Source organism: Cyanistes caeruleus, chromosome 5 (assembly GCF_971803275.1).
Source record: "Cyanistes caeruleus chromosome 5, bCyaCae1.hap1.1, whole genome shotgun sequence".
In the NCBI taxonomy this organism is placed as follows: domain Eukaryota; kingdom Metazoa; phylum Chordata; class Aves; order Passeriformes; family Paridae; genus Cyanistes; species Cyanistes caeruleus.
This window is the reverse complement of record NC_141705.1, coordinates 33,813,528-33,885,616: the sequence shown is the minus strand read 5'-3', so window position 1 is coordinate 33,885,616 and position 72,089 is coordinate 33,813,528. Positions and strand designations below refer to the sequence as shown.

The window sequence follows — 72,089 nt, the reverse complement described above, 5'->3', positions numbered from 1 at the left end:
TTGGATGGAGGGTGCATTTGGGTATCTAATTACTTACCTCTCCAGATTCATGTTCCTTAGACTACATAAAAGATGAAGTTTTTTGCTCTTTTTTCTATATAAGAGATTAAATAAAGTCTCAGTTGATTACAGTTTATAAATTGACCACATGCCAATTACACTGGAGGTTTACAAATGATAATGAATAGCTCATTGACTGTGTCTGTTTACTGTGCATTCTGCATTGATTTCTGGTTTGTTATAACATTTCACACATCAGCACTGGAACCACTAGACCTACCATTCTCAAAGGGACCTGAGAGTGCTATGGGTCAATACCTGAACCATATACTGTACATACTCTACTTAGTTTAAATTAATCACTGTGGACCAATTTCAATCCTAGTGTAAGTGGGTAGAACATCAGGCCTTGTTTTTGATAGAGCTTTATTGACATACTACTATATCTTAGAAATTAGTATCATATTTTGCTAGAATTTCTGAAAAATTTGAAGTTGTTTTTTTGTATTCCTTACATTCCAGCATTTGATAAGATCTTCCTTTCAATCAGTAATTGGTCATTTCAAGTTTACTTTTGGATTGGAATATTAAAATTTTGATGTTCTGAAACCTTCCTGGAGACTTACGCTTTCTGCTTATCAAACAGTTCAGCTTTGCCACACATGGTCAGCAGTAAACATGATATTCTAGGCAGTCTTTAAACCACCTAATTATATGGCTGATCTGTAAAATACTTTTCTGCTTGTGAGAATATTTATTAACTTCTGTATTTAGGGCTGGGGAAAAAATTGAGCATTTGTATAAGAATTAAAGTGTGTCACAGACAAAAGAATATAATGCAACAATAAAAGAAATGTATAAATAATACATAACATGAACTGGTAAGTTCATGCTTCTTCTACCTTAGTACTGTATGTTTTATCTCAGACAGTTGTCAAAAATGAAACCACTTAAAAAATACTTTATTGAGAGTGGAATTACTGTCTTTGTGGTGTTCCCTTCCCCTTCCAGAAACATCAGTGAGAGATTTCCAGAGCTGGAAATTTATCTGCACCATACATGGTAGTTTGTAACTTCCAACCAGGATGTCAGGTTTTGAGAGACTGTCCAGTAAAGGGCTGATGTAAGTTAAAAAATACATTACCACAACCAAGACTGGCAGGATCACAGTCACATGGATAATTGCTCTGAAAAAACAATATTTCTTTGTGTCTGGCTCATTCACCCTCAGGTGATGAGAATCTTAGAGTTCTTGTAGAGTCCACTTCCTGCAGTTATTCAAAATACTCATCCTACAATTGATTTGTAACACATAGTTTAGTTAAGTATATACACTAACCATTAGCTCAATATTCATCTCTCTTCTCATTATTTTCCCACTTGCTACCTTGACTTTACTTATGACATCCACTAAGTGTAGGCTAAGCTACATCAATCTAATCATGTAACCATAACAACAACTACAACATTTTATAGTCAAGTGTTCACAGGCAAAATCAAACTTCCCTTATTTATAACTGGATACTTTTTTGCATAGATATTTTAAACCCCTGTGTAATCTCTAGTGAGTACAGATACTCTGAAAGATAAGTTTTAGAGTTTAAAATCATAAGTTTCTGTACAGTTAGGCTTTTAAGGCTGTTTATACTTAAATCCATGGCATATTGTGGCAGTTTTGCAAAAGCCTCTAAATCACTGCTTGCTTTTAATCTTTCTCAACTTCATGCTGTGTTCTTGTTTTATTAAACAATAATAATTTCATATTCCTCTTTCTGCCCATACTATTTCTTTATCTTGCACATTTCTTCTGCTGGAAGTATTTAAAGAAAAAAAAGATGTCTCACTGGTGTATGTAAATATCTGAAAGGAAGGGTTCAAAGAAGATAGAGTCAAGCTCTTTTCATGGGTGCCCTGTGACAGGCCCAGAGGCCACTGAAGCTTCCTTCCTTTGGAAGTTTAGAATTGAAAGTAAATAAAGGAGTACAAAGAACTTAAAAAAAAAAAACCAAAAAAACATTATTACAGTCAACAGAAAAAAAATAAAGACATGCAACTCTACCGCTTACAGAAACACCTAGAAATACATTAGATTATGACATTGGAGAAAAAACTGGTCTGAATACCTCAAACAAAAAGGAAAGATTGCAAAAACATGTTCTGAACCTAAGGAAGAAGAGAGAAACTTGTAGTTACCAGACCTCATCTAAAACAATCAAGTGTTTCCCATACAGAAGCCATAGCAGTTGTTCAATTTATGAATATGATATAGAACTCAAAACTACAGTAGACCCTGAAAGTAGAGTGAAATAGAGTTATTGAAAGTGTTCAAACTATTTAAGAGATCAATAGAAAGAATGAGCAGGTTATGTTATGGCATGATGTTACAGAACTCTGTGAAATTACTTATAATGAGTATAAAAATCTAACCAAAACACAGATGTGCATGCTGATTTTTCTGAAAAATTAAAACTAACCAATCATTGGTCCCTTATTCTTTGTAATTAATTACTAGTAGTAATGGTGTCTAGTACCTTTGAGAGTTTCCAATATAATGACTGAAAACATTCAATCATTAGAAATATTCCTTTGTCCATTTTTTCTCAATGGTTGCATTGACAATATAGTCAGTATTTACTTTTTTGATTATGAATTCAGTAAACAGAGATGTTGTGTTCCATAATCACCCAAATTCAGTCTCTTCCTTATTTATTAATTCAGGGATAAATTTACTAATGGGTCCTAAGTGAGTTTTGCTTGCTGCCTCTGTACTTGTGTGACACCCTCCCATTCTGATTGGAATTGCATCTGTCCCTTTCACTGGTAGGCTTTTGGTTGCTTCCTCATTTGTTCTTTATTTTTGTGTATTCCTATCATGTCTATGTCTGTAACAGTCGTTCACTGAATTCTTCATAATACCTTTCAGTGATCATTCCTAGAGTTTCAATCAGCCTGACTGGTAATCATATTTCCATTTGTACCTATAATACATTTTCCCAAGAAATAAACTTTTTTTTTTCTTTTTGATGCTAGGAAGAACTATTTACTTTCTCAACTGTTTTCATGCAGTCACAGTGATTTCTTTTTACATTCTTCAGTTGAATTAGTAAAAATAATAATAGCAGAATAATAACCAAATCATGTAAGTAAATATATTTAGAAAGTTGTTATTGCTGGCTGAAACATATGTCTGAATTAATTAAGGTTTCTAAAGTTCTTGTATTAAACTGTGTGTATCAGAAGGCATTCCTTACCCAGACTGCAAATTAAGCAAAAAAACCCTATAACCTCTTACACCTTTAAGCCTTAAAGTTTCAGAAGTTTCAAAATACTTCTAAAATAATAATAGACTAGTCATTCTTCTTTCTGTTCCAGTTTGTAGTGTGGTCTTTTGGTAAAGAAAATGTCCCAAATCTTTTTGTGTTCGCTTTTTTTTTTTTTCCTTTGTGAGCCACATTCATAGTCTTCATTTGTTTCAGAGTTTACATGGGCAAACTTCTCTTAGCATGTGGTGCTATTTCAGTTGGAAGTAGATTTTTTAATGCAGTATGTCAGATTCCGCTCAGTTTTCTTGCCAAGTGAGGTGCTAAAATGAATCACCAAATGAGGATAACCATCACTTGCCACTGAGTTGCTCCTCACTAGTGGCAAAGGAGTGCTTTCAAATGACTCAACAGTTGTTTTTAAGGAAGCAAGAGAATTCCTAAATTGAAAGCAGAGAACATTTTTGTATTACCATAGCAGAACAAAGGAAATACAGAGTGAGAAGTCCTGTTACATAAAAAGAGAATGTAGTACTAATTCACTCTATGACAAAAATAGGCCAAATAGTGGTTAGGTAAGATTTAAAGAGACTATATGTAGGTCCATAGAAGAGTCTTTCCCATATTTTTCTTCTGGTGGTCCTTGTGGTATTACCTGATTTTATGCTGTTTCCTGAAGATGTTAGTTCAGTACATTATTTTTGGTGGTTTTGCGTCGCACTACTTTGTTATTCTTCCAGTCAATATAAAAATCTTAGGAGCACTGTAGAAATGATTTCTTCTGTGTAATCTGGGTCTTAACGGCATCGATCACAGTCAGATGCTCATTTCACCTTTCCTTCTACTTGACATAGATTTCCAAGTGCCAAAATCTAGTTTTCTTTCCTACTGAGCAGGGCTTAATGCAAATAATATATTTTATGTTACAGTGACAGCTTTTCTCAGTTTTCTTGTTCTCCAATTTATTTGGTCAGATGAGAGTGATTATAATATTATCTGAATAACAGTGTCTCACATTGAATATGCAAAATGGATTGGTAATTTCTGATATGCTTCAAAATTATTATGGAATCTGCAACTAAAACAGAATGGTATTCAACTTAGGGATTTGGGTTACTATTTTAATGTTTCATTAGATGCTGATTGTATTTTTAAATTAAGACTGACAAGGTGGGGTGTACAGAAAAACAGCTCTGGAACATCTGGAAATTGGAGTTGAGAATTTTCTAGCTCTAAGGCATAATCTGAAGAATATACGTGAAATGCAATTTTTTTTGGTTTTTTTTTGACACAAGTCCACTTGATTTACTTGAGGAGAATTTCTAATCAGGTATTTTTCTTACTTACCTTTCTCTCCTATAGCATATCATACCCAATGTTGTAGTGGTCAACACATTATACAGAAATAAAAACTGAGATACAGAGAGGACAAGTGTTATCACTGTATTTTATAGGCTTGTACTGGCTATATGACACAAGTAAACAGACCAAATTCTTTCTCTTAATTTAACCACTCATCATTTCTGTCTTGGCTTGTTACCATGTCTGTATGCAGTAAAGTTTTTAAGGTGTCCCAACTTTCCCTCATTAGAGGTTTTATTTCTTCTTTTAGATCTCAATCTTTTTGTCTCTGCGTAGGTGAAAACTTAAATTTATAGAGAGCACTTTGGTCTATACTGCTGCCAGTTAATCAGAGAGGTTTACATCTAGTTTCTTACAGCTTCTCTTAGCAGATAATTTTTAGAAGGTAAGAAAGTGGGAAGAACACTGAGGTAATCCTGCCTGTTAGTATAAAAATGGCTCAGTCTGTCATTTCAAGAAGAGCTCAGTTAAAATGTGGATCTGGTTCTTCTTGTAGCTACTCTTTTGGAGAAATACTCGTTTGATACTCTACTTCAAAGCAATGAAAATATACATTCAGGAGAAAGATTTGCTAAAATAAAATACGAAAAGTATGACATGAAAAATCTGATATTTTTATTTGTCATGAATGTAACTACATTTTCACCAGTGAAATTTTTGAGGGAATCCTTGAAAATTGAAATATAATTAAACACTGCAGTATTAAAAAAAATAAAATTCTGTTTGGTCATTAAATGGGTATTTCTCTTACAGTTGAGCTATTCTCATTTGTTGAAATGCCAGTTCTTAATGTAGCTCATAATGTCTGCTGGAGGATGAAATTACTCACAAGAGAGGGCCCTCAGAGAAGGATCAATGTTTTTATATTAATGTAAATTACCACTGATTAATGAATGCTGTAACCAATAAGGATTTAAATCCTGTGTTCCTTTTTTGGAACCTAACCTTCCTGTCAATATTTCAAGTTAGTAGAAAGATTAATTGGTCATGTACAGAAAACAGTAATAATATAAACCTAATCAGTAGTGGTTTTTTTTTTATGAAAAGCAGTGGGGTTTTTTGGAGCAGAGAGTAAAATAGAAGTTAGGGAATGTACTTCATTTTTACAAAAGAATATTTATAATATCATTTATCTATAACACTGAAATAAATGTCTTTGTATTTATGATTAATTATGTTGTATACAAGCTCTTCATTAGTACCTGTTTATGTTATATTCACTGTGATATTAGAACAGTATGAGCTCATGGAAGTTCTCACTTTGACTTTTGTGTATAAGTTCAAAACCATAGGAAATTAAAATATTCTGCACACAAAAGCAGAAAGGTGAAAAAAATTAATCATATTTACACACACCTGTATGTCAGTTTGTTTTCACAGAGCAGTTTGCCACCTAAACTAAGGAACACCAAGTTGTTGGTATGAGTATGTGTGCACCACTGCATTGATAAGCATAGCTGATGCTTGTGCACTTGAATTGAAGCCAGTTGGAAACTGTGCAAGAATGTATATTTAATGAGAAACAGACAAAGTAGAAAGTTGCAATACTGTGAAAAAGCAAAGGGGAACAAAGACTTAATATCTGTCATGAAAAAAACAGTTTGACAACCACTTTTTAGCCATCAGACTAGGAACCAAGTCCCCGAGCTCCAGAATGGAAATACTCCTACTCATACTGTGAGTTTGGCAGAAGAGAGAATGCACAGTGCATACTCCTTAGGGTATATTTCTGTACCAAATAGAGTATTATTCTGAAAATCTCAACCCGACAACAATCTCTTTATCTGTTGGCTTTTTTCTTGATCAAATCAGAAGGCAAGTACTGGGGTCTACAGTAATGAAAGCATGATTATGGGAATAATATTCTCTGTTTGAGAATTTGAGAAACTGTCATCCTTTGAGGGTCACACATGTATTCTGTAACACATACTCATCCATAATTTTTGCTAACAAATTATTTTTGTGAGTGCTAAATATCTATGAGTCATAAGACAGATAGGTAAAGCTCACTTTGTCATGCTGTATGACATAGTGTGTGTCAAGGATAAGTACCTTGGCATGGCATATTGCTTAATTCATCAATAGGCAACTTTGCAGTTCTCTATCATTTTGAGAAGGGATATCTATTAGTTCATAAGTACCCTCAAGAGATTCTTTCCTGTACAGTTTCTTTAAGTTTCTAATAGTCAGAATTTCACACAGACACTTCTGAATTGTTATCTGTGTTTCCTGTACAGGGAAACAATGAAAGTACTGTGTACTTTGAGTTTATATGGCGGTCAGTTTCCTGCTTGGTATATTGGTTTTCAGTTCGCTTACCTAAAAATGATTTTCATGCAGTACTGCAGACTGTATCTGCCTGCAGACTACAATGGGAGATGCATAAACCTATTAGCATTTTGCACCCACAGTGCATATGTGGTTACATAAACACACTCATAAAGCCAGAAGCCAAAGAAATTATACAATTAGTGACAATTAGCTTATATCTTTGGGCTGTTACATTATTATATAGTATTAAAATAAGTTCCTTTGCATGTGGTTGGGAGAACCCAGAATTTTGACTGATAGTATCCCCAACAAGTTTTCAGTAGAACTACGGGGATGTATCTGTAGTGTGGTCTTTCCTAAATATTCTTATCTCAGTTGGGCAGTTGAATATATGAGTATAAAATCATGGAATAGTTTGGTTAGAAGGAACCTTAAAGATCACCTAGTTCCATTCAGAAGAATTGCATACTTATAACATGACAAAAAGTTAATAAAAGATTGTGTTTTAAGTATGTGAAAGAAAACCAGAGTGACACTCTTTTATTACTTTAGTGATTAGAATGCTACAATTTTTGTTTAACCATATATTGTTAAATTAAATTATTAAACTGGCCAGACTTAGATAGCTAGAGGGCATTAGTTCAAATATGTATGTGTGTATACATGTTGCTAATTATATGCACTAATAAGCATAAGTAAGGAAACAGAAGCTTAAGATTTTTGGATGACTTTCAATAGTATTATGAAATAGTCTGTAAGAAATAAGTACCCTGATCCTCAGTCACCCTGGGAAAAGAAGCCATCTGAGAAAGAAACTACTGAACTATACTTTTTTGGTACTTATGATATTACTTCCACAAATCTCTTCAGTTTTTCCTAAATAAACCTTCAAATTGACAGATGACATAAATTCTGGTGTCTTGAAGCTGATTGGAGTGAAGAGTGTAAAGCTGTTAAAAAATTCATACTTATTGATAGCTGAGGGCAAAACTTTTTTTCCCCGTTGTATTTTCTACAACGTTGTGTCTTCTTGGTAAACGTGTTTTGAACTTTCTACTTCCCTTTGTCACTTACCCAGACTTGTTTTACTTTGTAGTAAAGGCATATTTTCTGTGTCATTTAAACATGCCCCAGTGCCTGCTTAGAAATCACTTAAGCAGTACTTCCAGTGAAGACACAATTGTATTTTCTAATTATTCATGTGAATACTTTCTTCCTCAGTAGCCCAGAATCTTAAAACTTGATCTGTATTTGTTTAAACACTGCCAGATACTTTGTATTTTGTTAATCTTTGGTAAGTTTGACTACCATCTCTGCCTTAGGAACAGAGGGTGATGCTTACAATTTCTGCAGCTATATTTTATATCCTTATCTCATAACTGTAACTGCAACACACAGGACATTAGTTTCTGGTGATATGAATGTTAAATGTACCTTCAATTCGATGAGTTCTTAATATTTACATTCTGTTTACGTTAGAGTCTCAGCCTTCATCGCACATTCAAACCATGCTTATATGTAAAAGGAAATACAAGGTGTGCACTGAAATGATGAATCCATGAAGAAGAAAAATGTTTTGTCTGTTGGTTCCTTCTGTGTGCACATCTCACATGACTGATGCTCTGCGTGGTCCAAAAGTGAATTTTTTGGGAAATGTCCACTGTAGTGCCTTTTGACTTAAAAAGAAAATTTTCACCTACTGAAGGAACATAATATCTCATGTCTTGTATAAAGCATAATTAATTTTTTTACTGTTTTTTTTCTCAGAGTTTCTCAAAGTAAGATCTAAAAAATTATGGGGTTTCACATTTTCATATAAAACAGGATTTTTGGGAAGCAAAACCATTTTGTCTCTTAAGGGCCTGTCTATTCTTTTTTTCAGTTGTGTAATAACAAGCAGGAATAAGCAGAATAACTTTTATATATGTATTAATCAGGAAACAGTAATCCTTTCTGACAATATAAAAAATAGAGAAGAAATCAAACACATCAAAATGGATACATTATACATTGTAATAGCACCTGAGAAGAAAGATACAATTATGCCTGTTTTCCATTAAAAGAATATACCAAGTTTTATGAACTTGGAGTGTAGTTTTTCTGTGACGTATTAGGTCTACAAACTGTAGTTCAGTTCCAAGCTTTTACCTTTTGTACTGCTAATTTCATCCTTTTATATGCTATTGTAAAGATATACTTTTACCTTAGCAATGATTTTTTTGAGGCCATGTAGACAGAGTCAGTGAAAGCTGTAGTTTTTCAGGGGTGTGGACAGTAACCTATTGAAACCAAAGGGTAAGATCAGTGGACAAAGACACTAGAATGAAGTTCAGGTTAGTTTCATACATTAAATAAATGCCTCTTACATATGAAAAATGTGCTAGGTTTCATATGTCATTTTGACTAGAAGTTCAGAATCTTAGAATCACAAGTGCTCAGCACTTAAGCTGCATAATTAAATATGCAAACTGCCTAGTTTAGTGATGAAAGGTTTCTTTCTTTCTTTGGCTCTTCATTACTGGATGGATGGTTTTATCTGTAGTTAAATTTACAAGTAGCAACTTAAGCTGTCACTAGCCTTTGTTTTCTAACTCATGTCAGGACCTGAATTAACATGGTTTCACAGGCTTTAACTAGATTTTTGCTGGAACACAGCTCTCATAAGTCAATAAATTAGGCAAATCTATATGGAGAACTAGAATAAGCTGTTCAGAAAAGTGGTGAAACATCTGTCCTTGGTGATGTTCAAAAGCAGCCTGGTCATGGTGCTGGGCAACCTTCCCTAGGTGTCCCCCACTAAATGGGGCCATAGGACAGTAATAACTTCCAGAGGTCACTGACAATCTCAGCTATCCTATGATTCTCTGGTTAAATATTTCCATCTGGTTAGCAGTATTTTTTCACCACGTAGTGAGGATGAATCTCCAGTATATCATAGTTTACTTTCAGAATCTTTTGTTATTTCTTAAACTTCTTCAATATTTAGTGCTCAATCTTCTGTGCTTTTTTTTCACATCCCCTTCTCCAGGTTCAAAGTCATGGTGCTTTCCATATTGTATGAAGGGATTTTTTATGAAAAGGATGGGAATGTCTATCACTGGAGGAATTTGTGGGCATTGGTGTTCTGTTCCATTATTTGACTGCTGTAAACACCAGGCCTCAGTTGTGAAGATGAAAGCGGTTAAGTTTTCACAGTGCTGATATTACTAGAAAGACACATCTGATGCATATTCCAAATGACTTAAAAGCTCCCAGGACTAAGCACAGGAACTTGGTAAAATTGAATTATGTAGAAATGCTTTTTTTAAAAGCAGTATTAGAAAACCTGTGATCTGTGGCAAATGTGGTATCTAAATCTTGTCCCTGAACTACTTTTGTTTGCATAGCAAGTCTTCTGCATAAACTCCTAAATATTTGAACACACATTTTTAAGTAAACAGATTTGTTAATTTTTTAAGCAGCAGAACTAAATTTTTCCCTTACATGTGACACTTTCTCAGGATGTACAAGTTTGGTTTTGCACATACAAGCCAATATTTAAAAAAAGGAAGATCTGACACACCTCTTTTGTCAAGAGTGTGGGTTGGCTGCTTGGAATCACTCCTCTCCTGTGAGACAGCTACTTCTGCTTTGAAAGAGTATATTTGATGCTACACAACAATACATCAATATTTATTCTAGCTGTTATTATTTAATGCTTGTAGTGGGAATATTTAGAGATATCTTAAGCAGCATAGGAGCATAAAGAATCCATGCACTTTAAGATTCTACTGCTACAGTTACAAGTAAGTATTTTTGGGTCTCAGTGGGGCTACACACCCAGTATTCTGCAGATATTTTGGTAGTGTAAGGACCTACAAATATTCTTATTTTTATTGTGAAATAAAATTTAAGGAGTTAAGCATCTGACCCCGGGGCAGCTGGAGACTCTGGCAGCTCTGGGCAAACAAACAGAATAAGCATCCAAGTAGAGACACCACTTAAAGTTTTTATGAATGGCCTGAAATTTTCCTGTAGACTTTGAGGCAGTGGTGAGGAGTATGTGTTGGAGATTTCATTCCATTGTAGAATGGATGCATACAAAAGCAAAAAGTTTCTATGTTCTTTTCTACTTTCATGCTTTCAACTTTTATATAGGATAATGTATTTTTAGTTTCACATGAAGTAATTTTGGCTATCATTCATCACTGTAGTAAAAGATTTGTTATTATCATGTAGTAAAAGTCTAAAAAAGTCCTAGAAATCTGAGCAAGCAAATATAATTTTATTAGGTTGTATTTGTTATCCTGGCAAGTTGTTGGGCTGGCAAGAGGAATGACAACAGTAAAATCCTGATTGAGCTCTCCCTACATTTAACCTGTTGTTTCAGTGTATTGAAAGTGACATTAGTGGTTTTGTGTTTAAGCTATGAAGGGTTTTCAGATACTATCAAATAAGTCTGTTCTGTCTTGTAAGGTGGTATATCATTTTCTCCTGTTTTTCGTACACTTAATGAAGAAATCCATCCTTCCAGTGTTGAAAGTAATTTATCTTTTGTACATCCTAGTACAATTTTTTTGCTCATACCAAGCTAACTTCATTCAAAGTTCCAGTCTCACTGTCAATGGGTGTCCCATCATAAATACTTTACATGTTTGTATTTTATTTTTTGGGGTCTTTTGTTGATTTCTGAAATTTTTTGCTGGGTAGAGGGAAGTATGTGCATCAGATCCTAAGCATCTACCTTGGCTCCTGAAATTACTGGATAAAATACTGGCTTTTCACTGCATACAAAGTCATAGAGAAGAAAAGAAGTAACAAAAATATGAAAGAGTACATTTTTATTGAAAATGTAAATTTTGTATAACTTTTTGACATAGAAATCTATCTTTCCTTTACGGTAGGAAACTAAATGGGAAACAAATATTGAAGATTAAAAATAAAGTAACATTACTTTTAATAGATACTGAAATTGTCAAATTTCATAAGTAGCTGATGTTGTATTAATAAAACAGACATTTAAACTGGACTGTTACTTATATTGCTATATGTAATGGTATGCATTGCTTTTTACAGAATTAACCAACTGCGAGAATTTTAGTATTCACAAAAAATTAGATTCAAATTTCCAGAAGTGGCCACTAATTATCAGCACGTTACCAAAAAAATGTAGTGACAATGTGAAACTTACCTATCATGGACATAAATCTGTTTCTCAAGGCAAAATTGAGGACTTTGAATTAAGAACACGGACTGTCTGAAAACTGGAAGTCTTTGTGCCAAAGGATATTTTGTCCGTCTCTGAAGTACAGATTAGCCAAAAAAAAAAATTGTTAATTTTTTCCACATTTTTGGAACACTAACTAAAATATCTCTAAATACCATTGTTAATAAAGAATGAATTATTATAGAGCTATATAAATCCATCCCTATGTGTCCAGATTTAAGAATTGAATTCAGAAATGCTTTTCATTATGTGTAGATTTCAGAAAAAATGCCTTCAGCTCAAATATAAATGGAACACATTTCTTGTGTGTCTCTGTTAAAGCACTGCTTTAATTACTATGCACAAGGTAATAAACAAACCTACCATATGCTGCCAAATTAGTCAAATGCCAGGAAAAGCTAAATATAAAAATGGAGACAAACTTTTAATTACACTCTATGAAAACCTTTGCCAATAAGTAATATTCTTTGCTTGGCATTCTGCTTCAGTGTGAAAGGGCAGAAAATATGACCAAGCTAATATACTAAATGGTAATAAGAGAACTTTCCAAAAAGGAAGGAAAGAAAAAATCTAAGAACAAAACCCCCACACAACTAAGCTGCTATCAAATTCTATTCTAAAATTATTTAATACCCTGCACAGCTCAGCTGCTATCAAATTTTATTTTGAAATTATATAATAAGAATTGACTCCCAGAATTATAAATCAATAACCCATAGAAAAATAAAAATAAGGAAATGAGTTTTAAACAAAAGAATTAGTTATTCCAAATCATAGTGGGAAAAAGTGTTTAACTGATGTTAGCTTTGGACTCTACAGAACCAGCAGCAGTGCTGGTACTTGGAGAAAAAAAAATAAAAATGAAAGCACATTGAAAGCATAATTTCTTGCTCTCTCAAATGGCCATGGAGGATACTCCTGCCCTAGAAATAGTGTCAGTGAGGTGAAGAGGTCTGATCTAAACTCACTTCTGCCTTTCTATTTGTACTGTATTCCACAGGAAAAATGGATTATATATCTATTCCACAATACCACTAGACCAGTAGTTTGCACTACTAACAAGAGCCAAACTTCTTCACACAAATAAAAGAACTGCAGATTTCCCACAGTTGCTAGATATTCAGATGACTTTATTGTATTACAGGGAGTAGTGTGTCACTTCCCTCATCTTTTTCCACATTTATACAGAAAGACTCCATATTTGCTGAATGTTTAAATCAGACTTCAGTGGATCTAGTGATCTGCTTAACAGTCTGCTCCCTGTAATTGTATTTATTTTACTTGTAATATGCTCTGAACAACTGTGACATTTAGAAATAATTACATATATGCCCTATTGCATCATAATCTACATCAAGTACAGAACTCTTCAGTGGACTACCCTGATTTTTATACTAGTTAATTTTAAAGACTGCTTTGGCAGTGAGATCAAGTGTGAAGAAGAGCTCACAATACTATTAAAAGATAGCTGTGTGTAGCCTGCTATTTGGATTGATTTTGCACTCAAATTACAGTGTGCTATCCCCAGAAATGGCTGAAAGATTGGGTCTGGCTGGTCCAGGGTTACAGTGCCTACAAAAATTTACAGATGTACCCTGTGTGCTCATGGTTATGAATGTTGCTTAGTAGATTAAAGCTAGAATAAAAATTACATTCCTGATGTATTTACATTAATGATATAAGTCCTGCTGGCATCAATAAAATTATTTCAGAGCACAAAGAGAAAATGCAGAAAAAAAAGTCTTCTAACTAGTGAATGCAACTGCATGTGTTATCTTGAAAGTATTTCTCTCTACTGATATGCCAGTTGTCTATCAACACAATATTTAAAAAGATAACACCTTTGAAAAATGCCCTCCTTTAGAAATAACTTCAATTGTGAACTCCTAGTCCTTTTGAAAATTCAGAAACAAGTTTGCAAAACATTAAGAGTAACCTTTAATATTGTTATTTCACCAAAGACAAGTCACTCCAACAGAAGTTTGCACAGTTTGATAGCTGAATTGTTTCTTTGGAGAAAATATTATGCCCAAATCCTGGGTTTCTTAAAACTTATTCATTATTTATTCAGATAGATTCTCAGTGAAAGAAGCACTTTGTTCAGTCCTGATTACATTAAGTCAATGGAAACAAAGACTTGGTAAAGTTAAGTAACTCTCAAAATGCTACCTAATAAATGTAATTTGGTTTGTCCACATAAATGTAGCTTTAAACTCAAATAATAGAGAAGCTGTATTGTAGGTAAGTAAATATCATGAGAAAAGTTATCACTTCAGACTGTTTTTTAACATTATTTTATGAAACAAAAAAATGTGGTGTAATCATCATACACCAAGAGATGCAAAAATGAATAATAGAATTGTTTCCTTGAATGCCCTTCAATGCTACATTATTTGAAATGAACAAAATTATTGCTCCTTCATTGCTGTCTAAAACCCATTAAGATTATAAACAATACTGCAGCTGACTGGGCTGTTATCTTAATAGGGTATTCATCAAAGTCTGCAGATTCACAGTACAATGTTTCTCAAACTGAAACCAGAGTATTATTATGCAAAATTTTAATTTAATTCATGCTTTATAAGAACTATATTGAAAGCATAGAGTGTTACTTCGATTTTTTAATTGCCCTGTCATTGTGGTGAGTTGGAGACACATTATATGTGCACTATATCCTTTTCCTGGCTATGTTACCTACAGATAAAAATTACTGTGTATTTTTTCACCATGGGGAAAATGTTTAATATAATTATAATATCTACAAATGTTGTTATATATAAAGAATTCTCTCTATTATGGTTCTCTTACCTACTACAATATATTTGCACTTGCCATCCTCTGGACTATATATAAGGAGATACTCTGAAATTATTTGTTCTTTAAGTGGATGGGATTTTGTAGGTGAGTTGAAGTACTTCATCTATGATGTAGTCAGTAGAGATGGATCAATTGAATTTATGGGCAAAATTACCTTGCTAGATATATGTGTGTGATTCTTACTGATTTCTCTTATAAGCTAGTGGTCTGGATGAGCGGGACAGTTATTTACCCAGAGCGAAGCCTACCTTGAACCTGGAGTTTTACTAACTACTGTTTTTTCCCCCAACATAAGTGTTTCTGCATCAGGGCAAAATTTTCCCTTCAGTGTTTTAGCAAAACTTTCCCTTGCACTGAATAGTGTAATTTTTTTTTTATTTTTTTATTTTTTTTTTTAACCAAAAATAAGTTATTATGTACAGAATAGGTGTGACAGATACTGATTTATCTTGCGTACGATATTTCTGGATATCAAGTAGTCAGTAGCCACTAAGCAAAGAACACTGATGTAGTTCAGGCCAACATAAAACAGCTTTGCTAATGCAATTGGGAACAGAATCAGATCCGGGAATCTCATTTTTCAGGTTCATGTGCATGCTTTCCTGTAGTTTAGTAGTCTGTTGTTACAGTGTGTTGCAGCTATATTTATCAAATTTTATCTTATATTACAGCTTTAAATGCAGGCCATAAATAAAAGGTTTATCGTTCTTAGCCTTAGGAACAGTCTTTCTGCTCTTGTCCTATATGTATTCATCTTATGGAGGAAAATACCATTTTTGCATCTTAAATTCTGTAATTATGAATTCTGTAGCTGTTATTATGTAATAGAGTTTTAGCAAGCCTATGTTGTCAGTTTAATACTGCCTATATAGATTATATCTATCCCAAATTCTGGAAAAAATAACTGGAACAGTTATTTTTTAGACAAAACATCTATTTACTTTGATTTTTTACATTGGATAATTTAGAAAACTTACTCCTAAATAAATGCAATGAATCTCTACAGCATATATCTGTATATATGCACATTGTCCCCTGTCTTCCAAAACAAAGGAACAGGATCCTAGAACCATATATTCTAAATTGATATTGGCTATTGACTGGTGGCAACTCCTTGACTAAATTCATTATGATTATTAGTATTCTCTTAATATGTTCAAATAAACCCAGGGGTTTTAGGTTAACCAGCAATTTTCTGTTGTGATTAATAGCTCTCATATCACTTTTTGCAAGGATATATTATAATCTTGAGACAAAAAAAAGATCGTATGATACAATTTCTATGATTATTCTTACCTACCTAGCCAAATCTTACGTACTTAGCTAAATGATTGGTTACTTTACAAGAAATGGCAGTATCCCCCTGTGCTCATATGACACTGTTGGAACATTTTAGTATGTAGTATTGAAATACTAATATTTATTAGTATGTATGTAATTAATATGCAGTTGTTCTAAAGAATGAAGCAGCGACTTAGGAAAGAAGGCAAATTAGTTTCAGTCATTCATAATTATTCTTCAGTATGATGTGAAATGCAAAGCAAATGCAGACACAAAGAATGTTGATTGTGGTCTTAAATTTAATATATGTAAAATCCTTTAGAGTCTACTAAAAAAAAATCACTACATGTATTTCACTAAGAGAACAAATGCTTCCAAGGGCAAAAATAGCTGTTATCTACTTCAGAACAGCTGCTTTATCCATAGTTTTGGAATTTCTTGTATTACATTCTTGAGATGAATGTATCTTCAAAAACTCCTCCTTCATACAACTCAAAAAACTTAACCAACCAAACAATAAAAAATGTGGTTTAAAAATCCTTCAATGTGGTAAGGAAGCACCTTTTCCCCAGAAGTCATAGGTATCACTCAAGAATTTGTATTTTATATGACATAGTAATATTAATATTTTGCAGTTTTTAGTTTATTTTTTAACTGTTCCTGGGCCAGTGTTAGAGTTTGGGCTTGTTTAGCAATGCTGAGGTGAGGTTTCTTTTGTTTAGAAGTCTGTGAGTTGTTATTATAAAATTGAGGTTTTAAATATGTAATATAGATTGAGTAATGACTCAATATTTTCTTACCAGAAATCACTTACATGACCTCTAAGCATGTAGAAATATCTGATTATCAGCTGTGCTTTGGGATACATAGAATGCATTTGAGTGCATAGAATAAAACCAATTTATATGGAAGTGAATTTAAGGATAAATATCTCTTTTTTCTCAAAGGAGATACATTTTAAATCTTAGCAAAGATCAGTATTACTCAGGCAGATTTACTTTGATTTCTTTTCCTACCCCTTAATGAAAACAAGTTGTGTTACCTTTTACTTGTGAGGCATAAGGGAAGATTATTTTCCCTACATAAAATCAAAACAAAAAACCAAACCAAAACAAAACAAAAACCAACAAAACCTGAATTTTATCATTTAAATTATTTTCTTGTTTTTATTCTGGCACATCATTGCAATTTAATTTTATTTTTTTTTAACATAATCTCTGCAAAAATGTGTGAACTATGATAATTATTAATTAAATAATACCCAATTATTATTTGTTTCAATGTAATTAAAGCTGCAAAATAAACTGATCTTAGTAACTAACAATTGTTTATTGCAGGAAAAGTTCAGTTTGCCTCTCTTATCCTGAAAAAAAATATCAAGAGTCACATGTTAAAAATCATTCTGTATCTTTGCTCACTTGTAATTGAAGAGATAAATGATTTACTTGAAGCTGAAAAATATATGTATTATTCATCAGCATTCAGTCTCTCGGTGTGTGTTGAGATGCATTTGAGAGCTATCCTCATCAAGAGACTGGAATTGAAATTAATATGCTTACATTGATTTCTCTGTATTCCTTTTCTTTTTTTCAGGACTGTGTTACTGGATTAAGCGTAGATTTATTTTTTATTTTCAGATGGTAAGAACCATGACTTCCTGATGTGGATGGACTATTAGAAAAGTATTTTGAGCATAAAATCAATTTATTTTTTTCTTTTATAGTTCTTGTACCACATATTTTTCCATGTTTTTTGCAACAGGTCATAAAATCAGACAGAAGGACTTCAGTTTTCCTCTCATGTTTCCTCTCAGTTTCCTCCTTATATTTCTTTTTTGTTTTAATTTTAACCTTTTACAAAGCAGGAGCATCACTGTCTTTCTCTGTTTATTCTTAACATGTTTCCTTATCAAAATGCCTTGGTAATGGTTGTTGCTTATTCTCATACACTGTAGTCTGGAAGAGTGTGGCAAAACTTATTTTATCAGGATACTTAATCCAAACAGTGTCTCCTGGAATGAGGCAGAGGGTGGTATGTATGTGTGTGTAGACTCTCCAGAAGCTCCATTAACAATAAAATTAGTGACTTTGTTCTAGAACCATGGGATGTCCAGCTAAAACCTGCCTTTTTGGCAGGACAGAATATAGAATTAGAAGGACAGAGTAGGTAATGACATGTTTTTGCTTTGGTTTTCTGTTTGTTCTGTTCACTCTAGCAGTGAGTGGTGCTAGTTCCCAAACTGACTTTTGCAGCCCCTAGTGTCTGAAATCCTCGAGATTTGTCATTTCCAGGGTACCTTGGTCTATTGCAAGGAAGCCATAGGTCTGTGAGATTAACAGAAGGCTGTTATAAATATTACACTGGCATGAAAGGAAAAGTTTGGAGGGTATAAAACCGGAGAGAGAGTGCTATGTTAGAAAACCATAAATAAGAGGTTACATACTTAAAATATAGCTGACTTTTGCTCTTACCTCTATTAGTCACTTCAGGAATAATTCCTAGACTGAAACACCCAGAGGTTAGACTGCCTCAAAGCAGACAAGTCCTAAAACACCAAAAGTGATCTCTTTCATTCTAATTAGGCATAATGATCATCAGAAGCCATCTAAGCATATTTAATCTTTAAAGCTGTACAAAAGTACTTAGAGCTTCATAATGTTTGTAAAATTTAATTGTTGCCATAGATCAGACAATGAAATAATGTTTTGATTGTAAAGCTGATCAATATACAGATTTTGTGATATTTTTTACTAGAAATCTATATTCTTTATATGATACTTAATTGCTAACTTTTTCTCATGTTATAGAGTATAAAAAATGTTCTGAAATATTTTCTGGCTTGATTGCAATTTACCAATTCCATGTTGCTTAAAGAATTTGCTGTATTTTTGCTGAGAAAATACATGAAAAGCAATCTCTTTGTCACATTTATAGTAACATTATGGTACAGCAAAAGGCTACACCAGTACTGCAAAAGAAAACACTGAACAGTTTAAAGGCTTTTGACAATAACCATCTTTAAACTGTTTTTTTCCTCTTTTACTTGTGATCTATATATTATTATGACCATGAGTCATAACGATTTTACAAAACAAAGTAATTTTTTTCATTTCATCAGGACAGAAAGTGGATATATGTTTGTTCTGTGGTCCCTTTTAGATATGTGATGACTTTCTTTATAAAATAGGAGACAGTAATTTCTATTGCATACCCTGAACAACTTCAGTTTTGAAAAGGAGACATCAAAGTTCTTTTAAAGTGGAAAACTTAACAGTTAAAACTGTAAAAGTGATTTTACGTAAAAGTCAAGAAATGCTTCCGAAAAGTGAAGAGATCTGTAAAGACTTCTCATAGAAATCAGGCAGAGGTCTTGCTATTTTCCAGACATTCTGTCATTCAAGAGTATCAAGACATTCAGAGATTCAAGCTAATCAAGTTCTCTGCTGGTAAGATTTTTCTGAGAAAACTGGATGAAAAGGTATTTTGCTGCTAGCAGGTCTAATGTGAAGCACTCTGGTTAAAGAGATTTGAGACATTATGGAAAAAGTTTCTTTAGAAGACAGGGTATAAGCATTTCAAATGCTTGTAAATTGTAATTGTGTGTTTTTTTAAAAAAAACACAAAAACATAGAATAAAATTGTGTCAGATGAAGGAAGAAATTCTCCGTGAATGTTACTTCTGTCCTGTCACTATCTTCATGTTCTTCCTACCTTCTCATAAAGTCTGCATATCAGAGAAGCAAATTATAAACCCTTAATTATTTTCACAGTTATCAGCAATATTTATTTATATTTTTCTTTCTTGTTCTAATACAACTTAACTATATTTAATGCATTAATATCCTTGAACTAAATTTCATAACAGAATATAATTATTTAGAACAGATCATGTGATTTTTTTTTTATTACAATTTCTTGTGATCAGTTTGTCACAAGATCTTGTGGTATTAATTCACTAGCTGAAAAAAGGATGTGGTTTCTGTAATCCTTAAAGAATATTAAAAATGTATCTGGGTAGGCAGTACCACTGCTGCAATAATGTGATAGTAGTATTTTGAGATAGTAGTCAATTTGTTCTTATTTGTGTTCAAGACAAGGAACATAGCTGGCTATCAGTCAGAGTAATTGTGTCATTTGACTGTGACAGCCATTTTGCCTACTTTGCTGAGTATTAGTTTACTTATTTCTTCTGTTGACTGTATTCAAGTCAGCATTTTCAATGTTTGTTTCCAATGATATATCTTATAACGTGGTACACAATGTGCCTTGATAACATTCTGTGATCCATCCTTTGGCTTCATGTTTCTCCTCTCATTGTGTAACTGTTGCTTATCAATTTGTGACAAAATAGTCCTGTCTTAATTGTCTTCCACTGTTGTTTCAAAAAGCTTGTTACCTACAAAGAACCCTTTGTTTAGAAAATAAATGTTCAGACACAGACTTTTAAACTGTATATATAATTATATCATCTTAAGTGAATGTCCTTGGAATCTTGTGTATATTTTTTTACTTCTGATAGGCTTGTATCCCATCAGCATTCTTTTTTTAACTCTATAAATGCTAAATTTCAGAAAGACATAAAAGTTTATTGTCTGATTATTATGTTTTTATTCTGGTGAAAGGGAAATGCACTGTGAACAGTCTTTACCACAAGCCACTTTTGATACTGGATTACACAAGAGGTCAGGGGTCACAGTGCTAAGCAGTTGCTGCTCACTACTAGATTTTACATGCCTGATTGTGAAGCAGAACTTGATATTTAATACAGAATCTTGTCAGGTTGAAGATGGCAGTTGCTTTTCTCATTAAAATTCATTCATTTTTGGCCTAGTTATAAGCTCTGAAAGATCACGTGGGCAGTTTTCCTCATTTCTTCTCTAAAAATGACATAAAATTATGAAAAAATCTGTGGCCTTGACCAGTTGTTCAACAGCAATAATACAAGTGTCACCTTTTTGCTTTCTGTTGAATGAGGTTTTGTGGCCTTAGTAGAGAGGCAAATACAAAATATACATCCCTTTTATGAAGACTGTACAAGAGAGAAATACTTTCAGTAGCTGGAGTGTGTACTGGTATCATGTCCTTTGGGCAAGTCCTAGAGTCCGGTAGCTCCTTTTAAAAAGTTATTTTTAACAACAGACTAGAAAATGTATAAACATCCAATAAACACTGTCAAAAATAACATATCACTAAATGTTTGAGGAAGTACCACAAATTGAAGCTTTTACCTAAGCCACACAGAGACTATAAAGCAACAATACGGACTCTATTCCACTCTGCAGAAAAGAGATATTCCTGATATAAGTAGTATTTGTGTATACTAAATATTTCTAATACCTTTTTTTTTTCCCCCCCTCAGGTATTTTTTAAAGTGTCTACTTTATTAGAATCTTAAAGGAAGAGATAAATAAAGCGGTAATGCATTAAGCAGCAATGCCAGAAGGACCAAACAAAACTAAAAATAACCTCAACTGGGATAATATTATAGCTGTATTTTATTGTAGCGGGCTTAGTATGACTTCAAAGCATTCCAGATGTCTGCAGGAAGATTACATTGCAGTTAATAATTTCTTTTCTTCACCCTTCACTTTACAATTGCTTTCTTAAAACACATTCATTTTAAGCATATTTCTCATGTAGTAGTAGTAGTTTATAGCAATTAAGTCTGCAAACTGGTTACTTTGTATTGCATGTTAATGTCTAGTCCATTCCAAGATCAGATTCACTTACTAAACTGGTCAGTGAGTTTCAGCAGACTCAATTATTTATATTCCATTCCATTTATTTTAAGAGCATAATTGAGATATGATTGGAATAAATACTTAGTATGCCAATTCAGATATGCTCACTAGAAAGATAAATCAAAGGAAAATAATGTTATAAACATGCAGTTAATTTTATATGTAGTTCTAAAAGCAATATTATATAATACTGTATAATACTACTGTATAATATTGTTTCCACATTCTTACGATATTTGCATTGATTCTTTTTGCAATTTGTGAAAATGAAATGAGATTTTAAATTATTTTTACTTAAATCTCACTTAATGTATAATATATAAATTAACATATGCTTATTCTTCTAAAGAAAATAAGTAGAATTCTATTGCTTCTAATGTAAAGTATATGCCTCTGTGAAAGAATTACATTACTACCTGTTCCTGTCATATTCTGAGCTTCAGCTGCCACTTCTAAATTCATGTTAAAAGATTGTCCTCTGTGTGTGTGTTATCTGAGAATTTCTTCTGTTTCACCTTCCTACCTGTCCCTGTGTAATCTTAATTTTACAATGGATAACACCTGAGGGCCACTAACTTAAGAGAAAAAGAAGCAGTTGAGAGAAAGGTTGAAAATCCCTGAACAGATACCAAAAAATAGTTTTGGATTGCAAATTAACAAAAGAAATGTGCAAAGATCAATATACTGGAACAAGTGAACTGTAAACATAAACACAGGAAGGAAGAACACATTGTGTCTACATAGAATATATAGAATATAGCAGCAGCACTTTAAACTCTGCAGCACAGAAATTAAATCCAACTGATATTTCTCAAATCATAACTTCTGTCACTGCAAAAATGAAAAAAATGGGAATGTTGTCGGTGAGTGAAATACAGAATAACAGAATGCTGCAGAAGCACCTTCAACTTTAACAGCAGGTTAAAAAACAATCAAGAAGATTAAAAGGTGGCATTTATTGAGCCTTTACATATTTCTACAAGTCTCAGCTAGGCAAGTCTATAGGAATTAATCCTGAATTCGGTTTTCCTTTTTTTCTCCACAAATCAGAACTTCCTCAAAACCTTCCTTATTTTTTGTCCTTCCAATGTCAGAATTAGATTCAGTCCTCTGTTGACATAATCCTACATAAAATAATCTAGTAACCAGTTAATGACATTCATAAATATTACAGCAGGTAAAATCCGTCAGATTTTTTTTTTTTCATTTAAAATAAGGTACTTCACATTACCTAATAAATTTTTATCCTAGTATTTAATCACTGGGCTGAGGCAGAAATTTTTGAAAGCTGTCTATGTGAAGTTTGTGAATTGCTTTTTTCTAGAGCCAGCTTTTCAAAGCTATCAAACATTCACAGTTGTAATTTATTCAACATAAATTCTGAAAAATTATGGTGCTAATTACCAAATCTGGAAAGGCCAAAGCAAATTACACAGAAACATATACAGAACTGTTCCTTTAAACACCATAGTAATATTTAAAAATATATTGCATATATTAATGCATACATAATGTATATGTGTACATATGTATGTATCTATTATATATATGTTGTGTGTATATATGACATATATTGTATATATATACCTATGTGTACATACAAATTTCAGAAAGTATGGATGGTTGAAACTATATCACTAGTTGTGATTCTGTCCTGGTTTAGTGATTCAGGAAATAGTCTGTTTTGCTTGTGTTTTATTGTAAGAGACTGGTCAGTTTTGAGGTAATTTTTGAAGTTGTTTGAATAAGCATTCTGCTTCAGTTTGTTCCCTAACAGTAGATGATCACTTGTGGGCAGGTCCTATGCATTGGCACAGAGATGTTCAGCGGTTGTAATGTATACTGAGCTGATTTTACGCCAAGCACAGTCTCTTTCTTGCTAACCTGTTGAAAGGAATTTTCCTTCTGTCTAAAATTGCCTTATTTTAACCTGGTGCACTTTAATTTTCAGCATATGTTGTTCTTTTGATCTTAATGTGATACCTTGATAGCAGTAAAGTTTCCTGACAAGGAAAACCTACTGATGTAGTTTAGAGATACTCTAGCCACTTTGATGGAACTATATGGAAAGCAGTACTCCACATTGAGGCATACATTATGTGGTCTTCTGGGAGGTGTGGGCTGAAGAGTGAGGTGGATTGAGAACTCTTTGAATGGCAAATCCCACAGATTGTAGTCAGTGGCATAGGGTCTAGTTGGAGGCATTTTACTGGGGGTGTTCCCCAAGGTTCAAGGTTTCCTGAATCACTAAATGTTTAGCTTGTTCATCAATGGCTTGATGAAGAGGCAGAGGTCTCCTCAGCAGGTTCACTGATGACACAAAGCTGGGAGGAGTGGTCGATAGCCCAGAGGGCTCTGCAGCCCTTCACAGGGACCTTGGCAGGTTGGAGAGGTGGGCAGAGAGGAACCAGCTGAAGTTCAGCAAAGGCAACTGCAAAGGGTCCTGTACCTATGGAGAGAATAACCACAGGCACCAGACAGGCTGGGGCTGATCTGCTGGAAAGCAGCTCTGTGGAGAAGGACCTGGGGGTTCTGGTAGACACCAAGCTGTCCATGAGTCAGGAATGTGACTTGTGGCCAAGAGGCCAATGACATCCTGGGGTGCATTAGGAAGGGGATTCCAGCAGGTCAAGGAATGTGATCCTGCCCCTCTACTCAGCCTTACTGAGGACACATCTGGGGTGCTGTGTCCAATCCTGGGCTCCTCAGGAAAAGAGAGACATGGAGCTCCCAGGGTGCTAGGAGTCTAGCCTAGGATGACAAAGATGTTTAAGGGACTGGACCATCTCTTCCAAGGGTAGACTGAGAGAGCTGTGTCTGTTCAGCCTCAAGAAGAAATGTCTGAGGGGTGATCATCAATGTCTGTCAGTATCTGAAGGGAGGGTGCCAAGAGGATGGAGCCAGGCTCTGCTCAGTGGAGCAAAAGGACAAGAGGCAACAGGCAGAAACTGATTCTCAGGAAGTTCCACCTGAATAGGAGGAAGAACTTTTCTATTGTGTGGGTGAGTGAGCACTGGAACAGATTGTCCTGAGAGGTTGTGGAGTGTCCCTCACTGGAGCTAGTCAATAAATGTCTTTGCCATGTGCTCTAGGATAACACGTCTTGAGCAGGGGGCTTGGACTGGATGACCCACCGTGGTCCCTTCCAACCTGACCCCATTCTGTGATTCTGTGATTTAACTTCTGGCTACTTTTATGATTACTAAGCACATTCATTAACTAAAACCAGAGATTAGCAGCCGGAAAAAGGATGTTTTACAAAGTCTACTATGGATGTTCATTTTACAGACATAGTTAGTATTACCAGGATGTATACCATGCACAGTTCTAAAAAAAACCTTTTTAAAATTAGCGTCTTTGTAAATATGTTACTGATGTGCCATTGTTAAACAGCTCTGCAGGAGGTGATGATAAATGTCATTTCAGAATAAACATCAGTGATTGCTATCCTAATCATTACAAAAGAGACAAATATTTATCTATAAAAGTTTAATCACCATACTATATACTATATATAGAAAGTATAACATTCTAAGTAAATACCTGTCATAAATAAGTAATAAATATCATTATAATTCAAAGGACAATATTAAACAGAACCAATTAGCACAGAAATGTCTACCCTCTCATCTTATTATATAGTTCTTCGTTATATGACATTTAAAGTTTCTGTGACTTGACTCTCACGTATAATACGTCATTACCATTCTCATTAAAACCAGCTTCTCTTATAGCACTTACAATGTTGGACTCCTACGGATAACATAATGAGGGTAGAATGCATTTTGATTGAGTTACCACTAGGGAGAAATTTAATTTAATTAAACTGGTCTTCATTAAAGTATTACATTGAAGTAAAGTAATTATAAAAGCATGTACAGTATTAGAGAATTCCTGCTGTTTAAAAGAGAGAGAGGGTTCATTTAGAATGATCATAATTTAAAAAAATCTTTGTTCCAGTAATTATCTCAAGACTTCCAAAGCATTCATACCTTTTAAAATCTAGTGATACATATATATCATTTAAAGCTAATGCTGTTCCATCTGCTTGTAATTTCTGCCAGTCTACCTCTGAAAACAAATTTCTGGAGCAACATTCTGCTTTGTATAAACATCTACTAAAACATCAACATAAAAATGTGTTGTTGAGTATATTTAGATGTTTAAAAATAGATTAAAACAGAAGAAAATACAACGTTTTTGAACATGAATTGTTTCAGCTTTTAAAAATATACTCCAACACATGGTCTCTCATAGGACATTTTTTTTTCTTATGCTTTCATTTACCATAAATACAATATCCCTGTGCAGTTATCACCCAACTAATGTATGCTTAAAGTGCAAAACCAATGCATGTATGTGAAGAAGTTCCTAAGTAAGTTCAGGTAGCTTTCAGATAGAGTTCAGATTGATATTCCGACTCTTTTATTCTGTTTTTCTTTGTTTCCTTCTTAACCCATTCACTACTGTTGCTTTTGTATTTCTATGTAAATTTTCCTACTTGTTTTTTTTTACTTTGTTTTGGCATTGTGGCTGTCAGTTTTCTTGGGCAACAGCATAGACTGGACTTTGGATACTGCATGTGCTCCAAGAGATAATAATGACTTTCCTAAGCAGTTTGTTTAGCTCCTTGTCATTACTAGAGCAATTGATGAATATTGTGGGTCATAATTGTTTTGCCCACCAGGAATCTCAGCTCTCATTGGCTTCAGCCTGGAATTCAGGTACAGTAGGCACCAATTCCATCATTGAATGGAGGCTGATATTTTTCCTATTTAATTAATTTGTAATTGGAATACTCCATATTAATTTATTGTGTCCTCTTTCCAGTGCAGCATATTACATTTTATTCCAACCTATTGTGTATAGATCTGGAGATTTCTTTTTTCTTCTTTATCTGTTGTAACAGTTTCATCTTTTTACACAGCTTAAATATAATCCAACAAACTTCACAATATTAAAGGCAGAATTGGTACCTCTGATCCTTTTGCTAACTGCTTCATGTCAATCCAATCTCGGTCGCACATTTGACCTTCCTGCTTAGTCTAATAGGATGGAGCTGGAGATTTTATTATAGTCTCATCAAGTAGCAATCATTCAAAATAACACATTTTGTCCTTTTGCCGGATTCATTACCTTGAAACCCATTCCTTGTATTTTATATTCTACATAACTCTCAAATTGCCTAAAGGATTTACTGCATTCCCCAAATAAGGTACTTCTAAAATATTTTCTGATTATGGACTTAGAATCTGTTCCTTGTCTGGCAGTTTCTGCAGTAATATTACATGTCCTGTGTGATTTTGTGAAGACAGACTGGGTATACAATGCTGTCAAGTCAGAATATGACCCTAAGGTTTGGGCGGTGAGAATGTGACAATATATATTTGCAAAATTCTGACAACAGGGATGCCTTTGCTGAGCTGGTACCAGGTCTTCTCACAGTGACCACTACTTCATTTTGGGAATTCCTTATGTGCAATTTGTGATTACATCTTTGATAGTAAAGTAAACAATTCCAGGAATGTTCCTGGGCACTGGATTTTATCACGAATACTTCTGAATTGCTATGATGCCCTCTGGAGTATTTTCCAGTTATGGCTTTTGGCTTGTACCCTTGCACTTGCTCCAGCCTCTATACCACAGGCATAAGGCTCTGACCACTGGTCTTATCCCAAGGGCTGGCACTTGTCACTTACTGAGGTCTGCCTGGCCATTGGGACCCAGTCTGTCATACTCCTCCTCTGGATGTGGAGATAGGCCTTTGCTGGATGGATGGCTGGTGATGGGCCTTGGAGGAGCTCCTCTGACTTCTCATTATCTTCCTGTTCTCCTTTGTGGGTGTGCAGATGAGCTTTTACGCATAACCTAATGATATTTTTGAATAGTAGAGAGCTTTTGTTGTGTAAATTGTTTCAAGACATATATAGGTGTGCAGCATATAAAAGGTTGAGGTACACACAAATGAATATGATTTTTTAATTATGGCATATGACAAAGTAATTTGAATTTGACTTAAACATGTGATCTAATTTACCAGTTTTCTTTGGTATTTTGTACCAGTGGCTGCTGGTATTGCTAGATTCAAGATAGAATCATCACAAGATGTGAACCTTTCTCCAGAATGTAAAAAATTACGTTCTCAACCTACAGCTGTATGGTATTTTTTCACACAGGTTAAAAACTTCATGTCACGCTTCTGCCAGTACCAGTTTCACAGTGGGGGCTTGATTAGAGTCTGAAAGTCCTATATCTGAACTGTGTACCCCATTGGCTTCTCTGTAATAAGAATTATTTGCTTTAGTTTTGTTATTCAAACAACAGAAAAAGCCCATTATTGCATGTACAGAAATACACACACAAGTATTATTCTCTCTGTCAAACCAAGACTGCAAATTTCATTTGAACTTTCAAAACCTTTCATTTCCTTATCCTTTATTTTTCTTTTCTTTCCTATAAGACTTTCTGGCAGTTTTACTCCTAATGCATATTTCCAAATATCTCTGTTAGTCAGCATGAATGGTACTTATGTTGGCAAATCTTAATTACATAGTTACAGGTATTACATAATGTAGAAGTCAAAATTAAAATCACTGACTGTGAAAAATTAATAGAAACCTCTTATAGATGCTATTTTATGATGCTGTTGTGATCCCATATTGAGTGTATGAATTTTGTGGCTGAAAAAATGTTAACTGAAATGATGCAATGTTTAAATACAGGTCCAAATAATGTCAGTGATCATGTATGCTACTCTGGAGAAAGGTACATATTGCATCTTCTAGACTGAGATGTCTGAGGATCCTTGGTTTAGTACATTCTTCCTCATTTAGAGATTTCTGAGAAATTCCTGTTATCTGTAGGAATTCCTGAGAATTCCCACTCTTTGCACATCAAAAATTCAATGTTTTCTCATTTTTCCCTGGTACTTATGCCATATGTTATCTGCATTCAAACTAAACTCTATAGGGAATCTACTGAAACATGAGCTGGAAAGTTAGTTGGTTTCACAAACAGATAAAAAAAATTGCTGCCATTGGAGAACTTCCGGTGCTCTGAATGACTTCATTAGTAAATATTTTCAGATGAGTGTATTGCAGTTCCAGTGGAAGAAGCTCTATGTGACTTGCTGCCACTCGTGATTTGTTTTTTGAGTATTTTGTTGAAACCAAATAGGATTCTGCCTATGGATGTGCACATTTGCTGAAAGTTTAGATCTCATTTACTGTAAATTATTTTAGATCTCATTTACTTTTAAAATGATCAAATTCTAGTGAATGAATTACAGCTAGACATATCTCAACTGAACTCTGATGCAAGAGTGAGGAAAAGTATTTTAAATAAGTGATGCAAATTATTTTTGCCTGTGAGATGCACAAAAATATAAGATTAAAAATTATCTAGATTATCTATATTACCATTATCTATCTAGACTTGTCTAGGACCTAACAGGTGTCTGATATTGTACAGAAGTTTCAGTAACTGTAGAGTTACTACTACATTTTTCATGTAACTTAAAGTTGTCATTTACTATGAAAGAAAGCTTTCATGTTCAGTTTTCGTTAGAAGAACCTTAAGACAGTTACCTTCCCTCATAGTACAATAATAAACAATAGGAAAAATGATCCTTTCAATTAGCTCAAATTACATGCCAGAAAAAAAATAGGACAAAGCTTTCAGAGTGTTACAATATCATTAGTATCAACATCTTCATGGTTCTCACCTGTTACTTATGGTATATCCTGTCTGTTCTCCAGACAAAACAGTCATGTCCCTTCTTTCTTTCTCTTTCCAGAGGGGTAAAAGTCTCCTGTTGTCTCTCACGTTAGCACATATGGGATTGTTAATCCTTATTTATAAGACTTATGAACATGTCTTAGAACAAACAAACCAAACTAAAATACAAAAGCATAAAATAAGAACCCAAGCAATAGATGCTAACTGAAGTATTTCAATATTGCGTGGATCTAGGATATTGAACTTATGCAAGAGAAGCAATTTGAAGTCTGAAATTACATCTGGTCTAGGATTTTTTAAACCTCTATCTCACTTGGTTTCAGGATACTGACCCTTTGTCATTTTGGAAAAGACTCTTATGTCTGACAACCTCCTGTTTTATGGTTGAGTGTTGTTTTTCTTTGGTTTGGTTTGATTTTTTCCAGAGTGACATCACATTTTTCTTTGGATGCTTCAGTGACTGCTTGTTTTCTCTTGTTGATGCAGTCTGCATTACGTGTCTCTCAGCTTGTTGCTTCAATTAACTTCTCAATGGACCCCCTGGTAATTTGCATTGTCTCCTGTTTCCTATTTTCCTGCTGCTTTTTATCATTTTGCTTGTATTTTGGTGATCACTAACCGGCTGCTTAAGCAGTTGTTTGGAGCAGTAGTGATTCCCTGCTGATTTTAGCACTTAGTCTGTACAGATCTTTTCTTAAACTTGTGTTCTGTTCTTTATCCAATTTTGATATTGGGTTTCTGTCTGTGGGACTATATAAACCAAATCCAAAGTACTCTTCCTAGAAAAGATCAATCTATTTAGAAGAAAATTACTTTTCTTTGAATTTCAAACATTGAAAGTGTTTATATGAAACAGAAAAAAATATCCAGTTAAAAGAAATTTGACTGACAATTACTGTTTTAGTTTTTGACTTCATTCTTCCTGTGGTTCTTTTTTGTATTTTATTGTCATTTAATCGTATATGTGAAGTAAACTAGTTAACAGGACTGTGTGACTTCTCCGTTTCCTATTCAAGACATGTAAAGTATCTGTTCCTGCTTGTAAACCTCACTTTATAACTTTAATACTCTGTTTACTATTTTCACAATTTTTCAGGGAGACTTACAGTCTCATAGGAAAGTCAGAATAATTCTATGCCTAAGTCAGAAACCAGAAGTGAATTGTATATATATATATATTGCAAATACTTTAGCATAATTTAAATAAAACTATCACTTTTAGCTCTATGGGCATATACACAGAATCAGGTCTATTTAAGAGCCCAACTTAATTTTTCTGGTAAATAACTCTAAAACTAACATACTTTATATTTCATTGATGAAAGAAGGTTTCATAATTCCATCACAAATCACCGTCTTCCTATTATAGTCAGACATTGAGGAAAAAAACCCCATAATTTGGGAACATAATTTAAACACATGAAGTTCACAGAAACACATATAGTGAGTAACAGTGATCTACTTGTCCTGCACAGGGTACCATTCAATGAAACTTTGTATTTACACAGAGACATATGGCAGTATACAGTCTGCTTTAACATTCCAACTGAGAAAATAAAATTAGGGCGTATTTTCTTTCAGCATGGGACACATATTAAATAAAATCTATACTGTTTCTTACCAAAACATAGAGAATCTGCACTGTACAAATGAAATCTCTCAGGAAATAGAGAGCTATGAACCCCAAGAATAAATCTCAAGATACTTTAAAGGCTTCATCTGACGATGTTTGCAATGTGCTAGAAATACATAATGCTACCATGTTTTTATTGTTGAGGCTAATGGGGACTTGCTGAGATAAAGTGGTTTTTTAACTGTATGGGTCTAGATTGTCAGATCAGATTTAAATAAATGGCAGATGATGGTTATGGAGTTCTAGACAGTGGATTAACTTTGTACCAATGCCAATACCCAGTTCCTTTGTTAAGTATTACTATAAGTCTTTTCTAGAGCAGAAAGTCCTTTCCTGTACTTCATTGTAAATATTGAGAGTGCGCATGAAATCTGAAGTCAGTCAGGGGTGAAAACAGGTAATCATTTGTGCACTACCCTGTGGCAGCGTGCCTCAGGGGAGACAAAGAGTTACGTTGTCCCACCCCAAACTCCTTGTGAAGGGCGGCCCAGGTGTTCTGATTGGGTTTGAGTCCCTGGGGGTTTTCCCTTGGTGTGCTTCTACTGGTCCCTGACCCTGAACTCCACCCTCAGGGGTGGAAACCCTCAAAAGTTCTGTCCCTCAAAAACCCCTGCTGTGCCTCTGTTCAGGGCTCTCTGTTCTGGACCTGAGTTTGTTCCCATGCTGAATAAATGGTTTCATGAACAGGAGCCCGTCTCAGTTGGTGTTCCATGCTGGTCCCCAGAATCCTGCTGCTTCTCTGGAGGAGATCCTGAGGTTGCTGACTGCAACACTACCCATGTTCTACATGGGTTTGCAATGACAACAGTTTGGATCCAAAAGTCTTCAGTGAATGTAAATGGAAGGCATGAGGACACATTAGTGATTTCAGTCTACTACCAGCTGAGGATGCTCATAAAATACGAGCTAGGCAGTTTGCAGAGTTCTCCAGTGCAGTTCTTATGTGGTAGTCTGTCTGAAATTTCAACAGGATTTTATTGCTTGTTTGTCAGCCAGTATTCACAAAAACGCCTCTGGATTCTATGATTATGACATGAGAGGGTGACAGTATATTTTTACTAAAAAATAATGAAGGAAGGACAGTGTCACTGGGGAAGGACACACCTATGGAATGAAGAAAGCTCAGATTGAGAATAAACAGCCAGTTTGGGTTCTGTCGATGGAACAATGCATGAAGATGTTTAGTTTTCCAGTCTGGAAAATAAAAATATCTCATCTTCTGTAAAATATCTGTGTATTAAAACTGTCTCACTCCCTCTGTGTCACTCTGTGTTAGTGGCATAGAACTTATTCTGTATTTATGAATTTAGTTTATAATAATGGCATTTATAAGTACCTGTAAAAAAGAAGCTATTGCATACACAATACTTTTGTGTGAAATTAATATATGTTGATAGATACATATGCCCCTATTTTCCATATTATGAATGGTAACATATATAATTCAAGTACATTTTATTCAAGACAGAAGGCTTTTCATAAAATTGGATGGGATTTTATGTTTTTCTGTGAAACAGCAATATTTTAAAACTATCAAAAAGGTAAAACTGCATCTTTTTTTTTTGTAGATCTCTTGAAAATATTAATCAAGCGTGAAATCCAAGATTATGTTAATTGTGTGTCTATTTAATTATTATGCTTCTATTAAGAAAACTGAGTTTCCACATTAAACAGACTATCTTACTTCTATGTGCAGTTATGAAACCTAATGCTCCAGTAGAAGATCTGAGTTTAAGCTATCATTGCTTTTATTTCTTGGTTAAACATAGAGAATGAAAAATAGGGAAATTACTCAGATTTTTCAGAAACATAAATTATCTTGTCTACACATGTTGCTACAATATGATCAACATTAGTAACTCAGGTCTAGATACAGCCACAGTAGTAAAACCTCGAGGCTAAGCATGTACTTCTTGTATAATCTAGCAATAGATCAATGCAGCCAGTTTGCATCCAGCCCTAACAGATTGTATATGAGGTTGTGCTCAGCTAAACAGATTTACTGTCAGTTTAGTGCATTTCTGTGCAGATACTCATACATCAATAATGGTCCCTGTCTAAAACAAGTAAATGTCAATGTGTTTAAGGTATATTTTCTATCATCTACTACTATCAACCATTCCTGTTGTTACTTGTTATACTTCATTTTGATTTAAGCTTGTTTGAGAGTAGACTCTACACTGTAGTATGCATATCCACAACACTGAGGAGTCTTAGAATTCAGACCCACAAAATTACTCAGAGCTCAGTTTGATGAATTTTATTTTCCTTCCTATTTGTATCAGTGAAAAATGCTCCTTTACTTCCTGTAACTGAAATTAATTCTCCATCTTATGTTTCCTATTTGCATTTGTTCTCCTTGTTCCTGAGCTTTTCCCAACATCCAGATTTTATTGCAAGAGTGGTGAACACTTCAAAAAAACAGAAGCTACAGTTAACAGGGACTCAGAGTCCTACAGTTATGACTACTTGTTTAGTTAGAGTAAGGTTTGAGATTTGTTTGTGCTTCTTGAAGCTATGGAAATGGATATTAGAAGAGTAGCTTTAGTATGAATGTCAGCCAGCACTGAGTGCATTAACACAACTACAGAGATAATTGTTCAGATTTTACTTTCACAATAAAGAATGATAAGTTTGGAGTGAATCCTCTAAAATATGAACTTAATATAGGTTTACATCGTTGCTGAAGGTGAGGTTAGAATACTTATTATATTAGCTAATTAAGTCAGGCTGAATATAAAATAGATGACCATGTGGAAAGGGAGAATTGCAGATTTTCTCCATGTAGCTTAAATATGTCAAAAGATATGTCATAGGACTTATAAATTGCATTAATGCTGGTGGTGCACTTTACATTGTAACTTTATTGTAAGAAGCATGCTTACATTCCTGTATGTTTTTCTTTAAAATTAGCCATGTAAGCATATACTTCATAATAGGAATATTTGCATTAAAACATGCTGGTTGCATAGAAAAAAATGTACTCATCATAAAAAGAAAATAAATATTAACAGAATTCTGATACAGAACATCATATAAGATAAAAATTGAACTTTAAATTGCACATCTCATTTTTTATGGCATTGATTGTAATGATACGGGAGTAGATAGGAATTTTAATAAATACCTGTCCCACCATGGATGCTATCAACTTAAATATCAGTTGCACAATGTTTTTTTTCTAATTTTGAATTTTGTATATATTAGACAGACTGAACAAATGTTCATACAACAGTTTTTTGATAGGAAAAAAATAGAAGAGCAGATGTTGAATTGCTTTCTTATACTGAAATATAAGAAGGAATTAAAAGTAGTGATCACAACTAAACTTCACTGTGTAGGTATGCCACTATAACTTGAAACCAGTAGGTTCATGTATTTAATAAATACTATGGATTAATCTGGAAATGGTTATAATTGCAGAAATAAATTTATGCTTAAATAAAAGTAGAAAAGTTCTAATTGGTAAGTAATAGAGGTCATATTCAAACTTTTAATTTGCTGTGTTTGTGTAAGTGTTTTGCAGAACTGTTGCCAGGAATGCTAAATTATATTTTAGTTCTGATTCTTTGTGTCTTGTCCTAGAAAATACAGTTTTGTCAAATAATAGCCACTCACTCCAGAACTCCCTATTTTCCCCTACAGTTGCAAAATAATAAACCTAAGATTCTTACTCTGGTTTTCCAGACTAAGAATTTTGCAGTTTTTCCTCATGTGTACAGTGTATATTGCAGGAAGAAAAAGAGAAGGTGGGATGCAGGCACCTTCTCTCAAGGAAAACAGACCCAAGGCCTCGGATATGAAGTAAAATCCCAAAAATGAGAATTCTTTTTAGTTTTTTTCCCTCTTACTGAGTAAATGTATATAGAAGCTGGCAGAACAAAGACATGATACTCAAATTGTTCTTTTATTACAGTGATAACAGATGTTTGCATAACCCTAAAGAAAGATCAAATTTAGGCACTTAAGAATTGTTTTCTCTGTGGAATAGAACATGCAGAGAAGCTTCTGGTGCATCTACTTCTCCACAAGATATTTTTCTACATGCTTTGAGATAAATCTCATCACTTAGCCAAATCAGAAATTTGTCTAGCTCAACAAAGTATTTTCTTAAACATCGCCTGCTTTCTCAGATAATCTCATTACTGTAGGAAAAGGCTCTCCTTACTAGAGATGGTACAAATGCCTTATCAGGACCAAGGTGAGTTGGAGATATATACATCCTTCAACAGTCAAGCTCTTCTTAAAAAGCAGCAGCCATTTGAGAGCCTCTGGTTTTGGTGGAGGGATATAGCTCTGGCTCAAATATTGTAACTGGTAAAGAGGATGTGAGGAAATAAGTACTAAATTTTATATTTTGGAGTTTCATTCAGTGCTTTGGTGAATGCTGATATCTTAATTTCATCTGAGCAAAGGTGAGATAACGTATTCAATCTTCAAAAATGTTCATGATCGAAATTTTGTGGAACTGCATCTTTCTTTTAGGTATATGGTTGCACAGTAAATACAACATGCAGTTAAATGATTTCAACAGAATATCTTTTCATTATCAGTTTGGTATGTAGAAATTATATAATCCCAGAACACGTCATTAATTTGCTTCACAGACATAGGCAAAGTATAAGCTTTAGATATTTTTCCTTTTTTTTCATTTAATTCAAGCCTGTCTAAACATGCTTCTCATTTGTATAGCTTGTAGACAGACAGAAATGGTCTTATTACCTTAAACCTTTAACAATGTATGTAATATAACTGATACTCACTTTTGATGGTAGAAATTGCTATGGCAAATCTAACAGAAGATTCCTGCTTTTATTACAGACAATCTCACAGTATAGGCAAATCCTCCATTACTACTTGCCTTATTATATAGTTTACTATATAATTCTTACACAATGTTAATTCTTTCACATTTCCATGAAAAAAAAATTAATCCTACTTACTAGTTGAATATATCTTCTAAAACTCCTGTGAGGTTAATGATCTAATAAAAAAATCCCAAGTCATCTTTATTTAAACAACTCAGTAGTAATAAGAAGGTTTATTACTATTTATCACAAATAAATATTATATTTATCATTAGATAACCTTAAAATCATTGCAAATTGTATCAATACCTCACAGCAACCCCCTGATGTGATTACAAATCCATTTGAGTTGTAGGTTTTTCCTGTGGTTCCAAATACAGATCCGGTGTATATTTTATTAGGATATTTGTAGAAGAATTAATGAATGAGGATGAGACCTTACTGGAATACCTACTATGTGCAGTTGTAGGTTATGAACTTTTATGAATAAAAAGTATGTGGGAAGGAAATTGGAACAGTCTGGGCTTGTGAGGCAGAAGACTAAGTATAATGAAACAAAGGTAGGTGTTGGGTGGAAAAGAGGACTACTGCCCCAAGAAGTTCATATACCTCGCCTCACAATCACAGGTCTCTGTGTAATCAGTTTGATCTCCCTTAAGCCTCCCTCATTGTTCTGGAGTCCTTCCTCCACTTCCCTAACTCCCTTTCTTTCCCTTCCACATCTCTTAACCACTTCGTTTGTCCTCAGGAACCCTTTTGAGGCTGCTGTCAATCTAGGTTGGCCAAGATCTGCTCACACTTCTATAAGGTGTTTTCTTCTTCCTCCGTTTGCTTCTACCAGATATCCTTGCTTATCCTTGTACAGTGATATTTGACTGCAAGGAGTATGACCACAGAGATCAACTTTGATGCTTTTCTGGAGATGCCTGTCTTCTAAGTCTCCAAAAAAAAAAAAAAGCTTCTTAAAGCACTGATCTAATTTTCACTTGTGACTCCCAGAGCAGTACTTCTATGCTGTTGTTCTGTTGTTTCTCTTAAACTGTCAGCTTGTATTCATGGGGTCATGAGGTCAATGATGTGATTAGACTGAAAATTAAGTTTAAACAACAACAATGAAATTTTCTTGGGTGAATCAGCCTCTCAGACACAGGCATGCAAGTGCTTACCATGGGAGCAGCTAAAAATTCACAATGAAGGAAAGAAGAAAGAAGATTTTTTTATATTTAGATAGCGTATTCATGATTTTAAGAAAATCAATTTGATTAATTTAGGCATAACTATCTTAGCCTTGATACTTTTCTATAAGAAATTATGCTTAATAAAATGAAGAATCTCCAATTCCCACAGCGCTTCAAGCACAAGGATTTGGTAAATAAATTAAGCCTTCCTGTCATCTTTAAAAGAGCACTCACAAGAGTGTAACATATTTAACATACAACATTTTTTTTTCTGTTTCCATTAAATTGTCTTTGATCAAGAAAGCTAGTCAAGAGAACAATTGTACGACTACAAGTGACATTTTTCTAACTTAAAGTTGTTGAAAATAATCTTTTTTTCTCTGCCTGTTAAGAAATTCAACAAGATTCAGAAAAAAAATCTCTTGAGAGTATCTTGAGTCCAAGAGATGCTTAAACCAATTTAAAATAAATAAAAATTGCAGAATAAATACATTTGTGTTGCAGTGTAATCAAGGAAAATTAGCAGAAAAGCTTGTGAGACTAATGTGTTAATGTCATAACTTGGGAAATAAAACTTCATGTTAACATGAAAGACTAAAAATAATGATCTAAGTAATACATAATTGGTGTCATAGTGCTACTAGAATTAAAAATGATGAAGGAAAGCAGACTTCTGATTAATTTGGCTACTGTTTTGCATTAAATATATTTCTTTCATATTTAATAAAAAGGTTACTGTACAGCTCAGTGTGATCAGAGGACTCAATCTAAGCAGTTATGTTCTCTGTGTATGTATTAGATTTGCATGGCAAAGTTTTGGTAGTGGAGGGCAGGGAGGCTTTGGGGCTGGCTCCTGTGAGAAGCTGCCAGAAGCTTCCCCGGAGGTCAATAGAGCCAATGCCAGCTGGCTCCAAGAGGGACCTGCAGAGGGCCAAGGCAGGAGCCATCATCAATTGTAGCAATGCCTCAAGGATTGCATAGCTAAGAAAGGGAAAAAGTTACTGCTCAGGAGGAAATTGCAGCCAGTGGAAGAGGGAGGAACAATATGTGAGAGTTCTGCAGACATTAAGGTCAGTGCAGGAGAGGGAGGAGGTGCTTCAGGTGTCAGGGCAGCGATTCCCCTGCAACCCATGCTGAAGACCATGGTGAGGCAGCTGTGCCCCTGCAGTGCAAAGAGGTCAATGGTGCAGCAGAAATCCACCTGCTATTCCCTGATAGCCCAGCACCAAAGGAGGCTCCTGGCAGGACCTTGGGACCTATGGAGACAGGAGCCCACACTGGGGCAGGTTTGCTGGCAGGGCTCGTGACCCTGCAGGTCAGTGGGGTCAGTAGCGTGCCCCCCGTGCAGGGGGCCTGCGCTGGGGTGGTTTATGAAGAACTGTCTCATGGGAAGGATTCGGGTCTAAGAACTTGATGGAGAACCATATCCCATGGGAGGGATACTACACTGTTGCAGGGGAAGAGTATGAGGATTCCTCCTCCTGAGTAGGAAGGAGCAAAAGAGCCAGCTTGTAATGACTGACCACAGACCCCATTCCCTGTTCCCCTGTGCCACTGGCAGGAAGATGTTGGAGAAAATTGAGAGTTAAAGAACCCAAAAAGAAGGGAGGGGTGGAGGAAAACTGTTCCTAAGATTTACTTTTATTTCTTATTGTCCTATTCTGATTTGATTGGTAATAAATTAATTTCCCCAAGTCTGTTGTGCCCCTTTTGGTAATTGCTGACTGATCTCTCCCTGTCCTTATTTCGACCCATGAGCCAAGCCTTTCATTCTGTTTTGTCTTCTCTGTCCAGCTGAAGAGGGGAGTGATAGAGCAGCTTAGGTCGGTACCTGGTGTCAGGTGCCAGGGTCAACCCACCACAGTGTAATTACACTATTTAAACAGGTAAGGAGAGCTATACTGAAAACTAACGCAGGAAACAAATATATATGTTTTGCTGAAGAAACAACATTTTATGGTGCAGTAATTCATATTAAGATCATTAATCTACTTGGTTTTAAAGACAGTTAAAATGTTACTGGAATTAAAATGATGTCATTTATAGATTGAATGTACCTTTGTACTTTGAGTCTGTCAGCAGCAATGCCTATTTGAGTTGAAAATTGCTTTTTCCAGTTTGAAATTTTGGCCATGAATTCACTTTCTGCTTTTATTTCTGATCTTCCACTTAACCTTTGAAGCTATTCAATCCACTCTTGATATCCATGCTCTTATTTTCTGAATCCAGAGTTTTTTTTCTCAAATTACACTAAAGTCTTTGAAGAGTAATAGTTTTATGCCTTCAGTTGCCATTCATCTTATGCATTTTTGTCTTCCAATTTCTTTCTGAGAAAACCACATTCAGTGTTAGTTAGATGTTACTAACAGTAAAAATGTATTTACTTCTGTATTTTTATATAATACAGTGGGACACTGGTATAATTTTCTTGCAGTTTAGAAGAGTTATGCAGAAACATCTTCTATTTGCCTGAACAGTAGAGTGAGGGACAGATTTCCTTCTTTGCACAGGAGCCATGGCAACTGCATTATCCCACTGATATTTCTCCTGTAATGGGTAACTAAAGATATTATAAAAGTGGAAATGGCTGATGTAAAATTCAAGAGTTATCAGATCAAGTGTTCAAGAAAGATTCCAAATCATCACTGGAATAATATGATGCATTTTGGAGTATGAAGCAATTATTTGTTAACAAAAAATTTGGAAAAGTGTTCACACTGGTTGGATATAAGAAACTGATAGTTGTGTTTAGATTATCTATATCCAGAAATGTTGCTTGTCCATCTTGATTGTGTCTAAGCTACTTTAGTATCTCTGATAATGAAATTTAAAATACATTAAACACATCAGGATGATTCCTATCATGCTCATATCCATTGCACTATATTACAGACATTGTAGAACACTTTAACAGATCAATTAGTTTTGAATTTAAATACAAATCATCAGTTTTCATAGAATCATAGAATATCCTTAGTTGGAGAGGACCCACAAGGATGATTGAAGTCCAGTTCCTGGCCTTGCACAGGACAGGCACAAGAATCAGACCATTTGCCTGAAAACATTGTCCAGACACTTCTTGAACTCTGTCAGGCTTCACGCTGTGACCATTTCTCTGGCGAGTCTGTTCCAGTGCTCAGCCTCTGAGTGAAGAACATTTTCTTGATATCCTAACTTTAACCATCATAACTTTAACACAGCTTCAGGTTATTCTCTTGGGTTCTGTCACTGGTCACCACAATGAAGAGATCAGTGCATGGTTTAATATCCTTCTCATATTGTGGCACCCAAAACTACCCACAGTATCTTGAGCAGAGTGGGTCAATCTTCTTCCACTGGCCAGTGATGCCCCCCAGGACATGGCTGGCCTTCCTGGCTACCAGGGCACTGCTGACTCAGATTCAACTTGCTGTCAGCCAGAACCCCTAGGTCCCTTTCCTTGTTGCTTCTCTCCAGCGTCTTATTCCCTGGCGTGTGTGTACATCCATTCCCCAGTCTGTGAGTACACCCTTACCCAAAGGCTCCCATCTGTGCCTTTACCAACTGTAACCTCCATAAATTCCAGCCCTTCCATTACATACACCACCACCTCCAGTCTCACCTCCTCTGCCTGTAACCATCCAGCATGGTACTCGTGTCACAGGATTCATCCCACCAGGTTTCTCTTATACCAGTGACTGGGCTCTGGGGCTAGGCCAAAGCATTAAGCTTCTTGTTTGTTCCTCATGCTGCTTGCATTAGTATAGAAACTTACCTGTTGAGATTCTTTCTAGCCAATACCTCCTGGAACAGAATGAAGGGACTCAGTAGAACTCAGTTCTGTTTTGGTATGGTCTCCTATTGTTTATCACTGGCAAGCCTGGTTTTGTCCCTTTGTCCCTCTCAATCTAGTTTAAAGCTCTCTCAATAAGCCCTGCTTACTCCACAGGTGAAATCCTTTTTCAACTTTAAGACAGGTAGATTCTGTTAGTTGCCAGCAGGATTGGTGTTGCATAAACTGACCCATTATCTAAAACATAAAATTCTGTTGGCAATCCCAGTGTTGAAACCGTGTTCGTCTGCACAATCTTCATGTTTCTTGCTACATCACTCCCTGCAACTGGCAAGACAGAGAACACAACTTGTCCTTCACATCCCTTGACCAGTTGTTCCAAAGCTCTGAGGTCTGTCTTGGTTGCTGCCTTCTTGTTGGGACCTCTTTGCTGCCTACCTGGAAAACCAGCAGAGGATAATAATCAGTGGGCTGTACCAGGCTGGGAATTTCCTTTGTGATGTTCCCTACCTGGGCTCCAGGGACTTAACACACCTCCTGTGTGCTGGGTTCAGTGTGCATATCAGACCACTCAAAAGGGAATCTCCAACTACTGCTTCTCTTTTTTCGGTATTTGAGAAGATAATGATGATTGCTTCCACCATTCAGTTTCCTTCTCAGAGTCTCCAGCACTTCTTAGTTGTTCCGCTTCGTCTGTCAGCTCCACCCTAGGATGAGCAAATCATCAGCCTGATGACACCTCATGTTGTTGATCTTGTCCCTGCTGCCCTCCAGGAGCAGCACCAGGCTCTGTCACACCCTAGAGCCTGAGACCTGGACCACTGCTCTTGTGGGTGCTCCATCTGGGTCACCAGATGCTTTCTGGTGTGCACAGAGGAAGGAAGGAACTTTTGTCTGAGTGGACAGCATACCTGAGCTGTCGTGTTGAAGGCAGTGACCACCAGCTGACCCTCCTTGCCCTTCCTGCTCACCCTGCAGCACAAATTTGGATTGTTGCTCACACTCTTCAGAGGCAGTTTTGATATGGGTTTTGGTGGACTCAGTCCCTTCTGGCACCACCCTCACTGGGTCCGAGCTGCCTGTCGAATCAGGGCTCCACTGCCTCCCGTTTGGGTTCAGGTGCTGGTGAACTTCTTTCTGCTCTAGTACCAAGATCTTGCTATGTTCCTCCTTGGGATCCTTAGCTCCAGAGCACTTCTGTCAGTGCAGTGTCCTTGAAGTGTTCACTGATACTTTTTGTCAGAATGTAAAACTATTACCAAGACTGATAATTGTATCCTGCGAATATCTGTCTTGTCACCTATTAATACTCCGATGAAGTCATCTCTGACATTCCTTAATTTCTCTTTTTAATGTTTTGTTTGTTTCTTTCCCCGTGTAAGTAGTTCAATAAATTATCTTAATGTCTTATGCAAAAAAAGTACAGTCCATTATTTTGTGTCTTTACCTACAAAATTGTTTGTGTACAGTAGAAATATACTTTAAAATTCGTATGGTCTATCTATGACACTATGCACACTTGGAAAACTACATGCAAATACTACAAAGCTCATTTTCAGAAGCGCACAAAGTTTTCAAGTTTACATAGCATCTATTCCTTGGGTGAGAAAATATGAACATACAGGTGCTTTCATTTATTGCAATGTAAATTACTTAAGTACACTGAAGGCTTTGTTTTTTCACTTTGATTTTGTGGTTTTTATCTTCTTAATCCTACTACTTTATTTACAGTATTTATTCCTCCCTATGTAGTAAATATTAAACAAAATTAAAAATTAACATTACAAGTTGTGAGAACAACAAAAATGGATCATGTCCAAGTCTTCTATTATTAAATGTTTTTTGAAAGTCCTTGCTGAGAAGCACAATTATTCATCATGTCCAGACCACTGACTCAACATACAGCTGACAACTGTCAAGACCAAAATAAATGCACTTTAAGTAATAATCTTACATTCACAAAAGGTACATGTTCTAACAAAAACAATAAAGAAAAATGAATGTTCTTATGGAGTCAGACACCTTATCTTTGCTAAGTCTATTGGATTCTGCTTTTCTAAATATTGTGTACAAATCCACACAGTAAACATGCTAGTCGAAAATATAAACTGGCTGCTTACTTTTCTCCACAGGCACTTCAGACATAATAGTAAGTTAAGAAAGTCCAAAATCAAAATGCAGAAAATTACCTTATTACATCTGGGTAAAAATAAAGTTTTGTTTGTTTTTAATAATTCTCTCAGTGAGACTGTTTTTACACAAATCCAAAATCTTTTTATTTTAAAGATGCTGTAAACATTGACTATTGGTGCAAATACACCACAAAACTGAAAAAGAATGTACACAAACCTGTGACATGCACTTTTACAGATTTTTTTCTCTTTTCAAATCATTGTTTTGTTAGAATAATAATTAGATTTGTAACTCTTTCCTCAGATAGAGATCAGGCATAGTGTTCCAGGGAAAAGTAAAGGAGGTTTTATGATCTTCTACACCTTATACTTTAGAGAAAGACTGTTAAAAATTTATGGCTGCAATATAAAACTAAAATCTATAGAAAAAATTTACATGAGTATCTTCATCCATGCATCCATCCATTGCCGATTTTCTTTATCCTTTCATTTTTTAACTCAAGTAGAACTATACATCTTCCTTTAAGTTACTACTTCACTGATTAAAATAATGCCTTTTGTTCTTACAGTTTGTAATACTGCTTGTGGAAATAGGAGATTTCTTGCGATTATTAATGGCTTAGGTTTACATAGCTGTGTAAAATTTCAGATTTCTTCTGATAATGTGTAGACTTCTTTTTAAATTGTTTCACGGGTATTGAATTCTTGAGAAATACAACTCATATGAAGTTAACCTACTGCATTGTTTTCATCAACTTTTTCATTCTGCAGAGCATAAAACATGTTTTCAAGAAAATTACAGGGCACCAATTGCAAGTGAACATTGAATACTTAATTCAGCAATTCTTCAGAAGTTCAATGCAGTAGTTGTATCCATGATGCTTTTTATGGATCCAGACTTACATGTGCTGAGAAATTTCACAGTAATTCCTGCAATGAAGACCTTTGCATTTCAGACCCTTACTGAAATATTTTTTGCTTTACTTTCTGATTGACACTCGTAGTTACTGCTCCTTAACACCATTTTCCTGATGGGTACATATGTATTCACACAGTAAAGAAGCAAAATTAATTTCCTGATACGAAATTTCGCTAAAGCAATGGTTGTTGCCCTGTCAAAACCCCATGTTTATCTATGAATTTTCTGAACTTCAATAACATGAATAAACCTGATGATTGCATTTTTATTTGTTATGAGTTTTAAAGATTGAATGAGAGAAATCAATTTAGCAAGGCATTTCAAACGTTTAATCTGTATTTATTCTTTCTGAACACTGTAGAAGTTTTTAAACATGGTTCTAAGTTTTTTGTGGAGAGTTTGAAATATGTATGCAGAAAGATGTTTGGCATCTAATGGTTTTCTAACAACTGTTTAGAGATTCAAATAGCTAGATTTCAATTTGCACTCAGTTTTGTGGCAAAAAAAAGAGAGAAGCTATATTTGTACTTTTATCATATTGCCTTCAAACCCAAAATTTCCTTTTGAGTAATTCCCACAGAACAACTTTTGCTTTATTTTTAGGAAAGATTCAATGTGCATCAGCAGGAAAGTGATGACAGAAGTTTCATTTTCTGCAAGTATAGCCTTCACTTGGTAGTGTGCTGAAAATGAAGGAATTTGCTTCTTCGTCTTCATAAATGTCCATCTATTCCTTCAAAACTAGCAAAACCAAAAGCAAGTTACTTCAGGCATGTGGGAATTGCCAATGAGTTTGATCATAGTGGGAAATAGAGCTATACTTGCCCAAAACATCATCCTCCTAATTTATTTAAAAATGAGATTAATAGACACAAAAAGAATTTTAAAAGTACATTAGACTGACACTGTATGCAAATATAGATCACCTTGCTGAAATGGCAGTTAAGATTTTTCTTCTTATGTACCTGATATCTGAATGTTTTAGGACAGCTGAAGATTTAAATTAGGAACATAGCCATATATGAATTGCAGATATCCATGATGCTATTGCCCAAAGACAGAATCAAGTAACAGGAAACAGGTTGGACTTTCTTTTTTTCATGGCTAGCATGTGAGGCAGCTATCATGCTATGAAACTAGGAAGGAATAGCAAAGCTGTCACTTGGAAGGGAAGTTTCTTTTGAACATGGGAATGTTCCTGAGAATGATAATTGCCATTCTGGCCTTAAATCAATAAAGCACTCAGAGCAACTAAACTCAAAACTTTTGTTTACAGTGAAGTATTTGTTTAATTGGGGCTTCAGCAGGTGGCACTATTCATTCAGGATAGTTTAGTGGGAAATTACATCGTTTTGATTCTTGTTTTCATTCAGTGAGAATTTGTAAAGTTAAAAGGAGATTCTCAGCTGGTGAGACTGGCAGAGCACCATTAACTAGGGCTATGACACAAACTGTCAAAGGGTGTGCTTGGTTTTGATTTTGGAAACTGGCTGGATTCCATACAAAAATCAAAGTGCTGAACCTGGATATCTCATCTCTGAAACAACCTTCCATTCCTAGTTTTAAGGGAAAAAACCCACATTTTAAAAAGACATAGAAACTCCTCTTATAAAGTATATAATATTTAGGAGTGTGTCAATAGAAAAAATATTTTAATAACCATGGAATTTTCTGTTCAAAATATCATTAACCCTAAATAGTTAGGTTTGTGTCCTGGAATTAATGTTATAGTTACTACATTTCTTTTTAAAGCCCTTGTGTTTGCAATAGTTATGTATTTTTATATGTTCTCATATTATATTAATGTTTATCTAACCTTTTATAAGTATCTGTACACTGTAATTATGAAGTCATTGTTTATATACAACCTGCCCTCACTTCTAGAAAAGAAATTTTTAAGATTCACCTATATATAACAGAATTGTGTGAAACAGAAATAAAAGTGTGAAAATATAATTGGAAAAAAATAGTGTTTGCTACGTTAAAAAGGATTAGGTTTTTTATTATTATTTTATATAAATATGGGGTTTGGGTGTGCTATTGCACTTCTTGCACTTGTGTGTCTTTTAATATTAATAATCTCTGCATATACTTACTAATTCATCTGAAGAAGCAGCTTAAAATACATTTCTTCATTTGAGCTAACACAACATGGATCAAAATAGAGACATTTAGTATACTGACCTAATATTGAAATTTTGCATGAGTGCTTTCTAACTCAGTAATTGCAATGTCTTTGTAAAGTATATGGCACTGTATTGATTCAGAGCCCATCACTTGTGTCTAGTCTGGCATTTGAGCCTGCTGATAACACTGACATCTACAGCAGGTAAAAAGCATTAGAAAATATATGGTTTCCTTCTGGTTTCTCATTTCTTGGTCTCTTGATAAGTATTTTAGATATGTGCATTTCTGTACTGTCTTGAGACACAGAGGACTGTTTACTTTGCAAAGCAGTTTGTTAAAAAATGTTCTCATTTATTAAGATTGCTAGATTGACATGATACTAAATAGAAAAGTTTTGTTTAAGATCCACTGCGGAGAATAACTCTGGAATTTTATTTAATGCTTGAAATACAGCATTATAACATTAAAAGAAAATTGCGAAGTCATTTTCTAAGGATTTTATGCATATTCAGTTAAGCTTTTCGATCCATTATTTGAGGTAAAATATGCACAGTTATTACTGTCTAAAAAAACTTTTCATCTTTTTATTACTTCATTAGCACAATTAGGTTAATGTCATCATTCTCACATGAATTTGTGTTTTAAATGTATACAGTTTATAGCATTCTATAGGGTGGTCACCATTTCCTTGGCAACAGACTCTGCCTACTTATAGACAGGTAAAAGATTTCTGCATATGCCATATTTTGTATAGCAGCAATGAAATAATTTAAAATAAATTATCTTTTTGAATTTGTGCCATTGAATACAAGAGAAAATATGTTTGTGAATCTAGAAATTAGATGATTCTAGAAGCGGATTTTAAAGAAGTCGAAGGAAAAAGAAATAATTACTACAGCGTCTTTAAGAAGCATGAATTGGGACTCTTATTTTTCAGTCTATTATCAGATGTCTTCTGCTCAGGTTTCACTAGGTTTTCTCTGATACTTTATAAGAAGCCTGTGAATGTTTTTTGAAAAAATTCTCAGAAGACTTTGTAATCTGACATACATTGATCTGTGCAAATTCTTTTGTGTTGCTCTTTTCATTTTCTTGAATGTCACTTAGTATAGTCAGATCAATAGTGAAATAAATGAGTAAATTGGAATATATTTTAGAAAAGAGAAAATTATAGCTAAGTTCAAAATACGAGAAATATGAGAAAGTTCTGCCTCCAATATTAAAATCTAAATGACAGTTCCTTATAAATAGATTTGTGTGTCTGTTGTAGTGTCTGTTGAAGTATGCCTTAAAAGTACATTTTAGAAATTTTTCATCACAATTGGATTTTCAGACCAAAGTTGTCTTGTCATGAGTGAGTAAAAAATTTCATTCATAAAATGATATTAATTTATATATTTGTATTCAGCATTTTATATCAACCTTATCTGAACAGAGATACATCATAGAGAAATGTATACAGAAAGAAATCATGCTATTTACAGAGTCAAGGAATCATTAATAGTTGAGTACAGTAAATGGCACTTAGTCCTCCACACTTACAGTTCCAGAAAGATGATTATCCACAGTTCAGAACTCCTTCTCAATACCTAAGGAAGAAATAAGGTTTGAGGAGACTAAATGAATCGAAGTTCCTCACAACTGAACCAAAAGAGTTGCTACTTAGCTATTCTCTTCAAAGAAATGCAACCAGAAATGGGAAACAAACTGGAAAATAGATTCTTTGATAGTGGGAGTCAGGAATTCTGTAGATTGCCAGATTCTGGAGTAAGAGGTACCCAATGCAAGTGTTGTAAAAATGTGATCTTTCATCACTGTATGTAATAATTTGCTGTTAAACAAACACCTGAATTTGCATTTTGCTTCCACTTGGCTTATGTTAAAAATTATGTCAAGATAAATGGCCATTCTTTCCCAAAGATCAAATATTAGGAATAAAATTGTCTGGAGAAGTTCCGTGGGAGAAAATATGAAACCAAGATCCTGCAGAAAGGCTTACACTTCTTGCAATACTGAAGCTTTCCCTAATAATGGAGGATTTCTGTATCTTACTGGCATTTTGGTTTCTGGGGTTTTTTTCTTAGGGAAGCCTAGCTGTTCTGGGAGTTACCATCACCCTGGGCTTTCTGCTTACATAAAGTCTCCATGCAGTTCCATAATAGGGAAAGGGATTGCAGGAAAATTCCCCCTAGCCTGAAATAGAAGGTGCCCTTCTGCTGGACTGGAAGTCTCATCTCAAGCTTTGTTTCCTAAAAATGATGCAGACTTTTTCTCACTAAAGATTTTTTGATAATGAAAAGTACTTGTATTTTGTGCTACTGTTGCTGCATGTACCAGTCATACATTTTACTGTAGCTATCTTGCAGTTATCTCTAGCTAGCCATCCTGACACCAAAAACTGCTGTTATATTATAGTTCTTACTGGCCTACGAATATAGCATGTAACTCTTGAGTTTCTCATTGGACTACAGTGTCATAAAGGTGAAAAAAAAAAATTGAAATAGTTAAAATTACCTATATAGACTTTAACTGTCTTCTTTCCTTTTTTTTTTTTGTTAGTTTTCTCTTGCTTTCATACCCGTTGGAAGAAACAGATAAACTTCAAGTTCATGGAAACTTGAACTTTTTTTTCATGTGAAGGGACAACAGAAAAAACAGATTACAGTTTGATACTGGATGTTAAGAAATTTGAAGCCTTTCCTTGGTCAATAGCACACCAAGAACAAGTCTTCATTCTGTGTGTCACAGCATGACAAGAATAAGTCAGTTTCCCTGTCTCTCAATTCAGACTAACATTACAGCTGGATTTTCTGCCTACATGTTAGAAGTGCTTTAAAGACAAATAAAAACCCTATAAAGTATTTTTATATATTTATATAAAGTATCAAAGTATGTTTTAATTTTTTTTGTTGAGAAATGATAAAATACTTTAATATGAATTCCATTTTAAGTAGTAAAATAATTTGCATAATTAATTTTGGCTGAGGAAGAACATAATACTCTAGATGCAAAACATTTAGATATCCATTTAGTGCAGTAAGAATTTCTATTATCCTGTCACTCACAGAATTTAAATCAGGATCAGGACCTTAGAACTCATTAACTGCTATAAATAAACATATTATAATCACATACTTTTCTTTTGAGGATGAGATTATTTTCACCTGTTTAAGGACATAGACCTAAAGTCAGTAACCACATTCCTTTTCCCCTAATGTAACTTTTTCTATAAAATCATCTACTATTCGATCTCAATGACTGTTGCTAGACATTATAATAACATTGAAACTTTTGTGAAAATGAACAAGTTTTTTCTCCCAATAAAAAAAAAACCTTTGTTTTAGATTTTTACTCTTCTGACTTCTACCTGTATTTCATAAAGGTAGACATGTTACCTAAAAAACACTAATACTGCAGTTAACTTCAGGTGATATGAATCACAACCCTGTTTTCTTCACTCATATTTAATATATCAATGTATTTTCTTACTATTTCAATGCAAATATTTAGGAAAACTTAACAGGCACTAGTGTACCCTAAGTTTTAGAAAAGAGTTTCCACTCTCTACAGTTTTCCCTTTTTCTAAGTCTTCAAAAGAGTAATAGTTCAACCATGCTTCCCCTATTAGCTTTCCCCCTCCCAGGTGCTGGAAAAAAAGCAGAGTATTTTCATCTGAACTATCAGTGTCCTTTCCATTGTTTGATATTCCTCTTCTAAATCATGTTCTTTGGAAGGACTTTTGGAGCAAATAGGTTTTCTATCCTCTGAAGAAATCCACTAAACCTCCTATACTGGTAAGATTTTATGAGATTTCTCTTGGCTCGTGATGGTTCTTCAGCTTTGAAGTGTGACATTTGCAATTGATCTTCTATTCACTAGCATTTCACCTGTGTGTGGAATAGAGTTGAAGCAGGGGTAATTGAGGAATCAAAGTGGGAGCAAACAGGCAGGGGAGTATTTTGTCTCAGCCATCCTCCACTGTTATGTTGCCCCTCTAACCTTCCCAACAGCAATCCTCTCTTCCTTCTCAGTCTATCCAATTTCTCCAGTCCTCCTTTAAAAATATCTTCCTGCTTAAAATACTAATCTTACCAACATTTCTCACAAAAAAAAATTACGTAATAAAGATTTTCTACAGGATGCTAACTGTGTATCTTCACTGGGCTGGCTTTATGTAAGCACTGTTTTGCAAACCAGCTTACCCCTATGTGCTCAGTGGCAAGTACTTGGAAGTAGAAATAAGCCACAGTCCACTTAACAAGGAAGTGAGACTCATTTCTTGAGTCAGTTTCATACATGTTTTTGATAAGTGCTCTGAAAAATACTCCATGTGTTATCCTGCAAAGTCAGCCCTCTATCTAGATAATGCAAAAATCACAACCACTATAAAAACCCCATAAAATATGAATATGTAGGGTTATGACCTGTAGGGTTTTTTGTGCTGTAAATAACAAAGGCTTTTTTTTTTTTTTGCAATAATTCATGTTATATCAAAGCATAGCAGGAGTACTGTAATTTTAAAATATGTAGGATTTAAAGAAGCATCATAATTTTCATTGAAGTGAGAAATTGCTTTGTTGCAAAAATCAGTTCTGGGATAAACTTATATTGTAAAACATCTTTTGTAAAAAAAAATAAATATTGCTAATTTTAGTAGCTAATATTCCCAGTAGCTCATCAATTAAATTTTATTCATGACTGCTCCACAAATTGATCAAATTTAACTTAGCTGAGACATTAAACCAATGTCATATCGCTGTCTTTTACTGTTGCTGATTTTTCTGTAGTAGCAAGTACAAAGATAAAGCTTTAATCTTGGTAAAACAGTACTGTATACTTGGTTTAGACAAGTGTCTCCACCACAAGAACCAAGAACACAAGAGATGTAAACAACAGTTGCATTTACTATATTCATACTACTTAACTAAAAAGAGTTTTATTGTTTCTTATAATATAGTTATGCAAATTAATAAAGAATGGATAACATTTTAAAAAGATGTCATAACCTGAAAGTAACAGTATCTACCCCTTTTGAAAGTCTGAATTGCTGTTTTTGTTGTTGCTGCTCTGTTCTGTTATAAAACACTTTCTAAAGCTTCTATTCTGCTGAAAGGATAAAATTATAGTATAATTAACAGCTTTGGGGGAAAAAATTACTATCTGCTTTCATTTCTCACAACCCAGGAGAAAAAGGTGGCAAACCATTTTTTAATGCTTTTTGTGAAATTGATGTTGCTCTGCCACAAGGCATTTCTTTATCATAACATGAAATTAAAGCAAAAGAGGTGAAACTTTAATTCATTTTGGAATTGTATTGAATTGTTAAAACAATGCAAGTGATCCATTCTTTCTCCAACCATTGCAGTGTTAGGGTGAGCTACTATCTGGTGTCCCATCCTGCCCCAGCTTATTAATAATGTTCCAGAGCACTACATCTTACTTGTGAAAGATTTATTGAATAAAAAACCAAAAACAACAAAAAAAAACACCAAAAAAAAAAAGACAAAACTTGTAAACATTCCCCTCTCATGTAAAGCTTAGGTGTATATTAGCAAAGGGATTCTTCTTTGCTATCAATGGGCAGAAAACTGACAAAGTATTCCCAGCTTTCTTCAGTCTTCCCTTTCCTCCATTTGTAACTCTAGGTTATTAATAACCTGGTTTCTGTGGGAAAAGTACTAGCAATGAACACCTGCCAGAAGGACAATCCCAAATTACCTTGTTAGACTCTAATATCAACCTAAAATTAATTTAGATCTTGGACACTTAATAAATCTCCCTTTCAAACCATCTGTTTGTTGCTCCCAAACAACTCAGGGTATGCCTGCACTGCAAAAATAGAGGTCCCAAACCATTTAACCTAGAAGAGCTTTAGTGAAGAGCTTTAGGCAGGGTTATATAGTTCTTTTTTCTCAAAAGCTGGTACAAGAATTTACTGAAAACTCTGGCTCTATAATATCATCCCTGAAACTGGTTGAAATTTGAATGTAAAATGGTTTACATTCCTTCTTCACTGCCCCACATCAGTGAGGACTAGTTAGTTTTTAAACACTGACAGTTTTCGATTGCTGGGGAAACTTTATCATCCAATACTGATTTTAATAATGCTGTGCTACTTGTAATCCACAGTGTTTTATCCAAACCTTTGCCTTCACCCGTTTCAAAATCACAACAAAGTGACTTGCATTCTCACTCTAAGATTAATATTTCAGGAATACACATTCCTTCATCTAGCTTTTGACAAGAATAGTCCATTGATTATTTCCTATGTATGTATATATATACTCATATACAAATATTTACATATATATGCACATCTTTTAAATATGAGTATATGTTCAAAAATTGATATTAAAATTGTTTATGCATTATGTGCACTTTTTTATTCTTTCCCTTGTTGAGAGCTCCTTTATCTAAGTGATTTGACCCCTTTCTTTAACTATGGAGTTAAAGTTTCTATGGAGAGCAGAAATTGCAGCTATGATGAACCGTGTAATAAATCTCATTTGTGTACTCAATTCTCCTCTGCAGAAGAGACAATGCATAACTTGGAACTGAACATCCTCAGGGACCACTGACATTTTTCCCAGGAGGCATATTGCTATATGACCTACCAGTGTTCAGAGCACAGACTCAGCATTCTTTCTGCAGCCGGATGTACAGAAATTTCTTTGCCATTAATAAAGCATAGTTCATAATTTTGCATTCTGTCAGTGATACTGTGTGAGAACCATAAGCAAATATGTTTCATTCTGCATACTTTGTGCTCGAAGTAATTACTACGCCTTGTGAGTGCCATTACTCTTTTTAGAATATCTGATGTTGATGTTTCCATCTGTGGTTCAAGCTGCATGTGGTTCCTTGAAAGCAAGCCCTTTGTATTAATTCCTTCTAACCCTAAAAGTTATCTGTAGCCTGGCTATTTTTTCTTATACTGGAATATATGTGTTAACTCAAAAATAGTACTAATACTGAGCAACTGTGCTGATGCTTATATTGGTACACCTTCACAGAATGATATCTACTGGTTTACACAGCTGAGGCTTGGTTCTATTATTTTTGCAATTAGGTAATGATTAGCAAGAACTCATCCAGGAAAGAACTAATGAATGTCAGGTTGGAAATTAAGCTGAAATAAAAGTTTCTTCTCTCTTACCAATTTGAAAATACCTGCATGTTTGAAAGCTTTGTTCTAATATTGTTATAGTAGAAAAAAGTGCAATTGTAGATGAAAGATTTACTGTTATTATTAAATGCTGTCATAAAAAGATGTCATTCTCTTCATAAAATCAGGCTGTATATAATCAGTTTTTGAATTCTCTTAAAGGCTCAGAACACAAGTCAGAATATGCCCTGCTTGCTCTTGGCCTGGTAGTTCATGACCCTGGTTTCATATGAAACGGTGTCAAACTCAATAATGTTTTCTGCTACAACTCGTGGGAACTCAGCTAAAATATCTAAATATTTTAACAGGAATTGACTGAACATCTTCAATATATTTTTAGATACGTTTTTGGCAAGATAAATTACTGCTTTCAGTACTTCTTTCTATGAAAATAAATAATTTCATATTGACAGAAGGCCTATTTCATATTAAAAAAAATGTTGGGAAACAGTGCATTAAAAATGGAATTTTTTTTCCCTTGCAAAGAAGAGGTGATTGTTAACTTAAACTAAGTAAACAATTTACATGTTATCATTAATGTGGTTGTTTTGTAAGCCCCTAAATAGTATAAATTATAGTGCATTTGAAGTGAATGTTTTAGGAGCAAAAAGTAAAAACTGCAAGCAATAAAAATACTAAATTCAATCTTAAAGCAGTTTCCTTTAATCTTAGTCCACTGAGATTGGACTTGCTTGGGAAAGATGTTTTCTCCTATGTCAGATGTTTTTTCAAGTATGAATGTTAGCAATATTTGGATCCTTCATCAGCATACCTGTTTGACATAGAAAAGAGCCTACTGGGCTCCATGACTGGGACATATGTCTATTTTGAAAAAGATACTCATTTTTACAAAGGTTAACCAGGTGTGATTGGAATTAAATTCAAGTTGACAATGCTCTAAGGCACTTCATTTGATTTTGCCCTTTATCAACTTATGAATCCTGTTTAGAAAGCAGGAACACATTGCAGAATGCTGTGAATGTGGAAACACCAATTTTCAAATAGTGAGTACCCAAATTGGCAGTTGCAACAAAGAGCTTCTAAGTACTACACAGATGAAATGGATTTAAATGAATTGTTCGCCAGATAATTTTGAATAGGGAACACTTTTGGGAATATCAAACATTTCATGGACATTTGATAAAGAGAAGGAAAACGCATTCTAAGAATTTGAATTGCTTCTGAGTAGGTACTTTGAGCCATGAAAAATTTATGTTTGGTATCCTTGTGGACAAAGTATCTTTCAAATAGGAATTTCAAGTGTTCCAAAACATAGAAGAATATGCTTGTTTAGTATACACAAGTGTTATTGCTCAGGCTTTGTTTTAAAGTAAAGTTTGCTAGCTTTTCTATGGCAACGCTTGTGCATCATCCATTGTGTACATTAACCACATCTATATTTTATTTCTGTTTCACTTGCACTTTTTGGCAGCTTGAAAATTTCTAACTTATCTTAAAGTTTCATTAGGAAATATCTGCAGGCTACAAGCTGATAGTCAGAAATAAGAGGAGCCCTATCATTCTGACCTTATCAGGCTGCTGTGGACAATTTTTTTTTCTACTGGCAGTACTTGATACTTTTAATCTGATGGTTTTTATATTAAAATTTAGCATATCTACTGAAAAATCAAAGCTGTCTTGAAATAAGAAATGTTAAACTAAATAAAAATTTCCTTCTATTATATAGCATGTGTTTAAGGGTTAGCAAGATAATAATTGAGATATTCTCAGCTGCCCTGATAATAATTGAGATATTCTCAGCTGCCCTATGGGTGTTCTTAAAGGATTTCTAGTTATTGGCATGCCTTTTTCACTCTAGTGATAATACAGTACATATGAGTCCTTTTCACAGAATTGTGTGGTGGTGGGTCTATAATGAAATGCATAAAACACCACACAGTTCCTTGAATGGAAGGACAGCTGTATGGGAATGACTGCTAACTGAGGTGTACATTTGCAAGAGCATATTCTCAAATTAGTGGGCTTGTTTCACTTGAATACTCAAAATTAACATGCAAGGTTTGGGTTTTTTTAATAAATTAAACACATGTAAACCCATTTAATACATTTTAAAACAAAAGCAGTATTAACATGAGTTTCTTTATGTAGAAAATCAATTTCCATTGAATTCACCAACATCAAGATTTTTCAAAGATATTCTGTTTGTCAATTTTAATTTTTTTTTGTAATTCATATTTCAGCAAACAACACATGCTTTGGAAGCATGTTCTGATAGCAGTGTTGATAACACGTGCCTGTGTCAAGGACAGATATTTCAGATGCAGTTGAATAAGAAGCATGAGTGCATCTAAAATGCACTCTGTGTGGCATTTCCTCCACACTCTGTGTGGCATTATGCAACATACCTTTATAGCACCTCCTCCATGGTTGTTAGAAGAAATTGCCAACAAACATTGTCATAGGGCTAGAAAGACGAAGAAAAATGCCATGTTGCTGTTGCTTGCTTAAGATTTTAGCCGAAAGCTAAAAATCCTGAATCATATATTTGAGTCCTTTCTATGACTGAGGAAAATTTTGTGTATGTGAGAAGCTTGAATATGGATTTTAATGTCTGCGTGATGCCACTGATTTCAGAAAGATCACCTAGTAAAAAAGACTGGTTCAAAACATTTCTTCCAAAGGATGAAAACATTTTAATATCAAAATTTACTACCTTTGTTTTAATATCAAAATTTACTACCTTTGTTTTTTGATTTTCTTTGTAGTTTTCATGTGCTAGTTGTTTTCTAAAGTCAACAGAAAACTAAATAGAGAATCCCAAAATGTGATTTCACATATATAATATTCTAATAAATCTTTACTAGAGAGGAAATTTACATCAGTCACAGTAAGTACAATAGTACATTTTGTTGAAAAATATAAAAATAATGTAAATTTACTTTATATCTTACTACAAAACCATGTAAATGTATATTGGTCAGCATCAAATTTTAAAAATCCTGAAAATACAACCAAGGAGGCTAATATAGTACAAAGAGTGAAGTGATGTGACATTTACAAAATATTTTTTTTGTTTATTCAATACTGAAAAAAGATGTAATTTTTTTTTTTTTTACTTTTTATAAGCTTTTTATTTATCTTTCCTTTTGTTATGCTATCTCCAAACATTAGATGCTTTTTTAGTGCACTAATGACTTTTAAGGCTTCAATTTTGAGGTGCTATTCCATAAGACATCCGTAGTTAGTCTAGAAGTACTTCAGTAATCCTCCAGTTTGGTTCAGGAGAGCTCCGCTTTTAAGTTAGTTCAGTTCTGCATCTGTTGTATACACTGATTCTCTAAATTTCTTACCAGGCAAAACTGAAATTAAGTAGGAAAAATATCTTGATTTGATGGATAACAGAAAATGTTTTCTAATTGGATTAATATTTTTTCTCTTTGTCTGCATAAAGAGGTTTTGAATAAGGGAATTCAGGAAGGAAAGCTTTGTGCTGTGTTGCTGAGGTAGTGAGCAGGAGCGAGTGTTAGTAAGACATGTGAATGCAAGTGATGTATTTCGTCCAGTAATCCATGCTGGACATCTGATCTGTGTTGTATAACTACATATTAGAAGGAAGGATGGCTGGTAAAATTAATTTAAAAATGTACAAAACACCTCAAAACTATCAGTCACATTCATTTTAGTATTCAAGTGGTGATGTTATGCCAGGGACAGTGAAGTTAATTTTTTAAATACAGGCTACCAATTTTTTCAATAATAACAAAATTTTTCAATAACTAATACTGAGATTAGGCACTCTGAACCTTTTTTTACATAATTGATATCATAAATATATGTTCTGCAATTTATTTTCCTCAGCAAAATTTTTCCTTTTGTTATCGTCGTTACTTACCTCAGAATATTACCCATGATAAAGTTTAGTATTCCAAATTCATTACCTTACAGGAAGACAGTGGTTCTGTTACATAGACAAAAGGCAGGAAACAATCCTACAGCAACACAAAATAAAGCACAAGAAATATCAGGTTTACCTTAATGTATCATATATTATCCTAAAATGTCTGTTTATCTTAAAACTACAAGAGCTTTGCTGTATCAGAAAATATGAATGAAATTATATTACAGCAATTACTGTAGGAAGGTGTTGCCTTAAAAAATTAACAACCCCCCCCCGCCCCCAATACCTGTCCTTTACTAACAGAACCCTTTTTTTTTATATTACTTTAAATTTAATATTTAAGCATTTTTTCTAGCCAATTTCCTCAGTTCCAGAACTTTAGTCTTTGTAGTTTATTTCAACACTTCCTCTGGATTCTTTTTTTTCCATATTTCATGTACTACATTATGTCTTTTTGTGTTTCAACAGCTTTTTTTATGAGTGCCAAATTTTAATTTAGGTTAGAATAATTCAGCTGCTGTACCAAAGATTTAAGTTCATGACTTAACATTAGGCTCACTATATAGTAATATTTCTAATAATATTTCTGTCATTCAGAAATATATCAGGTCACCATTATCTGCTGGTCCACAGATGTAAATTTTATATATTTTACATAAAATTTATGAAAAATTAAGTTAGAGGAAGGTTATGCTGTGTGGGAGTGTAATATTACACTTGATGTGCTGTATGAACTCCAAACAAAGAATCAGATTTTCCACAATAAATAATAAAACCTTTAAAAAAAGGATGGCAATTTAAGGTGCTGAGATTACAGACATATTTTTCATATGTTGTACCTGTGTAGTTATTTCCAAATAACACAATCAGAATGCAGAGGAATTACAGAAGTCAAAGAAGAAACTGGGTGCACTTCAAGCACGTGTTGCTGTCATTGGTTCTCTGACACTGTACACACAAGTGTAAGAGAAACAGCTGGCTTCAGCCATACATCTTCATCTCTTACTTCACTACCTCCCCCATATGCTTTATAAATCTTACCATCTCTCTGTGCCTTGTGTCAGTTTCTTCTCCACTCTTTCTCCATTATCTTGTAACCTAGGGAAGCTGAAGAGGAGCAGGGGTGATCCTTAGGGCTTGTGCACGTCATTGAGTTTTTCTGGTTCCGTCCCTTCTGGTATCTTTCTGCAGTCATCTGCACTAGGGCTGTCAGGGAAGGGAGCCAGGAGGGCAACTGTCATTGTGAAACCAACTGTCCCATCCCTTAAATTAGAGACTGTGTTTCCCATAGATCTCATTCCAAAAAGTCCATGTTTGCAAAAAACTATCTGCTAGATTTAGGTTTAATAGAAAAACTTATCCCTGGAGAAAAATGCAAACTTCATTTTCCATGTAGTTAATAGAACTAATGTATCCTGTCAGGTGTATTCTTTCTGAATACTGTTTTTCAGTCGCCACCTGATTCCACTGATTCAACTGGATCAACACTGAGAGAACAGACATGCATCTTTCTTATCAGGAGACAAAGGACATACATATTGTAGAAGTTGTAATTCTGGATAAACTCTTTAATGCTAGACAGACTCAGGTGCAGTATTGCCTATCTCCGCGCACCTTTTATATTTGAAGATTAAAAAAAAATATACTCAGGATTACCCATAGATATTTTCTCATATAGTTGCTTTTGCAGTACCTGTCATCAGTTTTTTAAAGTGATTTAGTATTTCTGCATGAAATAAGTTCACAGGATGGAAAACAGCCTAATAGCAATGAGATTATTACTTAAAATATGATTTTTAGAATAATAAATTACTCCTGTTATCAAATATGATTGAAAGATTGAGATCATCATTGTTTTCATCATGTACCTGCATAGCATCTCTCAAGCCAAACCTTATGATTTGGGAGCTTATGCTTCAGATTATTGCCAGTGGCAATATTCAGTGGTGTGGGTGAGGAAGAGCAATACTGTGGGCATTCCAAAGCACAAGCCAATCAGTCTGAAAATGTCCTTTTAGAAAGAATCAATCAAATCAACCAAACCAACTGGGTTTCATGGCTGTTGTTCATTCAAATAGTACGTTAATTTCATATTTATTTTTCTGTTACATGACTGATTTAAGCTGAAAGGGCTTTACTGTTGTGAAGTTGTGATGTGTTGACTCTGGCCTGGAAACAGGAACGCACCAGCTGCTCACTTATTCCAGCAGTTTGAGGAACAGAATTGGAAAAGCGAAAGTGAGAAAAATTAGTGGGTCAAGATAAATAAAATTTAATAAGTGATGGAAATCAAAGAAGGGAAGAAAAAAAAAAAAGGATGATGTAAAAGCAATTATTCACCACTTCTGACCTGCAGACCAATGGCCATTTCTGTATCCTCTCCAAAGGGATATTCTGTCAATCAACATGGCATGTTTCATGAATTGCATTTCTGAAAGAAAATGTCCGTGCCAACCTTCTCACTGCAATTTAAGTTATTCATACAAACCTTCTCTCAGAAAGTAATAGGCATTTAATTTCCAATTCCAATGATCTACAAGGTCTTTTGGTGGTCTTGTTTCTTCCAGCTTATGTACTAAGACCAATAATTTCTATCTGGCCTATGCTAGAAGCAGTATAGACTGCCATGCTGCCTTTGTACTTTTACTTGAAAATGTTGCTGCTTATCAAATTTAGCATTTAAGATATCTTTCAGTATTTAAGATATATATTCAGTAAATTTCTTTCAGTATATTAGACCAATTTTTCACTTCAAATCCAGGGTAAGATGAAAGGAAAAATAAATTTCAGTGTGGAGATCAATCTGCTCACTGGAAAACATTAAAAATCTTCCAATTTCTGAAAATATTACAATAGCTGACCTCAATATTTTCTTATTTTATGAATTAGAAGACTGATTTTACGGTTTTATTTCTGTAACTTTTTTTAGATTTTTTTTTTTCTTAAAAGAGATCTTCCAGCCTAAAATACTGAATTCATTAGTACCTGCATAGCATTTACTGAATTGTTTGTACTGCTCTGGCTATCATCATTTTATTTTAATATGTTATGACTGTTTTGAAATAGATCTGAAACTTTAGATGCTTTTCTGGTTAGTCTAATTTGCCTTCCATAAACATTCAGTCAGTGTCAGCGAATGCTGTAAAGGTTACATGAAGCCAAAAGAAAGAGTGTGAAATTACATTTAATCAAATTAGTCGAAGCATTAATAGGGTGAGAATGATTAGCTTTATACCCTAGCTGTATTTTGAGAATCATATTAAAACTAGTATGTACTATCAGACTAAATCTTTGGAGTGAAGGATTGCACTGTGCAAGAAAATTTCTTGATAGAATGGCACACTGTATTGCCTCTTTAGCCTCCTGAATCCATGAGATTTAAGATAACTCCATGAAGTCCTCCCAGTAGCTCAAAAATTTAAGGATGTTAGATGGTCTACTTAAGGTTGAGAGCATTATGAAAGATATTTCCAATGCTACTTTACCAGGCAGTTCAAGAATCTCTTATATTTATTTAGAATCCTGCACAACAATCCTACACAATTTGGAGAGAACCAGTTTAACCAGGTGGAAGCCAGTCATTTGATAATAACTCAGCAGTCATAGCAACAGTCTCCCAGCCGTGGCAAAGAATTTCTTTTTGTTATCTTGCCTCAAAATACAACCTAAGAATCATTAGCTAACTTCAGCATCTGTATAAAATAGTTAATAGAGAAATGAAAGATTTGTTGGGTTTTTTTTCCAAGATCTACAACAATATTAAAAATAAGTATGTGATGCAAATCCAGATGCAGAATGATTGTTTAGGCTGTAATTGTTTGCAATGACAGAAGTCCTTTTTCTTGAATTATGTCAAATTTTATTTTAAGAAACATCTTTCCATTTACAAATGCTGTAAAAAAAAATCCTATTTTGTTTAGGCTTATTTGTGTATATAGATATGTATAGGTATATATGTATGCATATATTTTAATTTAGTTTATTTATTATTTTGGTCTTGAATAATGATTTTTTTTCACCAGAAGCAGTTACTTTCTTCACCATTTGAAGCAAGTATTTTATTTTCACTAATTTTGCATGATGGGTGTCCTGTTACTTGATACCTGTAATTCCTAAGCACAGGCATATGATCCAATTTTCGAAAGATTGATTTTCAGTTCAGACTGGTCATCTGCCACTGCTGAAACAGATGATAATTTCTGAGTCTCAATATGAGCAATAGGGAGGGAATAACCTTAACAAATTTTTAAAGAGGACTTTTTTAATAGATTTGCTTTAAATTTGGAGTCTCCAAAATAGTGTTTGATAATATATTGCCAAGATGCATATTCAAGTTACTGAACTTGTTTCTGAAACATTTATGATAAACAGTATCAACTGTTGTGAATCCTCATTGAATTAAAAATGAGGTTTTGTGCTTAAAAATATCCAAAATAACAACCTTCTTGTAAGACAGGAATAATTTTAAAGGTCATCAAGTTTAATTCAGGTTCTTTTGCTTTATTTCTTTGAATGCACTAAGCATTTTCAAAGTTCTGGTAAACTGTGAGCTATAATTTTTTAAATTTAAATTTTAAATTTAATTTTAATTTTAAATTTTTAAAATTTAAATAGATGGGTTTACGTGGCATGTATTTGGTAGCGGGGAGCCGGGTGACGACAGAAGGGCTTCAGAGAGAAGCTGCCAGAAGCTTTTGCAGTGTTCAGTGGAGACAAAGTCAGGCGGCACCAGCATGGAACTGCTGCAGGACAAAGCTGAGCCCATCAGCAGCGTCGTTAGCACCTCTGTGACAACAGAGTGAAGAAAGGGGAAAAAAACGCTCTGCAATTACAGCTGTAGACAGGAGTGAGAATAGGTGCGAGCAGCACCTTGGCAAACACCAAGGTCGGTGCAGAAGCAGGGAGGGGAGGTGCTGCGGGCGCCAGAGCTGAGATTCCCCTGCAGCCCGTGGTGAGGATCATGGGCAGCCCGCCCCGGAACAGGGGATGCCTGAAAGGGGCCGTGAGCCCGTGTCCTGGTCTAGAGAAAATCTGGGAGAAAACCTCCGAATGGGGTCCTTCTGGAAAACTAATTTTAGCGGCCCCACCTCCAATTGGTTCCGGAAAATATTTCCTTAGAGAAAAGTGGAAAAAACCTGTTTATTTAACAGAAATGGAATAATATTAAACAATAAAACCTCTCGCTGTTGGGTGAGATGGCAAATCCAGAAAGTCCTTGTTGTGGGGAGCAGCTCGGCTCACTCAGTCCCTTATCAGTGCTTTCGGCGCTGGAAAGTGCCGAGGCCCAGGCCCCGGTGGATCACAGGCCTGAGCTCCTGGGGTTTGCCTGGGTTTACAGTCCAGAGCAGGTTTGAGATCCAAGAAAAGGAAAAAAAAACAGTCCGGGGAACTTCCCTGCCTCAGCTAGCTAAAAACTAACAGCACAGGAGAGCTCTGTCCCGCTGTCTGGTCCCGCTGTCTGTCCGTGCTGCAGACAGCACAGTCCAGGAGCAGCATGTGGGGCTGTGAGGGCTCTTTCTCAACACAAACTGCGGCTTCTTCTTCCCCCTTAGCTCTCAGAGCCAGTCTCAAAGGTGCAGAACTTAATATGTAACATCAACAAGGCGACTGGGGATACAAGCATCATAAATTCCCCCCAGGACACCCCGTGGGAAGCCCCTGGCAGGGCCCTGGAGAGAGCAGCCCACACTGGAAAAGGCTCCTGGCAGGACTTGGACCCCGTGGGGGACCCGCACTGGAGCAGTTCCTGAAGAACTGCAGCCTGTGGGAAGGACTCGAAATGGAAAAGTTTGTGGAGGACTGTCTCCAATGGGAGGGACCCCACACTGGAGCAGGGGAGGAGTGTGAGAAATTCTACCTCTGAGGAGGAAGGAGCAGCAGAGACAAGGTTACCTGACAGAAAACCCATTCCCTGTCTGTGGTGTGGCCTAGCAGGGAGGAGTTGGAGAATTTGGGAGTACAGTTTATCCTGGAGGAAAGTAGGAGTGGGAGCAAAGGTGGCTTTTAGTATTTCCTTTTGTTTCTCATTATCCTACTTTAATTTGCTTGGTTAGAAATTAAATTAATTTCCCAAAGTCAAGTCAGTTTTGCCCATAACAGTAAGGGCTGAGTGATCTCTCCCCACCCTCATCTTGATTCGTGAGCCCTTCATTATATTACCTCTCTCCTGTCCAGCTGAGGGGGAGAGTGATACAGCAGCTTTGGTGGGCACCACGCATCTAGCCAGAGTCCATCCACCATGTAGTATTATCATATTATTTTAACAATTTTTTTAAAGCAATTTTTAAGCCTCCCCCCCTTTTTTTTTTTTTTCTGATCATTAATCTTCTGTTATTTACACATCTTACATTTTCACCAAATCTTAAAGATGCCATTTAATTTTTTGCACACACAATTTTAATTTTGTTAAACTAGCACCAGAATTAGCATTCTAGAAGACTCTAATGCAAAAATTTATTTACCTTCATCAAAGTAAGATTAAAAAAATATTCCCTAGATTAGGAACATCCATCAGTGATTTATTTAAGAATAAGATAGAAAGTGAACAAAAGTCCAAAATATATACCTTGTAATGCAGAAACCTTGTTTTAATAACTAGGTATTACCTAACTGGCATTGCTCCAATGAGTGCTTTATCAAATTACTACACTTTCACCAGATTTTACTGAAATCATGGCTCCATTTCCAATGTGATCACCAGCTATGAGATTACAACTGTGCTTTGTAAATTCCTCTCAGATACAATTAGGAGGAGTACACCAAAGTTGGAAGCTTCTACATAAAGAAGCCAGAGAACACTGTTTCAAAATCCACAAACTAATGCTTGAAATGTTCAGAGGTAACTGGTTTCCTGTCTGCTCATTTCATGTAAAGTCAGGTTTTTTTCATAGGTTTTCCAAATAGGTAGGATTTCTATGAGTTTCATGTGTTTGTACTCTAGCCTGGACTTTTAAAAATCCAAATACAAGGCACTGAGAGTCAATATTTTTGCTGGAGTATCAAGCCATATATGTCTGATTGTGTCTGGAATATCCTGAGTTTTTTGTCCTGCCCGTGCATTTAACCTGCTGGTCTGGGGAAATTGATGTGCCAGTGCTTCCAGGGACACTTTTTATTTAGGCTCAGAATAAATTGTACCAGCACTGTATCTTTATCTCTATCTTTAGAAAGTTCCAGACAGGGTCTTCTTTCACACTACTGAAACTATGTGCTACTATTCAGGTTTGGGAATGGATAGCTCTGAAGTCTGTAATATCCCTAATGTGTCTTCAGATCATTGGTTGAATGCTTGAAAACTATGAACTGAAACAGCTTGTGGCAGTGAAGCTTAACTGAAAGCAGGCCTGCCCCTGTTGAGAAGGCTGTTTGTTTAAGGCTGGTTTTGGTGTTATCTTTTGACAAAGGTTAAGCAGCTCCCCGCTAAGAGTGTTGGCTGTTACAGACCACATTACTTAGGAATTTTATTCTTCCCTTGCTAATACAACTGCAGAAGAGAACCACCTAGCTGCCTAACTTGGACATAAGCATTCTGCTAGAGCCACAATAGAAAGACTACTATTTCTACATAATCAGTGAACAGGAATTTTACCCAAAGAGATCTAAACACACATTTTTCAGCACACTTAGGAACAGTAGAGAATTTTTCTACTAATTCATATGACTGATACTTACATTAATTTTATAGATATTTCTATTTTTTAAATACAGTGGATGATGTGTTCACTGTACATTTAGAAATAATGCTGCTCAGTTTATAAAGCACTTTAATATTAGAAAAAAATTTAAAAATAGCTATCAATAATGATGAATTTTTATGCATCCCTAATGAGTTAATTAAAATGACAGTAATGTTTCAATTTTAATAAGAATTCTGCTGCTGTCAATGAGTTGAAAGTATTTGGGCAGATTTTGAGCACCTTACCTTGGTGCCCAATGGACATAACAACAGAAATTAAGCACACGTAATTAATACCAAAAGAAAAAAAAATGTTAAAAGCGATAATTGCCATCTGTTCTTGTCAGTATTATTAATGTCCGTAGAATAGCCTTTATTGCAAAATAGCTTACAACTGTAGTGTTGACAAAACTTGTTTCTTTCAAAGTAGCTGGACTTGCAGTAAAGAAGGTAAGGTGAGCAAACAAATTCAAAATTAACACAGCCTAAGAGTATTGATGTATCAGCCAATTTATAATTAGTTGCAGCTTGCAGATCTCATAGGAATAAACCCACAATAATACTTGTGAATAAGGTGCTGAACCATTCATGTATTATACTTTGATATCTTGTAACTGTTGGAGTTAATCTGGCAATGTAAATTTGATTTCTTATTTTCTGAGGAAAAATCATGCCTTGTTTCGGTTTCCATAGCTACATAGTATTTGCTATGAAAAAATAAGCATTTTTTCTTTTTTGTAAATTTAGTATACTCTATATTGCAAGAGTTTTGAAAAATTTTCTTGGCCTAGAAGGAAGAATTTAATGCAGTTTAAAATGATAATTTATAATTAGTTACCATCAGATTCTCTTCTAGAGAATCTAGAATAGAAGAGGCTAAGGGTTATTTCTGTTCTCAAGTTATTGCCTGATTCCTCCTGAATCTCTTCAAATCTGGTAGCTAAATTCTGCAACTTGGCAGAGGAGCAGAGGTCTGAAATAATAGGTTCTTACAAGATTCAGGTTTAGGTAAAAGAAGTGTGATTTACATTTAAAAAAATGGTTTGGGTAAAAATAACTTGATTTTTTTTCTTATTCTCCATAATACAGGGGGAAGATGTTCTGTGAGCTGTGGCAGAACTCAGAGCAGAGCGAGCCAGTTGTGGATGGCCTATGCTTGTAGCTCACAGAACATCTTTTGTCTAGCCTGAAAAAAACGAATACTTCCATGGATTGCTGAGGAACATGTGCTGGATTTTTTTTATTGACACAGGATTCAAATTAAACTTACTCTTAGTGTGTTGAGAAATTAAATATCCATTGCTATTCAGGGATGTATAGCTTTAGCTAAATTTTTATCCTCAGATTTTCCCATGCTGAAAAATGTTTGAAATACTTTCTGAACTGAGGCAACAGATGTCCCTCTTGAGGCAGTGGGCTCTGCAACTTACCAGATTCATAGAGAAGTTCAGAAAGGTATCAATTTAGATGGTGAAACTAAGAGCTATGATGGTATCTCTGAGCAAATAACAAATAACAAAATCAGAGTTTTGCTAGATTTCAACAATAATAATTTCTTTTTCAAATGTGTGTTTGGTTTGAATTGTGGTTTTAATGTGTGTCACTTCACTTACATTTATGTGCCCTTTTTGTTATTCTGGTCATCTATTACTATCATGAATTAATTTTTCTTTTCAGTTGAATTTAATTTTAATGCAAATAGCTTATAATAAATACTTTTAAACAACAGGGTCTGTAAGAGATCACCAAGTGTGATCAACTTTCAAGAGTTGAAATCAGTTCTCTAAAACTCTTTTACGTGTTTTGGTTTTCTCACAGTACATTTAAGATTTAATTTTTTTAATTGTTCATCACTGGGAGATTACCATCCATTTCTGTCCATGGATAAAGACAGAAGTTTTTTTCCTATGATTTTCACAGAGCCATTCAATTGATGTTTCTAAGGCACAGTTTTTGAAGCATTAAGAAAGTAATGTCATTTTAGGTTCAGTTAATCTGAAAAGAATTTCAGATTAAAAAATGTTCAGTTCAATATGTAGAGGCTGATGACCAGAAAAACTCAATACTTCTAGAAATATTTTTTCTTCATACAGTAATTTCAATCAAAGAGATAAAATGGCAAATTTCATGCAAGAAATAGTGACATTTCTTAGTTCAGCATTCAGAATCACTGGACATAAATATTGTGCTGATGTTTACGAAGAATTTATATATTCCTTTTATATTTTTCAGCTTGCAAGGCAAGAGTAATCATTTACAGCAGGTAATAATTCTTAAAGCTCTGGTCTTAAATCTCTTACCAAAGACTTGCCCGTGATGAAAAAATTTTAGAAAGCTTTAGCTTATTCAACAGTCTAGTGGTTTGGATGTCCCCTTGCACTGGAATAAGGGGCTTTTAATTACTTGCAGCAACGAATGTTTTACTTTAATAGATCATAAAATAAATGCTGATGTAATATTTCTGATTAGATTCCATGAGTAGATGTCAGTAGACTGGCTGGTCTAACTGATCCCATTTATAGAAGTATGTGTACAGGTTATCCCCTCTCCCATAGGATAATGATTAACCCCACAATTATGTGCAGTATTTCTGTCAGATGATGCTATACTAGTGTCTTTAAACATATGACACTACAAAGTCTCTAGACTTTATAAGTTCATAAATCCATGTACTAAAATCAGTACAACTATGAAATCATCTGAATTTAAGGTGTAGCCAGCACAACTAAGAAGTTATGTGAGTTTAAGGCATATACTCCTAAAAGTCAGAATGTATGTAAAGGAAAATGACCAGACTTATGACTTAGAATTTCATTAGAAAGTTTTTTTCCTAAAAGCTGCATTCACATAAATATCACACACTATCGTGAGTTTTACATTTAACCTTTGTTCTTTAAAGTAATTCACTGCTTTTGTCTTGAACACCAGGAATATCACTAGATGAACTGACAAGAGTCTTGGTTTGGATGGCCTCATCTGTTTTTAATTTATAGAATTATGCCTGTAGATAAGTTCTTATCACTGGGCCAAATTCTAAATTAAGAGAGAATTTCACAATGTTTAGCTTCCTAGAGAATTACAAATGCTAGACCAGATTAGTGAATATTTTTATGCCACATGTTATCAGACCATACTGTTATAGTTAGTATAAGTAGAAAAAGAATAAATAGACTTGCTTTGGTAAGCTAAGCAGTCACTAGTTTTCTCCAGGAAGCTGTCTTGTTGCTGGATGCCATTGATAAAAATGAAGGAGGAATTTTCAAACTTTCTCTATTTAGTGAAATATAAAAAATAATTGAGAACTTCTGTTTGAACTCTTGTGCTCCTGCTATGCTGAACTGATCAATGGGGAAAACACCCAGGAGGAGTCATCTCTGAAGAGCACAGCAATTTTGTTTGTTGTCAACTGACGCAGATGTTCATTTTACATTAATTTTCAGTGTTATTCAAGCAGCTTTCAAATTAATGTAATCAATAACATTAATGACCTTTAAAAAGCAAAGGAAGTATTAGCAATGGAATATTAAATATAGAAACCTTCTGTATTTGATATCAAGTTGTCTGTCAAACTACAGCTATTTCTACAATGGTGGGCACTAAGAGAGAGGTATTAAATTTGTTAACCAGATATTGAAAAACCATATGTGTGGCAATAAAAACTTCCTTCTCTGACTTTCTCTTCATTCATGCAATTCATTTGCCTTGTTAGCTGTATGCACTGATACAAATACCTTTTAATCATAATTTCTTATGTGTAGTGTGCAAAAATGCTTTGCACATTCTGGACTTAAAAGTGTCACTTCAGCTACCATTCAAATGGACACAAAAATGCAATTTCATCAACACTATAAATCCTTATGCTTCCATTGTCTTTATGCAGCTGTCTTGAGGACCATATGTACATGTAATCATATAGCTGTATTACACATAATTTTTTTTCCTGTTTTATTTGTTTTCTTCTTTTGAGTATGGCCATTTGTGTTGCAAGTCAGTTAGTCCTTTTTTTTCTGAAAAAAGAAAAACAGGTCTCTGTGCAAACTAAGACCAAATATCATGACTTTAAGAGAGAGACATGGATGGAAGCAAGATGATAATGAACCAACATTGGAATAGCAGTTACAGAAAAAAAATGTGATAACCCATTACTTAGATTTTTGAAAATTATATTTTCTTCATTGTCTTACATTTTTAACATACAATTAGTGATTTCAAAGGCTTCAGAACAAATAATTACAACACTATTTCTGTAGTATAGTGCATGGGTCAAATTACAGCAATGCTGAGCATCTGAGTATTTGTCTTCCTGGGAGATACCTCTTTTTCATTCATCATCTCTGATGTGTATTTTCTAATTGTTTAAGTGTTTCATGCATTTTTACTAGGCTATGACTTGGTTATAATATTTGTGCTAACAGTAATGTATAGGTAGATGTTTTCCTGAAAGTCTCATCCTCAGCATTTCTATTCTGCTTTACTGTGTGTAAACTGTAAAAGAGAACAAAAATAATAATTATAAACAACACCACAAAACAAAACCCAGCAAATAAAAAATCAAAACCAAACCCACAAAAGAAAACCATAATAATGCCCACAAATGTTGTTTTTCAATGTGCTTTATTTTTCCATGTTTTCACTCGAGCTAGAAGATACTAATTTTTATTTGAGTTGAAAAGTTAGGAGATGGGAAAGATGGCAAGAATAACTTTAGTGGAAATATTTTCCATTTTCTGGTAACTGGTATTGTTAGTGTAAGGGGGTGTGGGGCTTTATCATGTTTTCTTTGGTTTGAGATTTCAAATAGAAAGGTGTTTAATATTGTTGTACCATATTGTACCACTGCATGTGTTATGATCTCAAGTTTTGTTTTCTGAACTGATAGTTTTTCCCCCTGAGCTGCAGTATATGGGAATTGCATGTCATTCTCTTAGTTTTTCAATAATCTAGACAGGTTCAGAAAAGTTCCCTAAAGTTTGTGTAGTATTTAAAAGTAGGGGTCTTGTGCTTCTCTAAAGAAAAACAGGCAATGCTTTGTATGTTATATTTATAATTCTTAAATTTTGTTTTCCTTTTCATATGTAAACCATTTTCCAAGGGGAGTTATAATTTAATTCTTTAGCTTTCCACTTACTACTTCATTTCAGTTTTAAGTCATCAGTGCATTTGGCAATTCTACAGCTAGTTTCTCTGTTTTAGTAATTTATGCAGATTAGAAGCAATGAAGATCTGAAAACTGAGTCCCCTGTGGCCCTTTTCAACACTTTACTTTCTAATCACTTTACTTTAATCAGTTCTTTATCTGTTCCCATGTTTAACCTGAATTTTTCCTGCTTTCAGTTGAAGATGAAGACTATAATTTCAGACATCATCAAAGACTTTATGTAGATCCAAATTATGGTGCTTGTACTCAATTGTATTTCTAATCTTCTCAAAAATAAAAGGTGACTGTTTGTCAAGATTTAAATTTCTTTAAAAGTATTGTGAAGGTAAACTGTATTTGTTTTAAATTATTGACAATTATTTAACTCTCATCATCTTTAAATGAGTTGTATGCTGTAGTGTAAACTACAAATTTTTAAGGTCAGTTCTCTCACTTGTTCCCTTTTAATACCACCATGTGTCACTCAATGTATGTGTGCTGTCACACACAAATATTGGCTGTAATGAGGCAGACAAAGCAAAGAGTAGGAATTGTTTTGCGGCTTCAGCATGTGCAAAGCAAATTACTGTAGGACTCTTGAGGGCTGCAAGACAGTGATGTACCCTTGATCCTAACAGATCAGATGAGACCGACTATTTAGACAGTCAGAGAAATGAACCTCAAAGCTTTTATCCTCTGCGCACTGCCAGTTTTCATGTTAGAGAGGTAGTAAGGTCGTTCCAGCTGTAAATTCCTTACTGGACTTTGAATGTGAGTGGTCTTCTGCTGAGCCTAAGACTGATTTGACATTATAAGTTGTAGGTCATAATAATCTGACCTATCGCTATTCAGTAGATTTTTAATTTCCTAAACATTTCCTAGACTTAATCATGTTTAGAATGATACCTTTTATAGTGCAAGAATTTTTAATTTATAACTGAGAACATTTAAGACAGAAAAATTAGGAAACCTAGGCAAAACCAGAAGAAGTAAGAGCAAAAATTACATCTATGTATTCAAATTTTTCAGTCCAAGGGTTAGTGTTTGATCTATCACAAAAAGATTTTTATGTTAGCAGCTACCGAAGCAGGTTGATACTGATTAGTCATTTAAGTCAGATTTTCCCACTTAATTCTACCATGAGCATAAAAGAGCTAGTTGGACTTGATGATCTCAAAGATCTTTTCCAACCTAGCTCTTTCTGTGATTCTATGATTCTGTGATCAAAATTATAAAGGTTTACTTGAGAATCAAAGGTTAAAATTGAAGGTAACAGTTACATTTTCCTTATTTTGGTTACGAGTAAAATGTAATGGAAGAATGGGTATGTTTTAGGGGTTCAGGATAGGCATTTAATTCAGGATATGTTGCCACTTGCATAAATTATTCTGATAGATTCAAAGTTAAAGAGAATTTAAAATGCAATAAAATGAATACAAATTGATTCACTATCTCAAGGAAGCCTACAAGAAAGATAGACAGGGAGATTTACAAGCATATGTACTGACAAGGGAGAATGGATTCAAACTGAAAGATGGCAGGTTTAGATTAGATACCAAGAAGAAATCCTTCACTGTGAGGGTGGTGAGGCACTAGAACAGGTTGCCCGGAGAAGCCTCATCCCTGGAAATATTCAAGGCCAGGTTTAATGGAGCTCTGAGGAACCTGGTCTAGGGAAAGGTTTCCCTGCCCATGGCAGGGGAATTGGAACTAAATGATCTTTGATGTCCCTTCCAACCCAACCCATTTGAAGATTCTATGAATCACTGATGAGCTGTCAAAATTGCGGTGTATACATTGAAAAGGCGCATGTAAATCAATTGTGTGTTGAAACAAAGACACTGACAGAGTACAAATTCTACTGCCTCGCAGTCACCTACCCAGACTACCCTGAGATGCACTCTGAGCATTAACAGTTAAAAAACCCCACCAAGTAGTTCAAGTAATAGCTGTAGTTCAAAAGCTGCCATTAAACAAAACAAATTATCTTTCACCTGTAGGAATATCTG

At 34.6% G+C, this 72,089-nt stretch overlaps 1 long non-coding RNA gene across 2 annotated transcripts; it reads right to left on the bottom strand.

The window, feature by feature from the left end:
* Positions 1–46,113: 46,113 nt before the first annotated feature.
* Positions 46,114–62,988, bottom strand: LOC111927941 (uncharacterized). Of its 2 annotated transcripts, XR_002863839.2 has the most exons (5): positions 62,446–62,988; positions 58,310–58,474; positions 57,309–57,359; positions 55,776–55,834; positions 46,114–47,833 (listed from the first exon to the last, which is right to left on the bottom strand). It is a non-coding gene; the product is annotated as an uncharacterized LOC111927941 (long non-coding RNA). The 2 variants fall into 2 exon arrangements; XR_015287018.1 differs by lacking the exons at positions 46,114–47,833; positions 62,446–62,988 and adding an exon at positions 61,893–61,988 and having other exon boundaries at positions 54,959–55,834; positions 58,310–61,445.
* Positions 62,989–72,089: the final 9,101 nt, after the last annotated feature.